Source organism: Nicotiana tabacum, chromosome 9 (assembly GCF_000715075.1).
Source record: "Nicotiana tabacum cultivar K326 chromosome 9, ASM71507v2, whole genome shotgun sequence".
Taxonomy (NCBI): Eukaryota; Viridiplantae; Streptophyta; class Magnoliopsida; order Solanales; family Solanaceae; genus Nicotiana; species Nicotiana tabacum.
Window position 1 is genome coordinate 33189051 of NC_134088.1, and position 72089 is coordinate 33261139.

Consider the following 72089-nt stretch of genomic DNA (forward strand, 5'->3'; position numbering starts at 1 on the left):
ATTTTCTCAAAATTTTGGCCGAAGTCAAACTTGGCCTTTTAAAGCCAACTTAAGGAACCAAGTATTCCGATTTCAACCCAAACACTTCCAAATCTCAAACCAACCATCCCCACAAGTCATAAATCATTAAAAGCACATACGGGAAGTTTTATTGTAGGAAACGAGATTCTAAAAGTCAATATGACCGGTTAGGTCATTACATTCTCCACCTCTTAAACAAATGTCCGTCCTCGAACGAGTTTAGAATTATACCGAAAGTGCTGAATAAGTGTGGATATTTGCTCTGCATGTTTTTCTCGGCCTCCCAAGTTGCTTCCTCGACTGGTTGGCCCCACCACTGGACTTTTACTGCAGAAATCCTCTTGGACCTCAACTGGCGAACATGTTTATCAATAATGGCAACTGGCTCCTCTTCATACCCCAAGCTATTATCTAGCAGAACTGTACTGAAGTCTAACACATGTGATAGGTCGGCATGATACTTCCGGAGCATAGATACATGGAGAATCGGATGAACTCCCGATAGACTGGGTGGCAATGCAAGCTCATAAGCAACATCACCAACTCGTCTCAACACCTCAAATGGGCCTATAAACCTTGAGCTCAATTTCCCCTTTTTTCCCCTAATCTCATGATTCCCTTCATCGGCGAAACTTTCAAGAGAACTGTTTCACCTACCATAAATGATAAATCACGCGCTTTCTGATTCACATAACTCTTCTGTCTGGACTGCGTTGTACGAAGTCGCTCCTGAATCAACTTTATCTTTTCCAAGACATCCTCCACCAAATCAGTACCATATAACTTAGCCTCACCGGGCTCAAACCAACCGATGGGCGAACGACATCGCCGACCATATAAAGTCTCAAATGGAGCCATCTCAATGCTGGATTGGTAACTGTTATTATAAGAAAACTCGGCCAAAGGCAAGAAACGATCCCACTGACCTCCAAAGTCAATCACACATGCCTTGAGCATATCCTCCAAAATCTGAATTGTCCGCTCTAACCGCCTGTCAGTCTGCAGATGAAAGGTTGTGCTGAGCTATACGCGGGTCCCCAATTCACTCTGTACTGCTCTCTAAAAATGTGAAGTAAACTGAGGGCCTCTATATGATATTACAGAAACTGGCACACCGTGCAATCGAACTATCTCGTGAATATATATCTGGGCCAACCTCTCTGAAGTATACATAGTCACAACAAGAATAAAGTGTGCCGACTTGGTCAACTTGTCAATAATGACCCAAACTGTATCAAACTTCCGCAAAGCCCGCGGCAACCCAACTACAAAGTCCATAGTGATGCGTTCCCATTTCCACTCTGGTATAGTCATCTGCCGAAGTAGGCCACCCGGTCTCTGGTGCTCATATTTAACTTGCTAGCAATTTAGACACCTAGCTACATACTCAACTATGTCCTTTTTCATTCGTCGCCACCAATAATGCTGTCTCAGGTCACGATACATCTTCGTAGCACCTGGATGAATAGAATGTTGAGAACTGTGTGCTTCCTCTAGGATCTTTTTCCTCAGTCCATCCACATTAGGATCACATAGACGATCCTGGAGTCGCAGAACACAATCCGCTCCAATAGTAACTTTTTTGGCACCACCCCGTAGTACCGTTTCTCGAAGAACCATTAAGTGTGGATCATCATACTGGCAAGCCTTAATCTTTTCAAATAGTGAAGACTAGGCTACAACATATGTAAGAACTCGGCTGGGCTCTGAAATGTCCAATCTCATAAGTCGGTTAGCCAAGGATTGAATATCCAAAGCTAATGGCCTCTCCTCTGCTGTAATGAAAGCCAAACTACCCATACTCTTCGCCTTTCTACTCAAGACGTCTGCAACCACATTTGCTTTACCCGGATGATATAGGATAGTAATATCATAATCTTTCAGTAATTACAACCATCTGCGCTGCCTCAAATTTAGGTTCCTCTGCTTGAACAAATGTTGCAAACTGCGATGATCAGTGTAAACTTCACAAGACACCCCATAAAGATAATGCCTCCAAATCTTAAGAGTGTGTACAATAGCAACTAACTACAAATAATGCACTAGATAATTCTTTTCGAGGGGCTTCAACTGACGTGAAGCATATGCAATAACTCGCCCTTCCTGTATCAATACACAACCCAAGTCAATGCGTGAAGCGTCACAATATACTGTATACATTCCCGAATCGGAAGGCAACACTAACACTGGTGTTGTAGTCAATGTTGTCTTGAGCTTCTGAAAACTCACTTCACAATCATCGGACCATCGGAACGGAGCACCATTCTGGGTTAATTTGGGCAAAGGTGCTGCAATAGATGAAAAACCTTCCACAAACCGACGATAATAACCTGCTAAACCCAGAAAACTCCTGATCTCAGTCTCCGAAGTGGGACGATGCCAATTCTGAACTGCCTCAATATTTTTGGGATCAACCTTAATACCCTCACCCGATACAATAAGCCCCAAAAATGCTACAGACTCTAGCCAAAACTCACATTTAGAGAGCTTAGCATAAAGCTTTTGTTCCCGCAATGTCTGAAGCACTACTCTCATATGCTGCTCATGCTCATCCTTATTGCGCGAGTAGATCAAAATGTCATCAATGAAGACAATGACAAACGAATCAATATATGGCATGAATACCCTGTTCATCAGATCCATAAACGTTGTCGGGGCATTAGTTAAACCGAAGGACATCACCAGAAACTCATAATGACCATATCTAGTCCGGAAAGCAGTCTTCGGAACATCCGAATCCCGAATCTTCAACTATTGGTACCCCGACCTCAAGTCGATCTTAGAGAATACCCTAGTACCCTGCAACTGGTCAAATAGATCATCAATACGCGGCAACGGGTACTTGTTCTTAATAGTGACTTTGTTCACTTGGTGATAATCAATACACATCCGCATTGTTCCATCCTTCTTTTTCACAAATAATACCGGTGCACCCCAAGGTGATACACTCAGTCTGACGAACCCTTTGGCTAGTAACTCCTCAAGATGTTCTTTCAATTCTTTCAATTCTTTTGGAGCCATGCGATACGGTGGGACAGATATAGGCTGGATATCTGGAGCCAAGTCAATACAGAAATTAATATCACGATTAGGTGGCATACCTGGAAGATCTGAAGGAAATACATCAGAGAACTCCCGAACTACAGGCACTGAATCAATAGCCGGAGTCTCTGCAGTAGTATCCCGAACATAGGTTAGATAAGCCAAACAACCCTTCTCAACCATGTGTTGAGCCTTTATAAAAGAAATAACTCGATTAAATGAACTAACAGACGGACCCTTCCACTCCAGCTTAGGCAATCCTGGAATAGCCAAGGTAACAGTCTTGGCATGACAATCTAGAATAGTATGATATGGAGATAACCAGTCCATGCCTAGAATAATTTCAAAATCGGTCATCTCAAGCAATAAGAGATCTGATCTAGTTTCATAACCACAGAATGTAATAATACAGGACCGGTAGATCCGGTTCACAACAACAAAATCACCCACAGGAGTGGACACATAAACATGAGTACTCAAGGACTTACAAGAAACACCCAGGAATGGAGCAAATAGAGATGACACATATGAATACGTAGATCCTGGATCAAATAATACTGAGTCATCTTTGCCACAAACATAAATAATACCTGTAATCACGGCATCTGAGGCCTATGCATCTGGTCTAGCCGAAAAAGCATAGAACCGAGCTGGAGCGCCAACTGGCTGGCCTCCGCCTGGCTGACCTCCACCTCTAGGACGGCCCCTACCCACCCGTCCTCGACCTCTTGGTGGTCGGACTACCGGTGGAGCAACTGGTCCGGTAAGCATAGGTTGTTGACCCTGCTGCACTGGTCTACCCTGCAACCTGGGGCAGAATTTCTGCATATGACTGGGGTCCCCGCACTCATAACAACTCTTCGGTGCGCTGACTAAGTGTTTGGCCCTGGGGACCTGACTACCCACTGGAAGGACCCTGAATAGCTGGTGGGCGATAAGAACTCTCTGGTATAACATTGAGATAAGGTCGCACTGGAGCACCTTGAGGAGGCGGTGGTGGTGGATATGGGGGCCTGCTGGACTGCCCTCTCACGAACTGACCTCTGCCCCCAGACGGAGCACCTTTGAACTCTCCAGAATACCTAAACCGCTTATCTCTCGTAACCTGCTCTTGGCTCCGCTGACGTATACCCTTAATCCTGTGGGCTATCTCTGCGACTAGCTCATAAGAAGTACCCATCTCAACCTCTCGAGCCATAGTGGCTTGAATTCCAGTATGTAAACCTGCAACAAACCTCCGCACTCTCTCCGCATCAGTAGGGAGTACCATAAGTGCATGGCGAGATAACTCAGAAAACCTCGCCTCATAATCGGTCACTGACATCTGACCCTGCTGGAGCTGCTCAAACTGAAACCTCAACTCTTCCCTCTGGAAGGGTGGAATATACATGTCCAGGAAGATACGGGTGAACTTGTACCAAGTCATGGGAGGAGAATCTGTTGGTCTGCCAAGAACATAAGACTGCCACCATCTACGGGCTCTACCCTCTAGCTGAAAAGTAGCAAAATCTACCCCATAAGACTCCAATATCCTCATGTTGTACAGTCTAACCTTGCACCGATCAATGAAATCCTGGGGATCCTCATGTCGCTCACCCCTAAAGATAGGAGGATGTAGTCTAGTCCATCTGTCCAATAGTTTCTGAGGATCAGCGGCTAGGCCTGGGCTCAGGTGCAACTGTTGCCACTGGTTGGGCTCCACCCATGGGTAGTGCACTCTGGGTCTGATATACAGCAACTGCCTGTCCATGAGCCAGTGCGGTAGGAGTCCGTGCTCCCCCGCCCTCCTGAGATGTGGCTGGGTCTACCGGAAATAAATCGGCCTGTGTCATATTGTCCATGAACCGCAGCATACTACCCATGACATCCTGAAATCCCGGTGCAGATGTGAAATCCACCGGAGTTGGCTCTGCCACAGTCACCTCACCCTGCTCCTCAATAATGGGATTCTCTGCTGGACCCACTGGCGGCATAACTGGAACAATCCTGGGACGTCCTCGCCCTCTACCACGGGCTAGAGCCCTCCCTCGGCTTCTGCCTTGGCCTCTAGTAATTGGGGGGTAGCTCTTCCCTGGTCTGGAACCTCATTAGAGCGCGTTCTCACCATCTGTGAGAGAATTAGAGAAAGATATTTAGTACTACATAAATTGCACGATAGAAGATGAATAAAGGTAGTTTCCTAACGCCTTATAGCCTCTCGAAGATAAGTATAGACGTCTCCGTACCGATCCGCAAGACTCTATTAGGTCTGCTCATAACTTGTGAGACCTACGTGAACCTAGTGCTCTGATACCATGTTGTCACGACCCAATTTCACCTATAGGTCGTGATGGCGCCCAACACTATAGCTAGGCAAGCTAACTAATAAATTAAACATATACCGATAAATTTAAATCTAAGAAAAATAATAAGACACCAAATTCTACTAATGCGTGTGCCAAGACCTGGTGTCACAAGTGTATGAGCATCTAGTAGATTATACAAAACTCCAAATACCGTCTGAAATAAAAATAGACAGAATTAAAAATACAAGAAGAGGCACTGATAGCTTTAGGACGGCTCAGAAAGGCAGCTCACCACGACGCCCCTGTATAGCGAGGATGTGCAATGATAGGTCCTCCACTAGTTTCTGTCTCAGATCCTGCACAAAAGTGCAGCAAGTGTAGTATGAGTACGTAAACAACGTATACCCAGTAAATATCAAGCCTAATCTCGAAGTGGTAGAGATGAGATGACCGACTTTGATACTCACTAAGGGTCAACAATAATAAATGGAATAAATTATAATTATTCAAATCAGCATGATTTACATAGTTAACAATAATTTTATTCAATTAGCAGAAATAATAAAAATCCTTCAAATGCAACAATTTCCAATATATTAATTAAATCCTTCAATTTCAATAAAATTTCCAATTTAACAAATAGCTTTACAACCTGCAATTCGATTTCAATAAATTTTCAATTTATCAAATAGCTTTACAAGCTGCAATAAACTGTCCAAGTATCGTGTAATAATTATTATTATTATTAAGCACGATTTATGACGAGGTCGTACAGCCCGATCCAGAGTGTCATGTATACTGCCGAGGGACGTGCGACATGATCCATAGATGCATCTATCCTGCCGAGACGTTCGGCCCGCTCCACAAGAAAGGAGGACATTTACTTATGTACCTCCGGAAGGAGAGTATATTTATTATAAGATCAACTCGAGAGGATGAATAATTTATTTTATTTATTAATTAATTAATTTAAACTGAAAATTAAGCATACGAGAATTCCATCTTTTAATATCTTCCCTAACAATTTATAATGTGTCCGGCGCCATCACGACCTTTAGGTAAGATTGTGTCGTGACATATATCAAATAATTTAATTAAATAAAGAATATACTTTACACAAGTAATTCATGCTTTGAGTCCTAAACTACCTGGACTTTAGCATTAATAGTAGCTACGCACGGATTCTCGTCACCTCGTGCATACGTAGCTCCCGCAATTAGCAATAATTATTTAATTTAATCACATATGGGGTAATTTTTCCCTCACAAGATTAGACAAGAGACTTACCTCGTTTTGCTCCAATTTAATCCACGAGTAGGCTTTTTTCTCGATTATCCAACTTCGATTGGCTCGAATCTAACAAAAAATAATTCGATACAATCACTAAAATTTATAGGAATCAATTCTATAAGAAAATACTACATATTCAATAAAATACCGAAATTAATTATAAATTCGTCCGTGGGGCCCCAGTCTTGAAATTCAGCGAAAGTTACGAAATCCGACAACCCATTCAATTACAAGTCCAACCATACCAGTTTCACTCAAATCCGACTCCGAATCGATACCGAAATCTCAAAAAATCGTTTATATGTGATTTCTATAAAAGTTTCTCAAATTTCAATCTCAAAATACTAGTTAAATGATGAAAACAATGATATATTTGTGTGTGTAGACCAAATCCGAGTTAGAATCACTTACCCCAATATTTTTCCCTTGAAAATCTATCAAAAGTCGCCTCTGCTCAAGCTCAAGTTCGTCAAAAATGGCAAATGGGACGAATGCTCTCTTTTATAAATCTGCCTAGGCAGCCTTCGGAATTGGGCCTCGATCGTGGCCCTCGAGCCTGGGCTTCGGTCATGGCCTCAATCATGGGACTCGGTCATGGCATCGATCCTGTGCCTTCGATTATGACCCTCGATCTTGGGTCTCGATCCTGGCCCTCGAGCCTTGCCTTCGATCATGGCCCTCGAGCTGGACCTTCGATCGTGGCTTCGATACGTAGCCTCGTCCCTGGCTTCGACTCAGGACACCGACCCTGAGCTCGATATCTGGGCTCGATCTTGGGCTTGATCATAGCCCAGAATATCGAGCAGAAGGAAAATTTGCAATAACTTTTTAAGTCCAACTTTTGATCCGTTAACCATCCGAAACTCACCCGAGGCCCTCGGGATCTCAACCAAATATACCAACATGTCCTAAAACATCATACAAACTTATCTGAAACCTCAAATCACCTAAAACGACGCTAAAGCCACGAATTATGCTCCAATTCAAGCTTAATAAAACTTTGAATTTCCAACTTCTACATTCGATGTCAAAACCTATCAAATCAACTCCGACTGACCTCAAATTTTGCACACAAGTCATAAATGACATAACGGAGCTATAAAAATTTTCGAAATTGGATTCCGACCCCGATATCAAAAAGTCAACTCCCCGGTCAAACTTTCAAACTTAAATTCCTATTTTAGCCATTTCAAGCCTAATTTAACTACGGACTTCCAAATAAAATTTCGAACACGCTCCAAAGTTCAAAATCACCATACGGAGCTGTTGGAGTCGTCAAAATTCTATTCTAGGGTCGTTTTCTCAAAATATTGACCGAAGTCAAACTTGGCCTTTTAAAGCCAACTTAAGGAACCAAGTGTTCCGATTTCAACCCAAACACTTTCAAATCCCGAACCAACCATCCCCACAAGTCATAAATCATTAAAAGCACATACAAGAAGTTTTATTTTAGAAAACGGGGTTCTAAAAGTCAAAATGACCGATTGGGTCATTACACTTCCTACATATCCTCTACTAGTTTAGCCTTTCATGCTTTATTTATCTCCTACCCAGCTAAGTGCCCTCCTTCTTCCCTCATATATTTTTTTCGATTTCTCACTCGGTATTTGGTACCCGCATTGAAACCCGACTATATCTAGATTCGCGTTGCATAGGGTCCCATTTGGGGGGAAGCGCTCCCTACCAAGAATTGTTTCATGCCCAAGGCTCGAACCCGAGACCTCTAGGTAAGGAAAGAACTAACCCTACGTGATGCACCACATCTTTTAGTGATCTCTTACCCCATATATATTCGTCTTCCTCGGTTTCATATTTGATGTGACTAAAGTGCTAGGGCTTTTCAACATTTTGCAGTAAATATAAATTAGAGTTCTACAGTTTTTTTCATGGCCAAAAAAAAAATACGTATTCTTCTTTCGTGATTGACACAAGAGTACGCAATTTTGAATTTCTAATAGGATATAAATTGAAAAAAAATAGGAATATAAGTAAAATATTATGTTCTTCATATAATTCAAATAAAAGAATATCGAATATTTTTAATTAATTCCAAAGTTCTAAATATTAGGGTTTGTTTGGAAAGCTACTCGGTAGTGGAATTGGTGTAATTACACAGCCTAGTAATTACATAGTAATTGCGACGACCTATTTATTTGTCATATCATAATTAATTACAGTGTAGTTACAAGCGTACTGTTTGATTGCACAATTGTATGTACACGATTAGATTAAAATTTAAATGAAGTAATTATCAAAAGTTAAAAGTTAATATAATATATGCCTATAAATGATTTTTATAAGTATAAATGATATTAGGTTTGATATTTAAGATGCATATTTTTTCTTGAATATACATTAATTAGTAATCATTTATTTATAACTAATATTGCAAAATATTTGATATATATTTTCCAAATTAATAGTATTTAATCTAATTAATTATAAAAAATAAAAAACATACATTTTGTAAGAACATCAGGGAATACATGTTTGATAAAATAAGTTAATATGTATAAATATAATGTCATAACATTATTCAAATGTTTGACAAAATTAATCTACTAATTCTAACTAAATAATGAACAACATGCAATGTGAAATAACAAGACAATACTACTAAAATAAGTAAATTGGAACCATAAATATAACACAATTTTAAATTTAAAAAAAAATAGTTTAACATATGTCAAATTCCAACATAATAAAAACAAGTTCCAATATAATTTAAGATTAAGAAACATAAAAAATTGATATCCTCATTCAACAACGAAATTCTACTTTAATGACATCACTCATTATATGCCAAGTTTGTTAATGACTCATTATTTCTAATATTAGGAGGTCTAGTTTCAAAATCTAGAATTATAACGCAACCATGCTAAATGAAGAAAATAAAATAAATAAGAAATAAAATATACGAGCAATTATATGGAATCACAATAAGTAAAGGTAGAGAATAAAAGATAATTAATGTACAAAAAAAAAATATTTTAAAATTAAAAATAAAATAAAAAGATTAAAATAAAAAGAAATTAAACTAATGGAAATAAAAAGTTATATAGAAAATAAATTAAAATAAAAACAAAAAGAAGAAATTTAAAAGTAACCTACATTTCAAATTACACCCAATTCAATGTTGACCAGATAATTACTTGGTTAGACAAACATGCCAAATGACGTGATTACATCCAATTACACCCAATCTAATCCCTAGGTTGCTTTCCAAGCATGATATTCGTATTATTAATTACATATATAGGGAAAATAATGTTTAACTAATGATACTTAGATTGAATTAATTTCTCAAACTTTTATGCGTTCGTGCTTTTAATTTCCTAGTATGAATTAATTTGTCAAAACTTTATTAACTAAAAATAAATATCCTAAACCTAAAAAGTGAAAATTTAATACTCCTAAATATTACTCCGTTCGTCCCAATGTATGTGAACCTGTTTGACTAGGCACGAGGTTTAAGAAAAAATAAAAACTTTTGGAATTTGTTGTCCTAAACAAGTCAAAAAGGGTCGAGAGTATTTGTGTGGTTATAAAAGCTTCTCATTAAGGGTAGAGTTAGAAGTTTAAGCTAAATTGTTTCCAAATTTAGAAAGAAGCCATTCTTTTGGGACGGACCAAAAGAAAATAGGTTCACATAAATTGGAACGGAGTGTGTACTGGAATAAAAAGTCAACGAAGCTTCCCTAGTATGAATCGAAAGTGCTTCAAATTCTAAAGAACCGAAAGGAATTGAAAAATCAAAATTCTAAATATTAGGAGATAATTAAATGATTATATCTAAATAATATGAAATTAATTAAATGAATATTCCTAAATATTAGAGAAATAGTCGATTATTATACAAATCATACTATATTATAAATATGAAGACCTAAAGGGAAAGTTAAAAGATCAAAATACCCATTAAAAGCTTAATGGCCATTTTGCCCTTCAATCAAATATTACTCCTCTAATGTTACTGTGTACGTAAAGTAATTTCACATTTATGTTTTGTTTCTTCCATCTTCCATGTTAATAGCCTTTCTATAGCTTCTTACATTCTTTACTGGATTATAAATTTTCTTACTTATTACTGATTGTTTGGATCTTTCATCTTCTACTGAAGTAATAATAATTTTCTTGCACAACTTTTCACATTCTTTAAAGTATTCTATAAAAGTGCAAAATAAGGTGTCTAAAAAATTCATATATAGTACAATAAAATAAATTAAATGCATCAAAGAAAGATGACTTTCTCTTCAAAAATAATATTTTTAGTGGTTTTTTTCTTTACCAAACAACTCGTATTCTATCAAAAACTTTCTAATAGAGAACAAAACGCTGAAGAATGTAGATTAACAACAGGAGGATTATTTGTAGTTTCCTCTTCTGACTTCTCATTGTTTTAAGTAAGTGTCACTTTATCGTTTTTATATAAAAGAATTTTAAATTCTTCTCCAAGTCACTATGCCTTCAAGATCTATTTCTACGTGGTTATACAGTGCTGGTAGTTTTATATTTCATATTAATTTTTCTTTGTTACTTTCAACGAGTATTCATGGAACTGTACAAGTATTTTTTTTCTGAGATATATCATCATCCATGTTAGAACTGGTAACTACGATAGATGAATGGTGATATTCAAATTAAAGTTTACTGTGCAAGTATCTTCTTATTTATATAGAATCATATATGTTAGAACTAGTAACTACAACAGATAAATAGTGATATTTAAAGTTTGAAGTCTATTCTAACTTGAGGTCATATTACTTCGACATTATTTACTTACAAATTGTATTTTTCTTTTTGTCAGTTCTTGGAAGAGTTTTAAAATAAAAATGATATTAGTGCAAAAAAGCATGTAAAAAGTCACAAGCATGTTAAGTTTATATGGAAAACTTTCAGGACTGTACTGAATACCTTTAAATTATCATCTTTTACTCAAATAGGCTAATTATTCATCAAATTGAGCTTGTAATTTTTCCGTTTTATAATTTTTATTATTCATTATACACATACTTTAATATATTATTTTAAACAAATTTGTTCTAATTTATATGAGACACGGCACGTGTACAGAAACTTCTATAGAATGATATAAATAGATATAAATTTGACAATTAACTGCACACAAGTCACTATCTTTTTATATCAACCACGCGATTCTAACTATTCGATGAATATTTCGTTCAATAATATATAAGTGGACAAAGTTAAAACTTCAATTTTTTTATTTTTTTTGGAATAATTAGATTAGGTAGTGAGATAAAATAGAATGAACAACAGTTAAATTTTGAAGTGGTTTACCGAGACAAAAGCACAACAGTAACACTATTAAGGAGAACTATTCATACTTTTCAGATATTTACGTATATATCCTATGTAATTTCAATTGTATATATAAATCTCTCTACTTTCATATATTGTCCGAAAAAATTATATCATAATATGATAAAATTTGCATGTGGCGTCTTATTTGGTCGCCCACATTTAAGCTATACCCATATTTTTAAAATTATTTAACCTATACTCTAATTTTGACAACTTCAGACCCGTCGTTGCCTCCTCTTCTTCTCCTGCGACCTATGCGCTCCTTTCTTCCTCCTCTTCTTTTTCCTCTTCTTCTTTTCTCTCTCAAACATGTTATAGTTTCTGGAAATTCGACAAAGTGACAAATCAAGAAGAAAGAAAGACTCGCCACTGCCTCTCAAACACAGAGGCAGACCCATGTGTAAGGGTGAGGGGTCACCGGACCCAGTAAACTTCGGCCGAAATCCTCTATATATATACGTATATACCTTGAAAATGATTAATTTAAAGCAGTTGGCACCCTGAACACAAAGCATTTAGGGGGCACTGGTTGAGCAGAATAATGTACCCCCGCTGCATAAAAATTCTGGGTCCGCCTCTGCTCTAACAGTAATACATCCCAACACAAAGTACGTAATAATAAAACAAGAGTTTATTGTCAAAACTCGAAGAAGCATCAACTGAAGTTTGGGACTGTAGGGCCAAACTTCAGACATTACTAGGTTAATTTTTGTCTGAAGTTTGCAACTATCATGCCAGGAAAAATTATCTGAAGTTCAAATATAACAAGCTGATTTTGTCCGAAGTTTGCACTACAAACTAAAGAACTTCAGACTAATTTGTCTGAAGTTTGCACTACAAACTAAAGAACTTCAGACTAATTTGTCTGATGTTTGCACTACGAAATGAAGTTTTTTTGATTGCTTTTGCAAGTGAGGCCAAACTTCAGACAAAAATATTTGAAGTTTTACTTTGATAAGGTCACACTTCAGGAAAAAAATGCTACTTCAGGCCCCGTATGTCTGAAGTTACCCGACAAGTAATTACGCTTGTATTTTTTTTATAAAGCGGATATAGGTTAAATAGTACCCCAAAAGGTGAGTATATACATGCAAATGCCCCATAATATGCGATTAAAATATTACATGCTTTTATAATATATATTTTTGTCACAATACTAATAGATAGGAAAGTCATTTTCGAAAGAAGATAAGATGTGCTAAGTAGGATACTTATTACAATGATGTACGTTGTAATTCTTTCTTCCTGTTTTTAAATAGACGAAAAAAAAAAAAAATTAAAATTGAAGTGGGCACGTGGCAAGAAACTGAAAGATGAAGAATTCAAAGAAATGCATGCACACAAAACCCTCACCACCTTTATTTGTGTCTCTGTCTTCCTCTCATATTATTTTCGTGACTCTCTTTATCTTTTTAACTTTCTTGTGTTTTTTTCCTCCTTAACAAAAATCAAAATGATTAGTGTACTACTTTTCATGCACATCTAATCACTGCCTCCAATTTCTCAGCTGCAACTTTAATTCCACATTCTGATTATTTTCTCTACAACCGAAAAACAAAATATCAAAAAAGAAATTTTAACTGAAAGAACAAGTTTAAAGAAGAAGAAGAAGAATAAGAAGGCGGTGGCCAGTGGTGGGTTCGGTGTATAGAGGATCTGAAATTGGTTATATTCTGTTAACTGCTGGAATTAATAAAGCAATTTTCATATGCACTTCATTTGTTTGATTTAATGTCTATTTGAATTGCTATTGTACTCTTCAATTTTGTAGTATTGTCATATATAATGGTTATGTAATATAAGGAAACAGTGTAATCTGTGTTTTTTGATAATCGTGGTGTCGGGCTAGTTTTCACGCACCTGTACTGATTCCACATGTATTTGGTGCCTGCCACCAGCACACATACGGATAACAATGAGAAGAAATCACTTAGTGTTTTTGACTCCGTTTAGATTTGAACATGAAAATCTCATGGTTCTCAACCTATTTCGTTGACCATTACGCCACACCCTTGGGGATGTAGCGGAATCTGTGTTGCTTGATTTATCCGCAGTAATTTGGGTTTCAGTCTATATAAGATGCTGAAGAGAGAGCTGCAAAAATAAAAGATGTTTCTTTTATGGTAAAGTAGCAATTCCATTGTAAAGTTTAGCTAAATCGTGAAAAGGGTTTGAGTTAAACTCACTTCTTTTAGGTGTTGTGGTAAGGATTTGGGTGGAGAGAATAAAATTGGTACTTATAATTTTTCTTTTGTGATTTTTGCCTTGAAAGGAGAATTAGTTCGTATTGGAATGAAATAGGTCTAAATAGAGCGGAGCAGGTATATAATTCATATAGCCAACTCCAATTACTTTGGGATTGCGGTGTAGCTTATCGATTGATATTCTTTTGTGATTTAAGAATTTTATTATCGTTTACCTTTTCCAATTGTGATTGCTTTGTCTAGAATTTATTTTCTTTTGCCTTTTTCAGTTGTGATTGCTTTGTCTCATATTAACAGTCTCCACAAAATAGAAGTCTGAGCTAAAAGAACACCTGCTGTGAGATATGAGATATCCCAACTAAAGCTTGATTGTCATTTCTTTAGATGTTGGAGAATATTTGAATTGGTAGTTGTAGAATCTCTAGCGGATGATAGTAGGCAGTGATGCGTATGATAATCTGAATGTGCGCTGAGTTCCCTTTTTCTTTATGCAGTATATATTGGAGACACATACATATTGGTAGTAGCACGAGCAGTGGCAGATGATTATTAGATAATGATGAGCATGATATCCTGGAAGTTGCATTCATGGATACGCCTGAAAATAAGAAGCTCAATGAGATAGTTGACATAGTAAAATCATGGATCCCGAGAAGGACAGAGCAGGTGAGTGTGTCCAGGGATTTCTGGATGCCCGACCAGAGCTGTAGGGTATGCTACGAGTGCGACTCTCAGTTTACTGTATTTAACCGCAGGCATCATTGCCGTCTCTGTGGCCGAGTTTTCTGTGCCAAATGTGCATCAAACTCTGTTCCTGTCCCAAATGAGGAGCCCAAGGCTGGCCGGGAAGATGGAGACAGGATAAGGGTTTGTAACTTCTGTTTTAAGCAGTGGCAGCAGGGGTTAGCCACAGTTGATAGTAGGATGAACCTTTCTAGTCCAGGCCTCAGCCCATCTCCTTCTACCACAAGTTTGGCCAGCAACCAGTCGGGCTGTACTTGTAACAGTGGTAGCAGTGGTAGTTCAACTGTTTACCCTACCGGGCCATATCAGCATGTAACATGCAGCTCATGCCAAAGCGCTTCTCAATCAGCTCAGATGGGTCCTGCAGGTCTCAAGCAAGACCAAGAAACAGCTCTGGGGAATCCAGATTTTGGTCATTTTGTCTCTTGCTACAGGTATCTATTATTAGTGTCATATGTATAGACAAACAACATGTATAAACAGGATTTCATTTCCTTTACGCCCCTCTTGCTAGTTTGCTGACACATTTAAATTGCGTAATCGCTGCAATCTTTCCCTCCCGAGACCCCACTCCCTCCCCAGACTTCACTTGTGGGACTAAACTGGTTTTGTTGTTGTTGTAATTGCTGCAATCTTATTTAATATATGATCAAAATCATAATTTGCATGTTGCTAGATCTACATATGAACAGAAAGCTTTTAGCTGATCTTTCTATGTGATCCTGGATTAAGAAACCATCTATATTACAGTGCTTCAATTAATAGAAGATACTTTTTCAAGGTTCTTTAACAATTTTTACTTTTTTGATTTATGGCCCTTCTATTAGTGCTTTGATTTATTGTCTGTCCATTTGTGAGTTGTAAAGCCTCACTGCTTTAGAATAACTTTCAGTATTTAGTTGCTGATTGTTGCTATGTAAAGAATTTCTGGGATAATAGTTGATTGGTAAACTTGATCAAAGGTATTCTCTAGCTAAGCAAATTTAAACCCCAGTTGGTAAATCCAACAGGTCTTGATCTGGTAAACCTAACAAAGAATAAGAAACTTAATGTCGCCCCATTGTTGCTATATTTAGAGCTGGATATGAGCTGAATCACACCAGCTTTATAGGTTTGAACTTGGTTTAGCATATATACAAGGCTCGAATCGAGCTTAACCTTGTTTGGATTAAGTTTTTACGAGCTCAATCTCGACCTCCGCTCGGTTCTTTTGTATAGCAACTAAGCTCGAACTCGTTCATATAATTAGTTGGGATCAAGTCATTTAGATAAATTAGAAATAGGATTTTATTTATGCCATGTCAACACCAGATCATAGGTGTGACATCAGATGACTGAAGATTTTAAAATGATGGGATAGACCTATATGACTTGGACGAAGTATGTCTGGAAAGACGTACAGTTTTTTAAAATTTATGTGGACTTAGCAAAGAACAAAATATATTGGAAGCAAAATATCCTTAAAGGCAACACCAACTACTTGAAATTTAGGTTAGTCGTTGTAAGCACACTTGCATTAGGTCAAGTGTTTGAAAGAGTTTTTAAAGCTTGAATGCAGATTCTATGAAAATGTAAGGATATGTCTAAGATTTAGAGGATCCCTAGTTTTAGATAATCTTAGGACACATTGTGGAGTAGTGCAATGAATGTGTCCAATTGGAGCTCATCAGATATTAAGGATGTATATAGCTGACCGCAACTAGTTTGAGATTGAGGGTTAAATGTTGTTGTTGTTGTCGTCATTCGATTTATGCCGTATAGGCAAATAACTCAGTTAAAAAACTATATTCGAGAGCTAAAGGAGAAAATCCGTGTGTGCCCCCGGTGGTGGGGGTGGTGCTAAGGTTTACTTGCTGCTGGTTTCACCGGAGAAAATGATGAGGAATAGAATTTCTAGAAAAAGAGAACTAGAGAAAGCAAAGTTCGCCAGATAAGGAAGGGAGAATCTGATAGCCATATGGCCTAGGTTAGTAGGAGCTGTGGCCTGTGGAGGTCACTGGTGATGTTGAAGGCGGTTAATTGAAATAATGATGATGAAATGGAGGAGGAGAGAAAAGAGCCCCGGTGGTCGCGGTTTGGAGTTCGAAAGACCGGAAGGGTTGACAAATTGGAAACACTAAAATGGAAAGTATCCTGAGTTTTCGCGAGTATTAAATGGGTTGAGCTTTTGCAAGTTTGTTCTGTTTGATAAACTTTAACATGGATCCTTTTTTTGCCTTGATATACATGTGTTGAGAGGGTGTGACATGCGTATAGGTTCTTAATGCAGGTTGTTCAAAATACACTAAAATTAGCCAAAAACTGAAACTGTACTGAACACTTGTGAGTGACCCATATCGGATATGGTTATGTACCTTAGTCCGTGTACTAAAGACCCATAACGGCATATTTGGATCGTGACCAAGGTTTTTTTTTCCTTGCGGCTCTGCCTTGTCTACAAGTTTAAGGATTTTTGGGAGGGGAGAGCTATATTTTATGAGGAGCACCCTCTGAGTTGCAGGTTTGATTATCTTGTATGGACCAAGTATGTATAGTATTATCATGACAGATAGATGAGACACTTGAAATCAGACCTTTACTTTACCTGCTCTTATGTATAATTTCATGTATTATTTCTAGGCAAATATCATCTATTCAGTGTATGTTTCAATTAGCTATCTTACTTAGCATTGCTATGGCAGGAGTGATGATGAGGATGATAATTATGGTGTTTGTGGATCACATTCGGAGCCAAGGCACTTTACTCCACCAGATGTCTATTATGGTGCTTTCAACTACAAGGAGATGAATAATATTTGTGGACCAAGCAACAACCAACCTGCTGAAATTGAATCAAATAGTGTAAATTCTTCATTATTGGCAGAGAAAAGTGAATGGCATAACTCAGAAGGGATGAAAGAGCTTGGGAATGAAGCAGATACTTGTATCAATGGTATCGAGCATGAAGGTCCTCCTCCTAATGATGTGAATGATACAGATAATGCACCTGTTGACTTTGAGAATAGTTATTTACTCTGGTTGCCACCAGAGCCAGAAACAGAGGAGGATGACAGAGAATCTCTTTTATTTGACGAGGATGATGGTGGTGGTGAAGAAGCCCCAGGGGAGTGGGGTTACATGGATTCATCATGCAACTTAGCTGGTGGAGAGTACCATAGTAGGTATAGGTCAACCGAAGAGCATAGAAATGCCATGAAAAATGTAGTTGATGGACATTTTAAAGCTTTGATTGTGCAGCTTTTGCTAGTTGAAAAAATTCGTCCAGCTGAGGAGGATAATAAAGAGAGTTGGTCGGAGATAATCACATCTTTATCCTGGGAAGCTGCTACACTCCTAAAGCCTGACATGAGTCAAAATGGAGGAATGGATCCTTGTGGATATGTGAAGATTAAATGCATTGCCTGTGGACATCGTAGAGAAAGGTTTTTCTACATCAGATTATATGGCTTTTCTATTATGACCTAAACTAAACTTTCTCATATACCTTCTTTTCATCTTCTCTGTATAAGAATTACAAATAAACCTAACTTTCGACACCTAAACAAAATGTTCATGTTGTGTATCGTTGCAGCTCAATTGTTGTTCCCCCTGCATTCAAATTTGATACTTGGCTTATTTTAGTTATTGACTTCAGTTTGTCTTTGATTAGACTCCTATTCTGTGCTGCGATTACTTCTGATTGTCAACTGAGAAAGCACGGGAGAAAATATTATTGATTAATATTCTATGTTTACAATAAACCCTATTTACATGTGTACATAACCCATAACCTACTCCTATTACGTAAGGGACTAGGACTAATTACATACATTCACATAACTATTCTAACACTCCCCCTCAAGCTGGTGCATATAAATCATATGTACCGAGCTTGTTACATACGTAGTTAATACGAGGATCAGTTGGGGACTTGGTGAAAATATCTGCAAGTTGATCATTCGACTTTACAAACTTTGTAGTAATATCTCCCGAGAGTATTTTTTCTCTAACAAAGGGACATCAATCTCAATGTGTTTAGTTCTCTCATGGAACACTGGATTTGATGCAATATGAAGAGCAGCTTGATTATCACACACAAGTCCCATTTGACTAATCTCACCAAATTTCAACTTCTTGAGCAACTGTTTGATCCAAATTAACTCACATGTCGCCATAGCCATTGCTCGATATTCTGCTTCTGCACTAGACCGAGCAACCACATTCTGTTTCTTGCTCTTACAAGACACCAAATTTCCTCCTACTAAGACACAATATCCAGACGTAGAACGTCTATCAAAAGTGATCCTACCCAATCAGCATCTGAGTATCCAACGATCTGCTCATGGCCTCGATCCTCAAACAATAAGCCTTTGCCTGGAGTTGATTTTATATACCGAAGAATGCGGACAACTGCATCCCAATGACTATCACATTAGTCAAGGAGAATCCATAAACTGACTCACAACACTCACAGGAAAGGAAATTCAGGTCTAGTCACTGTGAGGTAATTTAATTTACCAACTAACCGCCTATATCTTGCAGGATCGCGAAGTTTAGAATTCAGATCCATCGGAGTGTCAACAGGTCTACAACCTGTCATTCCTGTCTCCTCAAGAATATCTAAGGCATACTTCCGTTGTGAGATCACAATACCTGAGCTAAACCTAGCGACTTCAATACCAAGAAAATACTTTAATCTGCCCAGATCCTTAGTCGACAAGAGTGGGTTGCTCTAGTGGTGAGCACCCTCCACTTCCAACCAAGAGGTTGTGAGTTCGAGTCACTCCAAGAGCAAGGTGGGGAGTTCTTGGAGGGAGGGAGCCGAAGGTCTATCGGAAACAGTCTCTCTACCCTAGGGTAGGGGTAAGGTCTGTGTACACACTACCCTCCCCAGACCCCACTAGTGGGATTATACTGGGTTGTTGTTGTTGTTGTTGCTGCCCAGGTCCTTAGTCTGAAAGTGCTGAAAGAGATGTTGCTTCAACTTAATAATACCATCTTGATCATTGCTGGTAATAACAATATCGTCAACATAAACGACCAGATTTCGAGTGATCAGCTTCACTACGAGTCATGCCAAACTCCTGAATAACTGTGCTGAACTTACCAAACCAGGCTCGAGGAGACTGCTTTAGACCATAGAGGGACCGGCGCAACCGACATACAAGGCCACTAGACTCCCCCTGAGCAACAAAACCAGGTGGTTGCTCTATATAAACCTCATCCTCAAGGTCACCGTGAAGAAAAACATTCTTAATGTCCAACTGATAGAGAGGCCAATGGCGAACAACAGTCATGGATAGAAAAAGGCGGACTGATGCTATTTTAGCCACGGGAGAGAAAGTATCACTGTAATCGAGTCCAAATATCCGAGTATACCCTTTGGCAACAAGACGGGCCTTGAGTCGATCAACCTGGCCATCTGGACCAACTTTGACTGCATACATCCAACGACAACCAACAGTCGATTTACCCGAAGGAAGAGGAACAAGTTCCCAAGTACCACTCATATATAAAGCAGACATCTCGTCAATCATAGCCTGTCGCCAACCGGGATGAGACAGTGCTTCACCTGTAGACTTAGGGATGGAAACAAAGGACAAAGATGACACAAATGCACAATGGGATGATGACAGACGATGGTAACTTAAACCGACATAATGGGGATTAGGATTAAGTGTGGACCGTATACCTTTTCGTAGTGCAATCGGTTGATTAAGAGGAGACAAGTCTGCAGTATTAGCAAGGTCAGGTGCGGGATGTGAATCAGCTGGGCCTGATGCTAGGTGCGGACGACGATGATAAGTCAGGAGTGGTGGAGCTGTAGAAGGTTGAACTGGACTAGGTGGTGGCGCTGGAGCTATAGTTGGTGGAACTGGACTCGGTGGTGGCATTGGACTCGGTGGTGGCACTGGAGCTATAGGTGGTGGAGCTGCAACTGGAGCTGGAGGTGGTGGAGCTGCAACTGGAGCTATGGAGGAAGATGAATGGGAGATAGTGACTGAATGTCCAAAAGACGGAACTGGTAGCACCTCAGAAATATCTAAGTGATTAACTGGACCTGTGAAATATGATTGGGTTCCAAAGAAGGTAACATCAGAAGACATAAGAAACCGCTGGAGGTCAGGAGAATAACATCGATATCCCTTTTGCGTTCTCCAGTAACCCAGAAATATGCACTTAAGAGCACGAGGAGCTAACTTATCGTTTCCTGGAGTAAGGTCATGAATAAAACACGTACTCCCAAAGACACGGAGTGGAAGGGAGGTAAGTGGGGAAACAAGACAGAGAATGGAACTTGATTCTGGATAGCTGAAGATGGCATACGATTAATAAGATAGCAAGGTGTAAGAACTGCATCCCTCCCAAAACGCAGCGGAACATGAGATTGTATGAGTAGGGTACGAGAATAAGATTTCTATTCTTTCTTTCAGCTACCCCATTTTGTTGGGATGTGTACGGACAAGATGTTTGATGAATAATCCCATGGGAGTTCATAAACTGCTGAAATGGGGAAGACAAATACTCTAGGGTATTATCACTACGAAATGTGCGGATAGAAACCCCAAATTGATTTTGAATTTTAGCGTGGAAGGTCTGGAAAATAGAAAACAACTCAGATTGATTTTTCATCAAAAATATCCAAGTGCACCTGGAATAATCATCAATGAAACTGACAAAGTAGCGGAATTCCAAGGTAGAATTCACCCGACTAGGACCCCAAACATCTGAATGGACTAAAGTAAAAGGTGACTGCTCGATTATCAAGACGCCGCGGGATATGGGAGCGGGTATGCTTATCGAGCTGACATGACTCACACTCTAGAGTGGACAAGTGAGATAAGCCAGGTACCATTTTCTGAAGTTTTGACAAACTAGGATGTCCCAACTGTTTATGTAATAAATTTGGTGAATCAGTAACGAGACAAGTTATTGAAGGAAGACAAGGATAAGGTAATAAAGTCCATCCGATTCACGTCTGGTACCAATGATCCGCCCTGTACTGCGTTCCGGTATAAAAACAAGGTCATCAAGAAATAAAACAACATATTTAAGTGATTTGGCTAAGCGACTAACGACTATTAGATTAAAAGGACTACCGGGAACATAAAGAACTGAGTCTAAAGGTAAGGAAAGAAGTGGACTTGCTTGACCTATTGCAGTTGCCATGGTTTGAAACCCATTGGTCATTGTGACTATTGGAAGAGATTGAGAATATGAAATATTGGTGAAAAGAGATTTGTTACCAGAAATATGATCAGATGCACCTGAATCAATGACCCAAGACTCAGAAGTTGAAGATTGGGAGGCACAAGTCATGCTACTATCTGTTGGAACAACGGAGGCTAATCCTGAAGATGTCTGTTTACGTGCTTTGTACTGAAGGAACTCAATATAATCCGGTAAAGAAACCATCTGGATTGGATTCAATGAATTGGATCCAACGGATTGTGAGGTAAAGACTTCTTATACGAACGCCATTATAATATTGGGCCGAAAAAACACAAATTTTCTGGAAATCACTGTTCTCGCCGGAAAAACTCATTGTTCACGCCGGAAAAATATCAAAGTGCTCGGAATAAAAAGAAAACAGTATGGGCCTGGTCGGAATTACTAGAAGATTAGACTGTCCTGAAGAAATTTTCGAAAAAGATGGCCGGAAAACTGTTCACGCGCCGGCTCGTGGGTCTGACGCGCCGCCGGCGTCAGAAGCTCTGGAGGCGCGTGAGAGCGCGTGGATGGGGTTCTGCCGGGGTGGTTTTCTGGGGTTTGGTCGCCTGAGAAATCCGCACCTGCTGGTGGTGTTATTTTTCGTAAAAAACCCACCGGAGAAGGGATTTAGTAAAAAACCAGCCTGAAAGTCACCGGAAAAAGGCACAGTGACTGTCCCGGACTCGCTGGTAACTGCACAACGGGGATTTCTCACTAGTTGCTCTAATACCATGTGAGAAGCACGGGAAAAAATATTATTGATTAATATTCTATGTTACAATAAGCCCTATTTATATGTGTACATAACACATAACCTACTCCTATTACATAGGGGACTAGGACTAATTACATACATTCATATAACTATTCTAACATCAACCAAATAACTGCAGGCTCCATGATGTAGGAATCAGATTTTCGAGTTGCTTGTTTTTTTGCTTGCACAGATTCTATGTGATGTGTTTAAATTGGTGCTAAATGTTAATTTTTCCAGCAGGAGCAATCCTATTGAATGATTCTTTCACTTGGTTTCTGGCATCATTGTGCTTTATTTTTCCATTAAATTATTGCTCATACTATGAAAGTTTTCTGAAGTTTATTTTCCTTCTGCTGATAAAATTCTCCTTTATGCTATTTATTAGTATGGCGGTTAAAGGCATTGTTTGTAAGAAAAATGTGGCGCACCGGCGAATGACCTCAAAAATAGATAAGCCTAGACTCCTAATTCTTGGAGGAGCACTGGAATATCAACGGGTGGCTAACCATTTGTCAAGTTTTGACACTTTATTGCAGCAGGTTTTCACTCAATCCAATTCTTTATTGATAATTTTTAGTTACTTGATAGGACAAGGAAATGCAATTCTGCCCCCAGACTGCAGGATCTTTTTCGTGTTCAGCACCTGGTTGTCGTTTTATCTCTTAGCTATACCTCCTTATCACTCTTTGTCCTTCTCTAGACATTTTTCAAGTTCGTATATAGATTAAGTTTTTGTGCAAAATGCACCATCTCTCTTGTTCTTTTTCCTTGCACATCAACTCAAACTAATAGTTCTATCTACTTAACAAAACTGTAGAAGCCTTTGCCTCATAGAAAAGGTTTGAATTGGTTTTATATCATATACTGACCATGAAAACAAAATTAACGACTGAAATACATGGATAAAATAATGGCTGGTCCATGATATGTAATTGTTTCCTTTAAGATTCTGAAGTGAACTACAAGCTGGGGCAATCTAATATGTACAATATCATTGCTATTGCTTTGGAGAGATTTTTGAGTTTCTAGGATCCATTTCCTGTACATTTATTTTTGATTGTTCAAGGAAGTATAATGATTTCAGCAACACGTAAGTGCTGTCAAAATTTACCATTTCCTGTACATTTATTTGCTGGGTAGTACTTTAAATTTGGGAAATTTTTAGATTTGGTTAGTCATTTTTTTGGTTGGGCTGGAAGGAGGAAGAGTTTCTTGAGGGGGGAGAAAGAGTGGAAAGGTTAGAGGTATTTTCCCTTGTTTGATTAGCAAGTAAAAGATAAGTGAAGGTAAAAGTGGAGGGTTATACTTCCTTTCTTCATCAATCTTTTGATCCTTCCAGAATCGGACAAAAAGGAAGAAGCAAATGTATACTAGTTCCTTTCCAGCTAGTACTGAAAAACCGAAAGGGACTATAAGATACATCCCTTGGTGGAAGAAACTCACAAAGTCTCCCCCTCATTTACGAGTTAAACGGAGTATTAGACCTAAATTTGTATCTTCTAGGCCAATGTGTATTGTCAATCAGTTTATTCTATTTTTGACAAGAAGTTGCAATTGTATCTGTTGTAACATAGAAAACTATGGTCTGTGCTGATGGAAGATCTTGGACTGACTGCAGACTGGGGAGGTAATAAGTATGGGGAAGTTGGGGAATGAGAAGGACGAGGAAACGAGAGGATGTAACAGGGGAAGCTGGTTAGTGAGTCTATGATGGTTGAGGGGGTAGGCTCACGGAGGTCTCTTCTATGTGCAAGTGTTTCAGTATTGTACTTCACGATTTTCTATAAATTCTGTTATATTCAAGTTCTGTTTGATTCTGTATCAGTTTATTCTGGTTTTGTTTTCCTTTTCGTCAAAATAGTAGACTGGTTCTTGTGATGACTTTTACAATGTACTTTCTTAGTATTCACTGGATAATACAATAGATGCCAACAACAACAACAACATACCCAGTGTAATACAATAGAGACCATAGGGAGAAAATATTTTTTCAAGGGAGTAACTGAAATGATAATTAGGGGCTACGCCGCTACGGTGCCCTTTACGCTCATTGGAGGTGTTTCTTTGGTTTCTCGTAAGCTGGAATACTCTAACTTCTTGTTATCCATGGTATTGAGAAAGGCATATTAGGGAGGCCCAATTGCATTATTTGGTTCATTACTTTTACTTGGATTCACATTGTTTGGTTCATAACTTTTACTTGGATCATTCTTTCTTCTAGGAAATGGACCATCTAAAGATGGCTGTTGCAAAGATTGATGCTCATCATCCAAGCATTCTGTTAGTAGAGAAGTCTGTATCTCGATTTGCGCAGGAATACCTGCTTGCGAAAGACATATCTCTGGTTCTCAATGTGAAGCGGTCACTTTTAGAGCGTATTGCCCGTTGTACAGGTGCACAAGTAGTCCCTTCAATTGATAATCTTACAACGCCGAAGTTAGGGTACTGTGATTCGTTCCATGTTGATAAGTTCGTAGAAGAGCATGGTAGTGCTGGGCAAGCTGGAAAAAAATTGACAAAGACCTTGATGTTTTTCGAGGGATGCCCAAAGCCATTTGGTTGTACGGTAAGTCACATGTTTAATGGCTTGTTCAGTTGTATGATAGCTGGAGCATGAAATAAATCTGAATTGTGTGGCATACTACATTCTACAGGTTTAGTTTACACCCAATTTCTTTATGGCGGACATGGTTATATTTCTTCTTTGTAGCTTTAACAACTAATAACCAAAACTATTCTTAGTTGAAAATTCTGATAAAAGAAGAAAGAATAATACTTTGGTATAACATACTCATTGGTACGATATGGTATTAAAGTTGACGTCTTGTCTCAATGTTTAAATAAACTTGCTATGAATATGATTTGTTCATCAAGCAGTATGTAAATTATTATGCTCAAAATTATTCAACTTCGGCTTTAGACATGTCCGCTATAGCTTATAGGTACTGTTTATGCATGATCTTAGAAAATGTGAATGTTGCTCCTATGCTGGTGGGAGGTAGCGCAAACTGTCCCGACGCTACCAACATTTTAAAAAAAAAGGAAATGTTTTACCTATCATTCTGTAATTTAACAGTTTCCTGGTGCAAGTGTCAGAAGTGCGGAAAGCTGATCTCCTCTTTTTGTTGGTGGTGGGTCTCAGATTTTGCTCAAGGGCGCCAACGGGGATGATTTGAAGAAGATAAAACGTGTTATCCAGTATGGAGTTTTTGCTGCTTATCACCTGGCTCTGGAGACATCTTTTCTTGCTGATGAAGGTGCATCCTTGCCAGAGCTCCCCTTGAAGTCCCCAATTAAAGTTGCATTGCCTGATAAACCATCAACTATTCAAAGATCCATTTCTATGATTCCTGGTTTCTCTCTACCCATAGCCCAGAGACCGCTCGATCACCATTGCCTTGGCATGTCATCTCATTCCTCAACCAACATGTTGTCTGGTATCACATCATCATCCAACAATGCTCCACTGCTTGTTGAACAGTCAAGTTTCCCTGAAGGTTCTAACTCATTAGCTAGTGCTACAACGGCCTCAAATAAGGTAGACCTTTCTGATTGTCTTAATTCCTCACATCATTCAAGGCTTCAGTTCTCAGATCAAGCTGACGAGAGGAATAAAATGGCTCCAAATGACCCTCATGAAGAATCTCCACTGGACAGAGGTGAAGTTGCAGGAAATGATTATATACCGAATTTTCCTAGCAATGCTTTGAGAGATGCTGGTAGCCTTTCTCATGTTGTGGAAATTTTACGCACTACTCACACTTCAGAATTGGTGCTACCGGAATTTGATAATAGTTACTTTGAGGAATTAGGCTCATCGAAGCAAGAGTTTCCTTCCTCATCTTCCGATCAGCAGAGTATTTTAGTGTCCCATTCAACACGCTGTGTTTGGAAAGGAACTGTTTGCGAGCGCGCTCATATTTCTCGAATAAAATACTATGGACTCTCTGATATGCCTTTGGGCCGTTTTTTACGGGACCAGCTGTTTGCTCAGGTAATATCTCTCTTCCTCATTTAAAGTTACACTCGATACATTCTTTGCATGCGTGGTTTATTCTGGTACTTTTTTCTGATATATGTTATACATTTACCAGAATTATAGGTGTCCCTCATGTGAAATGCCGCCAGAGGCACATGTTCATTGCTATACTCATCGGCAAGGCAGCCTCACAATTTCTGTAAAGAACCTACCTGAACGTATCTTGCCAGGAGAACGGGAAGGAAAGATATGGATGTGGCACAGGTGTCTGCGATGTCCTCGGACCAATGGTTTCCCTCCTCCAACCAGGAGGGTATTGATGTCTGATGCTGCTTGGGGATTGTCATTTGGGAAATTTTTGGAACTCAGTTTTTCAAATCATGCAGCAGCGAGCAGGGTCGCAAGTTGTGGTCATCTTCTTCACCGAGAATGTCTCCGGTTCTATGGGTATGCTGTTTCCTATATGGCATTTTTATGCATTAACTTTTCACACTGGGATTATAATGCCTTCACCTAACTTTAATTTTCTTTAATCAACTACTGAATATCATGTAAACTGTAAAGTATCCAGAGACAGAAAACTGAAGCATCAGAAAAATTATCATGAAGTCACCTGGGATGCATTTCCTCAATATGGTTAAAGTTGGTATCTGTAATCAAGTACTTTTTTCAAATAAACAGTCTCACATAAAGTAGTGGGACTATTACCTTATACATTGTTAAATTCAGTGCCTAACCCCACTTTATGTGAGAGTTTGTTGACTTGAATTGACTACTATAGCCCTGCTGCTAAAGCTACTGATGTCAAACTTCCTTCTACGATGAGGTGTAATCATTTTGTTTACTATTTCTTGGTCTGAGAGGTCCTTAATATTGCATGGGTCCTTAGCTTTTAGTGGTTTGCATGAATACTCTGATGATGTAGCTCATCAGCATGCATCAGCTATCCTGACGGCTTTATGGTTGGTTTTACTGAATCATTTTTGGTCGTTCCCCAATGTTTTTGTGACGTAGAATTCACACTGGGGACTTCTTGTGTTGCTCTCTGACTGAGCATGTGATGCTATTTCTTCTTGCCCTTGATTGAATTACATCATACTAAGAGAGAACATTACAGCAACACGATGCTCCCAGAAAACTTGGCAACTGGATAAGTTGCACAAAAAATAATAACATCGCGGAAAAGGCCTATATTAGGAAAATCTTACAGGTGTATGATTTTCTTGTCAGTTTTACTACTGTTGCACTTGCAGTTCTTCAATGATGATGTTTCCCTGCTCTGGGTTAATATTCTCAGTTGGTGTTGTGTTGTCTTGTGCACGATTGTGGTTATGGTGCATGTATAATTAACCGGTGTTGCTGGTCCAATATTTTTTATTTTTATTTTTTATCCACTAAGTTTTCTTTTCTTTTTCTTGTTGCCCAAGCAATGGTTTGTTCTGCACTTGATATTTGGTTTTGTTGCCTCAGGTTTGGGACAATGGTAGCTTGTTTTCGATATGCTCCTATTGATGTTTATTCTGTATTTCTCCCACCTCCAAAGCTTGAATTTAGCCATGATAATCACGAGTGGATTCAGAAAGAAGGTGATGAGGTACAGTTGGACTGAATTCTTGCTTCAATTTGTTACCTCTATGTTTCGTTTTTTTTTTCTTTTTTTCTTCTGATGTACTTATTTTCTCCAAGAGAAGGTGCACAGAAGGGCTAATGCTTTGTTTGCTGAGGTGTCCAAAGCTCTTCATGCAAAGTTGGAAAAATTTTCTGTTGATAGTAGCTTGAAAGCACCGAATATAAGTGAGCAGATTGCAGAGATGGAAGAAATATTAGAGAAGGAGAAAACTGTGTTTGAGGTGATTCTTTTATTTTCCCCTCCTGTTGTTTAGATACTAACTTGTGTCATCTGCATTGTCGGTGAGGTATAAACAAATTTGTCAGTATGGCTGAGCGAGAAGATAGATATGGTTACCTTTTTGATGTTCAACTGTTTCTAAAGATGACAGCCCAAGTAATTTCTCTCTGTATGGTGTGGATAACATGTCTCAAACCTTTGACATTTTAGGACTGAGAATTTTGGTGAAGTATGTGTTTAAAATTCAGAGGTGCGTTCTCTCACTCTAAGATATGTGAAAATTAATGCAGCAACGAATTGGAGAAGAAAGAAATAATCAGGGTTCTCTAATAAGAAGTAGCAGTAGAAAAAGAATATGAGAGGAGCTAACCCTTAGTGTAGCAACTAGAAAAAAGTTTTTCCAGCCCGATTAGAGGAGGAAAAAAGAAAAAGACGTGTCTTCCCTAAGCAAGACGGTAAAAAAACAAGAAAGACTTAAGAGTACATAAGACCTGTCATGGGCGGCTTTCCAACCATGCCCCATGACCCCTTGGATGCGCCCCGTGGCGTCCTGGCCAGCCTCCCAACGCCCGTCGTCACGGTCGGCCCCGTGGTCTCGGCAGCTCCAAGTGACAAGCGCGCATGTGCCTCTGTCGCCCCACCGATAGCCATCGCCAGCGCCCAGCCACAGGCAAAAGCCAACAGCGCCGCGCGCGCAGACCCTGATGCTAAAGACAAAGTTGCTGCCAACGGACTTGTAGCTGCTTTGTAGAAGACTAAGTCCTTTTCATTGTAAATATAGAGTAGTTTTGCTGCATTTTCTTTAAGTGTGATTTTCCAGCTTTCATAGGTCTAGTCATGTAACTTTGGTTTATTTTTTTTAAGCATTATTAAGGGGGACCAAGCAATCAAAACTTTCAAGCAAGCAAACAATTCTCTGTACTGGTGTCTCTCCCCCCCGACACCGTCTTGTTTTCTGTAATAGCTTTCATTCAATGCAATCAAGCTTTCTTTCATTCGCAATTCTCTTTTCTGCTCTCTTTCAATTGCTCATGACATTGGTTTTCCCGTACGGCACTGACAATCTAGTCTAGCGTACGGAGGGGACCTCAGTTGGCGGACAGCAACCGTACTGACATCGGTTGCCTAGCCTTACGTCGCCCTTCCAAGGAACTTCAGGAAGGCGCCGCGTAACAGTTGGTATCAGAGCCTAGGCTCGACATCGGACGAGGGATTACATTGCAATTACCACCATTTCTGACCATGGTGAATTATGGGGATCGCATCGCGACCCTTGAGGGAACGGTTGACGCATTACGGCCCATCGTGGAAATGGTGCCCGATCTAAAGACCAGCCTAGTGCAAAGGTTGGACGACCTGGACCGCAGACTCATCCAGGCCGAAGTTGACATAGAAAACATCAGTCGCGACTCTGAAGGAGACCGGCAAACAGCAGCCACAGAGGCAGTTGAAATTTTTGGTAAATTTGAGGTCCTCCAGCAGGAGCGTGCCGAGGATTTGGCCAACAGGGACCAAGAGGCAGACAGGGTGACTGCCATGCAACAAACCATAGACAACTTGACAGGCCAGCTCAATGTTGTCAATGCTGCTTTACAAGGCCTACTTCGAGGAGGCGGAAACCAATTTGGGAGTGGTGTGAACCTCGCCCCCATGGCACAAAAGCTGAAAATTCCTGAGCCAAAGCCATACAGTGGAGCTCGGAATGCCAAAGAAGTGAAAAATTTCATTTTCGACATCGAGCAATACTTCGATGCCGTGGGAAGCCTAGAAGAAGCTAAGAAGGTAGCAACTGCTGCCATGTATCTTCAGTGTGATGCCAAACTTTGGTGGCGGGTGAAGTACGAAGCCATCAAGGCTGGTGAAGATGCCCTCGAGACATGGGCGGAACTGAAGGCAGCCATACGCCTACAGTTCTTCCCCGAAAATGTTGAGTACAATGCCAGGAGAAAGTTGCGGGAGCTCCGCCAGACCAAATCAGTGCGAGATTATGTGCGGGAATTCTCCGCGCTCATGCTGAACATCCGTGACATGGGGGACAAAGACAAACTCTTCACCTTCCTGGAAGGGTTGAAACCTTATGCCCGGATGGAGTTGCAGAGACAAAGGGTAGACACGTTGCCTAAGGCAATCCAAGCAGCAGAGTGCCTTGGGGATTACCAAGTGGAAGCCCGGAAGGATAGGCCTCAACAGCCTGTCCGAGGAGGATACAAAGGGGGCCAACCAAACACTGGTGGCCCTAGCAGAAGTGGAGGAGACCGGAGTGCACCCAAATCCAAGGCTCCCTCTTCCAGCAGTACTAGTGCTGCATCTAACAACAATGATCGGGGGAGGAAGCCCCCCTCAGGATGTCGTCATTGCGGCGGACCACATTGGAATAATGAATGTCCACATGCACAGATGAACGCCCATCAAGCTTTTGAGGATGGGACGGATGACGACGCCGATGATGCGGACCAGACCGAGCCAGTAGGTGCATTCAATGCAATTGTTGGCTCCATTTCTGAGCCCTTAGCGGGAACCAGTGCCGGTATCCGCAAGAAGGAGGACCCCTATCCAATTGCCAGGAAAGGAAATAAGAAGGCGAATTTGAGGACTCCTCCTCATCAAGAGAGGACCCTAATGTTCGTTGACATGAAGGTAAATGGCAAGCCCATTCGGGCAATGATAGACACGGGTGCCACCCACAACTACTTAGCCTCGACTCAGGTGGAGCGTCTTGGACTAGTTGTAGGAAAGGGCAAAGGTCGTGTGAAGGCTATCAACTCACCACCTCAACCAGTGGGTGGAATAGCCAAAGAAGTACCAGTGAAGCTTGGCCCTTATGAAGGAAAGTTCAACCTGCGCGTAGTGATCATAGATGACTTTGAGTTAATAGTGGGGTTGGAATTCCTGAGACAGACCAATACCATGCCCGCACCGTATGCAGACATGCTACTGATGATGGGGGCAAATGGGGCCAAGCCTTGCATTATTCCGTGCATTCCCATGAAGATGGCAGCCGAGAACATCTCGGCCTTGCAGTTAAAGAAGGGGATAAAAAGACATGAACCCACGTTCCTGGCTACCCTCTGCATGGAAGATATAGAACGCTCCTCGGGTCCCATTCCTGCACCCGTGAAGGAGTTACTTCTGGAATTTGAAGACATCATGCCACAAGACATGCCAAAGCGTCTTCCGCCTAGGCGAACTGTGGACCATGAGATTGAGTTGGTGCCGGGTGCGAAGCCACCTGCCCGGGCGCCATACAGAATGTCACAACCCGAACTCACCGAGCTTCGGAGACAATTGACGGAAATGCTAGACACAGGGATCATTGTGCCCTCCAAGTCCCCATACGGGTCCCCTGTTCTATTCCAAAAGAAACATGATGGTAGTTTACGACTCTGCGTGGATTACCGGGCTCTAAACAAAATCACCGTGAGAAACAAGTACCCGATTCCGCTAATGGCAGACTTGTTTGATAGACTGGGTGGTGCGACGGTATTCACCAAAATAGACCTGAGGACAGGTTATTGGCAAGTTCGGATTGCAGATGGTGATGAGCACAAGACGACCTGTGTGACAAGATATGGGTCGTACGACTTCCTGGTTATGCCCTTTGGCTTGACTAACGCGCCAGCCACATTTTGCACCTTGATGAACCAAGTCTTCCGAGAATACATTGATGAATTCGTCGTGGTTTATTTGGATGACATTGTGGTATATAGCCAGACACTAGAAGAACACCTGGAGCATTTGCGGAAGGTCCTAGCCCGGTTGCGGGAGCACGAATTATATGCGAAGCTATCCAAGTGCTCCTTTGCTCAGAAACAAATTGACTTCCTCGGACATGTCATCGAGGAAGGGAGGATCAAGATGGACCAGCAGAAGATTCAGGCCATTACAGAATGGCCGCCTCCTAAGGATATACATGCCTTGAGGTCGTTCCTTGGCCTATGCAACTTCTATCGGCGGTTTGTGAAAAGTTACTCCCTCATTGCAGTGCCGTTGACAGAACTTCTCAAGAAGGCCACCCCGTGGGATTGGGGCCCCAAGCGGGCAGAGGCCTTCGACGCATTGAAGATGGCTATGTCTAGTAGCCCAATCTTGGCCCTCCCTGACTTGGCCAAGCCATTCGAAGTGCAAACGGATGCCTCCGACTATGCACTTGGTGGAGTATTGCTACAAGAAGGGCATCCCGTAGCGTACGAGAGCCGGAAACTGAAGGATGCAGAGCGGCGCTATGCCGCCCATGAGAAAGAATTATTGGCTGTCGTTCATTGCTTACGCCTTTGGAGGCATTATCTACTGGGAGCCCCATTCGTGGTCAAGACAGACAACACAGCCGTTAGCCATTTCATGACCCAGCCAAAGCTGAATGGACGACAGGCTAGGTGGCAGGAACTCCTAGCGGAATTTCACTTCAACCTGGAGTACCGAAGTGGAAAGACCAATCATGTTGCTGATGCACTCAGTTGGAGAGCTGATCTAGCATCGTTGTGTGTACTCGCCGCCCTAAAGGGAAGCGAAGTAACCACCACCATAAAAGACCAGATACAGGATCTACTCATCAAGGATCCTGCTGCACAGTATTTGGTTGATTTGGTAGGACAGGGCAAGACTCGCCAGTTCTACACCGAGGATGGGTTCCTGAAGGTGAAAGGGAACCGACTTTATGTTCCTAAAGGAGGAGATCTGCGACGGACTCTTCTTGCAGAATGCCACGATACTTTGTGGGCCGGTCATCCCGGCGAGGAACGCACCATGGCATTACTTCGCCATGCATATTATTGGCCTCAAATGGTCGATGACGTCGCTCAGTATGTGAAGACTTGTCTAGTATGCCAGAAAGATAAGTCAGACCGCTTGACGCAGGCAGGGCTCTTGGAACCACTAGCTGTACCAAAAAGACCTTGGGAAAGCGTTTCCCTGGACTTCATCACCGGATTGCCCAAGGTCGGAGATCTCACAACTATCTTGGTTGTGGTGGATCGGTTTTCCAAGTATGCTACCTTTATAGTAGCCCCACAATATATATCAGCAGAAGATATAGCTCGACTATTCTTCTCTCATGTCGTCAAATATTGGGGCTTACCTAAAGACATTGTTAGTGATCGCGACTCACGCTTCACTAGCAATTTTTGGACCCAACTCTTTAAGTGCCTCGGGTCAAAATTGAGTCATAGCTCAAGTTTTCATCCGCAATCTGATGGCAAGACGGAGCGATTCAATGGCATGCTAGAGGAATATCTCCGGCACTTTGTGACCGGATCGCAGAAGAATTGGGTGAAGCTTCTGGATGCTGCTCAACTGTGTTTCAATTCACAAAAGAGCTCAAGTACCAACAAAAGCGCTTTTGAAATTGTTACCGGACAGCAACCGCTACTCCCACACACAGTGAACGCACCAAACATGTCAAAATCTCCTCGGGCTGCTAGCTTCTCAAAAGAATGGAAGCAAAATTTGGAGATAGTGCGGAGCTATCTTGTCAAAGCCCAAAAGCGGATGAAGAGGCATGCTGATCAGAATCGCCGCTTTGTGGAATACCAGGTGGGAGACAAAGTGATGGTCAAAATCCCAAAGCGGTACTTATTTGCAGGGGTCCATGACCCTCGCCTATTGCAAAAATATATTGGACCCTTGTCCATTGAAATGCGCATTGGGAAAGTTGCATACCGAGTGGATACCCCAGCTTGGTGGAAAATCCATCCTGTTTTCCATGTCAGTCTCCTGAAACCTTTTCGGGAAGATATGGAGGATCCTTCACGAAGCCAACTCACAATACCAAGTATTCGAGGCCCCAATTCAACCGGGAAAAGGCGTGCTGAAGCTATTCTTGATGATCGAGTGATTCACGCCTCAAGAAAAGATCACCAGGAGTTCTTGGTGAAATGGCAGGGATGTGATGCAGAGGAGAATACTTGGGAGAGGGAACAAACCTCAAAGCCTACAAGAGCCTGATTGATGATTACCTTGCAAGGAAGGCGCCGAGGACGTCGCCAACTCAGGTGGGGGAGAATGTCATGGGCGGCTTTCCAACCATGCCCCATGACCCCTTGGACGCGCCCCGTGGCGTCCTGGCCAGCCTCCCAACGCCCGTCGCCACGGTCGGCCCCGTGGTCTCGGCAGCTCCAAGTGACAAGCGCGCATGTGCCTCTGTCGCCCCACCGATAGCCATCGCCAGCGCCCAGCCACAGGCAAAAGCCAACAGCGCCGCGCGCGCAGACCCTGATGCTAAAGACAAAGTTGCTGCCAACGGACTTGTAGCTGCTTTGTAGAAGACTAAGTCCTTTTCATTGTAAATATAGAGTAGTTTTGCTGCATTTTCTTTAAGTGTGATTTTTCAGCTTTCATAGGTCTAGTCATGTAACTTTGGTTTATTTTTTTTAAGCATTATTAAGGGGGACCAAGCAATCAAAACTTTCAAGCAAGCAAACAATTCTCTGTACTGGTGTCTCTCCCCCCCGACACCGTCTTGTTTTCTGTAATAGCTTTCATTCAATGCAATCAAGCTTTCTTTCATTCGCAATTCTCTTTTCTGCTCTCTTTCAATTGCTCATGACATTGGTTTTCCCGTACGGCACTGACAATCTAGTCTAGCGTACGGAGGGGACCTCAGTTGGCGGACAGCAACCGTACTGACATCGGTTGCCTAGCCTTACGTCGCCCTTCCAAGGAACTTCGGGAAGGCGCCGCGTAACAGACCATATGAGACAGAGAGGGAAACAAGGTGTATTGATTGAAGAGAGACATCAATCTCAAGATGAACATGTGTCCCTAGTAAGTACTGAAAGGAGCTTTCCGTACTAACTGAGAGATCGACTTTGGTAACTCCATTATCCATATGCTTAATCCTTTGACTAGGCGGTCAACCCAGAAGTTGGGAGAAAACCTTCCAATATGTGTGATATAGAACCCTTCCTTTGATAGGTTTCCTCACGCTTTGCCTCACACCTCTTCCTCTTGAGCCATTGAGACCATACACCATACAACTCTTAGGGCTAGGTCCTTGAACTTACCCCCTCCGCCGAGGCAATTAGGAACTCCTTCAACTGGTGGACTGTTCCTCAGGGCTGCATTTCAATCACTGCTGTTAATTCGCTCAGTAGATTTACTGATTTGGAAGCTTTAGTGTAAAGGGCACCATCACTCGAAATAGAACTCTTTCGTCTAATTGAAAGTGTGACTGATGGTATTTGTCATTAAGGCATCAGACCTCGAGAATCCTTCCCTTCTGAACAGAAAGGGCAGGTCTTTTATTTCTTCTGTTTACACTTTCCATACGTTGCTTCAAATGACTTTGACTTGTTTCTTACTGGTGTCCACGTTGTTCTAGGGATTATTATGCAAGGCACTTAGTGGGGAAGTCAAAGTTGGTCAGCCTGCAGTTGACATCCTTGAGATAAATCGACTGAGAAGGCAGTTGGTTTTTCATGCTTATCTATGGGACAGACGCTTGATACATCTTTCCAGTTCTCATGGTAAAAATTCCCAAACTCAGGGCAGTTTGACACCACAACTGAAGGAGAAGTGCTTCAGCTCTAGCGAGGAACTTTCTGAAAGGAATGCAATTCCGAGACCTGGCAAAAGCTTAGGTAGCTATGATTCAGTTCTTCAGTATGGGAAGACTGAAATAACATCAAATGAAGGAAGGCACAATCAGATTCCTGATGGGGTTCATGAACGATTGAATATTGATGAGAACTTAACCCATGGGAAAGACACTCAGGCTACAGGAGATGGAAATGTACTGGAACCTGGAAAAAATGTCACACGTGTACTTTCAGATGGAAAGTTCCCTTCTGTGGAAAGTTTATCTGACACTCTTGATGCTGCATGGACTGGTGAAGGCCACCTGGCTATTAAGGAGCATAACAGTGCATTTCCAGATTCTTTCCTTGTAGATTCTTCTGCTTTGACTGGAGTTACAGCAAACTCAGATGTCGAAAGGTCTATGTGTGGCAAAAGTGGGGCTGTAACACCTCATTTATCTGCAAAGTCTGACAATGCGGACTACTTGACCTGGTCAACGGCACATTTTTCAAATTTCTATCGATACTTCAACAAGAATATCACATCAAATCCACAATTTATTGGTAAATTGGACGAGCATAATCCTGTTTATATCTCGTCGTTTAGCGAATTGCTACATCAAGGTGGTGCCAGGCTGCTGATGGCTGTTGGTGTTAATGACATTGTTGTTCCAGTTTATGATGATGAGCCAACAAGTATTATCTCATATGCACTTGTGTCACCAGATTACCACAATCAAATGTCAGATGAACCTCAAAATCTGAAAGAAAATCACAAATCTTCAGCTTCTCTGCCGTTTCTGGATTCATTAAATTTACTTTCACATTCGTCTGTGGATGAAGTAGTTTCGAACTCTCCAAGAAGTTTCGGATTTACAGATGAAAGCATGTCATCGAGTTTTAGTTCTCGCAACTCAAACATGGATCCACCTGCATATATTAATGCTTTGCATGCCCGAATATCTTTCTCAGATGATGGACCTCTGGGAAAGGTTAAGTACACAGTCACCTGTTATTATGCAAAGCATTTTGAGACCTTAAGAAAGTCTTGTTGCCCCTATGAATTAGACTTCATACGGTCCCTTTGCCGATGTAAAAAATGGGGTGCACAGGGTGGCAAGAGCAATGTTTTCTTTGCCAAAACCTTGGACGACCGATTTATCATCAAGCAGGTAACAAAGACAGAGTTGGAGTCATTTATCAAGTTTGCACCAGCTTACTTTAAGTATTTATCTGAATCAATAGCTAGTGGGAGCCCAACTTGCTTGGCAAAGATTTTGGGGATCTACCAGGTATCATTTTCTGTATATTATTTCTATTTAACCAAAGTCACTGCTATAGTCGGTATTTCAGCTTTCTGATATCTGTGTGCTGTGGAGCAACTTTTATTTCGATGAATCAGTCTAGGTTTGTAACTAAGGTTGTATCTGTGGGTCACTATATCTCCATTTGACCTCCCTGAAGCAAACATTTATTGTCAAAATATTTGAAGAATTTGTAAAATTATCTTTGTTAAGCCTCTCATGTTAAATTTATGTGGACCTAATTTCTTGATAGAGCTAACTTCTCCAACATAGTCAGTCTTGTGCTTTAGAGGTGCTCCTCGCTGTACCGTAAAAGAAATTAAAAGGTTCCCATAAAGGTCATTTAAATTGGTTCACCGGGACAGATGTAACTTCTGTACTTTGGTCTTCCCTTAAAAGATTCTCTGAAATTTATTTTCTTCTCCAATCTTTAACAGCATTTCGGTAGTTATACGTGTTCATTTTTCCCCCTTAATACTTTTTCCCATGATGCTCACTTCGTTTTTCAATTATTATTTTTAGGTTGCATCAAAGCATCTCAAAGGGGGGAAAGAATCAAGAATGGATGTGCTTGTTATGGAAAATCTTCTTTTTAAGCGCAACATCACTAAACTGTATGACCTCAAAGGGTCTTCTCGATCACGCTATAATCCAGATTCAAGTGGAAGTAACAAAGTTTTGCTTGATCAGAACTTAATTGAAGCAATGCCAACTTCTCCGATTTTTGTGGGAACGAAGGCTAAGCGGCTGCTGCAGAGAGCTGTGTGGAATGATACTTCATTTCTAGCGGTAAGCTTTGAAACAGAATCCTATCATGACTAGTTACTTTGTTGCATTGTGTTCTATACATCGTTCTGCATTTCTTAATTCTGTCTGGCGTTACTAGTTTATCATTTCTACTCCAGTAAAGATCAAATAAGATGATTGCTAGGACGCCTCCCTGTTCTCTCTCTTCACCATACCCTTTATCTTTGCGTTGCTTTCTTATTGTTTCTCCCTTCTTTTGCAAGATGCACTTGACTTTGTCGCTGCAGTAGTTCTCTTATTTATTTTAGTACGTTCTCCAAGCGTTTCTTTGTTAGTCAATGCCAGCCAGCATCAAGTATATGTTGAAGTCTCCAAAGTGTGACTTCGTGCTCTTCAAACACAATTATTAAATGCAGAGCGTTTTCCAGTCCCTGGTCTGCTATTTTGATACAGTTACCATTTTGCAGTCAATAGATGTGATGGATTACTCATTACTAGTCGGAGTGGATGAGGAAAAGCATGAACTGGTGCTCGGTATTATTGATTTCATGAGACAGTATACATGGGACAAACATCTTGAGACGTGGGTAAAGGCTTCAGGCATTCTAGGTGGGCCAAAGAATTCATCCCCAACAGTGATTTCTCCAAAGCAATACAAAACGAGATTCAGGAAAGCAATGTCGACATACTTTCTGATGGTGCCAGATCAATGGTCTTCATCAACAGGCATTTCTAGTGGATCCCAAGCCAATCTATGCGAAGTGTCAAGTGGGCCTACATGAAGTGATCCTTAAATATCAGTTCAGAAAATTTTCAAGATATTTGCCCCGACCGGTCTTGGTATAATTCTACTCAACCTTTCTTATGCATGAGTTTTGTATATTTTGTGAAGGAACATGTTGGATAATTGCTTCATAGTAGTTTTTTTTGTTTGTTTGTTCAAAGCAGTACTACAGGAAGTTACTTCCACACCAAGAATCTCTATTTTTTGGCAGTTCTGCAACTGTAGTCTAAGCTCTTGTACAGACAATAGTGTTTCTTCTTTTTCTTTCTCCCTATGATTTGAGATGAAGAAAGGGTCTCCAGTGGATTGTCCGAGGAACATATCGCACCGCACCCCCTCCCCCAGGTTGGTTTTCTAGTTTTCAGGAACTTGATACGTCCATTTTGATGCTCAATGGAAGTGCTTGGTATATTCATGTGCTTCAATGAGAATGAGAGGGTTTGACAACGGCTGTTATGGTAGCAGTAAGAAGGAATAGAATTTTATCTAGAAGCTGAGTCCTAAAATTAGATGCCATTCGAAATTTGTACACGCTTGAGATATATAAACTCCCTCTTCAAAGAGTATTTCTTATTGGGATTCTTGCCCTATTCCTATTTTGCGCCTTTTGCTTGAATCAGTTATGTCTTCTCTACTTGCAATATATTCAGAAACTATTCAACGGTGTTGTTCCCCACTCGAGAAAATCCGGGGGCTTCATGGTACTGATGCAATAGAGCTTCTGCAGATTTTACATTTGCATCTGTACTTGCTGTATCTTATGTAGCAAACGGAGAGATAGAAATGCGCTACTGTGCAGAATAGATTACAATTAGTTTCTAATAGTGAATGCCCGTTCAAAGTCATTTCTTTAACGGTTATCTTGGTGTATTTTTGGTTGTGAATATTTATTTGGTCATATCTTTAATTGTTATCTTGGTGAATTTCTGGTAGTGAATAGTCGTTCAAAGGTCATATATTTAATGTTATCGTAGTGAATTTCTATTTTAATTGTTATCTCAGGGAATTTCTACCTTAATTGTATTACGGAAAAGGGCCAAAACTACCCCTGAACTATCAGAATTGGCAAATTTGCCCTCCTATTGAGCCAAAATTGTCCCTACTGTTAAATTTTTAGCTCAAACCTACCCTTAAAACTAAAACTAGCAGGCCAAACTAATTAAAAATATTATAAATTTTAATGACGTGTCTCATTCTTATTGGACGAATTTAAACCCCACTCGAAATCTATTAAACCCACCCGTATAACCTCTGACCCATTGGATCAATCCGACCCAAAACTGGTGTAGCTAATTGTCGGTTCTGTCTTTACGAATTGGTTTTAGATTCATGTCTATTTGTTTGAAATCTGCTGCGTCAACCTTCAATTTCACGATATTTTACTACTTTGCTTATTTGTTACTTTGTTGAAAACGTAGGAAATGCATCTAGTTTAAATAACTTTTGTTAGGTACTCAAACAGAGTATAATTGTTGCAAACTCAAATAGGTTACTATATTCAGTGTCTTAATTAAACCTTAATTCCCTGGCACGACACAAAAGAGATGTTGAGCTTACTGGCTTAATTGTCACTCTTTAGCAAATAAGTTCAATGAGGCGGTGAAGATATTCATTCTTACTCATCAGATGGTTGAGCTTTGCTATATCTTGGCTTGGCAGCTTACGACGGTCTAATGAGATATGGGAGCTATTTAGGTTTCTATGTCTCACAAAGGCTTCTTAAGCTTATGACCAAGAAAAGGCTAATCTGAGCTTCCTATATATCTGTTTGCGAGAGATAAAAGAAGCAGAAGACGATTCAGACATTTGAATCTAAAAGTAGATAGAGGAAATCTAAGAACTATAATTTTCCGAGTTGGGAGAGAGAACCCTAATTAATAAAGGAAGAAGATCAAATAGTTACGTCGTATTTTAAGAAGAGAGGGCAAGTTCTTTTTTTGGGTTGGGTTGATAGGTCAGGTTATACGGGTGGGCAGAGGTGTGAGAAAAAAAACTGATAAATCGCATCAAATTGATAATCCGAGTCAAATCGAAAAAAAAAATCTGATTGTGGTTTGGTTTGACTTGGTTAGGTATTGGAAAAGAAAACCCGACCATGATTGGTTTGGTTTGGTTTGGTTTTACAGTCAGACATCTCTATAAAAGTATCCCTATATAACAACACTTCATTATAAAAGTCAAGAATTTCCGGAATCAATTTTCATGTTATGTTATAATATATGTTCTCTATAACAACACTTCGCTATAACATCCAAAAATGTTCGGAACAAACGAGGCTGTTATAGAGAGGTTTGACTGTAACTAAAAAAAGTCAAAGCCGAAACCAAACCAACCCGATAATATATTTATATACTTTTTAAAAATATTTTGTACATATAAATATTATTGTAATGTAATTTATATATATTTCTTAAACTTTTTCACAATTTTATCTTTTAACGTATTATTTCAAGTTTGGACTTAACATTCTTGAATGATAACAAATTTTATAGCCCATAAATGTAGTAACTCAAACAAAGTTCAAATCAATACTAATGCTAACACAAGAAACTCAATTCAACACTAGAAATGATGATAGTGTTGGATATCTATTTTTTAGTTTACATTGGTTTATAATGAAAATGCATAACTTAGTTTATTTTTTCTTTAGTGCTTAGCTATGTAATTAATAGTACTTATTAGCTATACTTATTTTAGCATGACATATATAATATATTTAGATTATATTAATTTTTATTATGGCTTATTAATTAACAATATTTGCTTTATGCAATTTTATTATCTTTGTTATTGAATATTTTAGTATAATGTTATGACTTATCTCATATTATTGTGTTATTTTTTTGAAAAATACTATATATAGTAGTATCTTAATAGGACTAAAGAAATATTTGGAGCGCAAGTTACATATTTTATGCTATAAAGACTTTACTGGAAAAAAATTTAAATACCCGAAAAAACCGAAAAATCCGAGATTAAAAAATCCGACTTTGTTGGTTTGGTTTGGTTTATAGATTTAAAAATCCGACACCATTGGTTTGGTTGGGAAACTGAAAAATCTAAACTAACCCGACCTTTGTACACCCCTACGAGTGGGTTTGATAGATGTGGAGTGGAGTTTAATTTCGTCCAATAAGAATGAGACACGTTATTAAAATTTATAATATTTTTTTATAAGTTTTGAGCTGTTAGTATTAAGGGTAGGTTTGAGCCAAAAATTTAACGGTAGGGATAATTTTGGCTCAATAAGTGAACGGAGGGTAATTTTGTACCAATTCTGATAGTTCAGGGATAGTTTTGACCCTTTTTCGTTGTTTCTAAGTGGTTAGCTTTTCTCTCTCTATGAATGCTCAGATTTGTTATTCTCGTGTTGCTGTTAATGTGTAGTTGTGTTGGTATTCGTTAGCAGTGTGTTGTTTTCATAACACCAAACATTGTGAAACCGTGTTGCCATACTGTGATGACACTTTTACCCGCTTTTATTGGTTCATTTTTCACGCACTGCCAGGGGTCTATCGAAAAATTATCGGAAACAGTTTTTCTACTTTTAAAGGTAGGGGTAAGATCTATGTACACATTATTCTTTCCAAACGCTATTTTGTGAGATTACACTAGGTTTTTTGTTGTTGTTTTTCACACACCAATACAAAAACATATACAGTAGTATTTAACATTGTGCATATAAATAGAAGCTGATTGAGAAAATTACAGGATTTTTCATTTGAATTGAAAAGTTTCATATTTGCTGAAACTTGAGAACATTTTTCACTACAGGACAGGGAAAGCTTGAACAACACAAAATAAAAAATCCATTCAATTAAATCTTGACGACTGCAGATTTGGCTTTTCTTTTATAAAAAAGTGCCATTACTTTTGTCATTTTAAAAAACTCATGTATTTGATCGCAAGACAACATCCATTTTCTTGTTGAATTCCCTTAAACGGACCTCAGAAGTGTAGAAGCATTGTCTCATCAACAGCAGCGTGCAGATATAGATTAGTACATAAGATTACTAAGGTTGCGCCTTCTATTTTTACTATTACTCGAGAAATGACAAATTGGGTATGGGCTAATTGCATTGTGAACAATTGAGGGATACTGTGACGATCCAAAATCCCAATCAAGGGGTCGTGATGGCTCTGAATACCGCTTGCTAGGCAAGCTAACACTTGACAATAATAAAAGAAGCAAAACTAAACATATAACTACGCAATATCATAAATACGAGTAAAAGCTCCGTACTACATAACGATTTTAAAACCCAAAATAACTGTCATAAACACCTCCCAAGACTAGTGTCACTGAGTACATGGGTTCCAAGAGTATTAAATACAAAGTCTGAAGGGAAGTACAATACTATCTAATACAATAAACAATAATAAAAGATAAGGAAGGTGACTCCAGAGTTTGTGAATGGGTATGCAACACTACTTTGAGTCTTCTAGGTATCCAAACTAATCACCCCTCGGGACTCCGCTACATCCAACACCTGAATTTGCACAATAAGTGTAGAAGAGTAATATGAGTACAACTCACCCAATGTACTCAGTAAGTATCAAGACTAACCCCGACGAGCAAGTAACGAAGTTATGATAAGATATTTACCATATAAACCTGCGCAACTAATAGGTAGAAAGCAATAGCAATAGAGAGAAGAATAAAAGTATAAGATCAAATAAGAAATAATTAACAAGGTTCACGGGAATAACAATAAACACCGCAGAGGAGAAACTACAACAACAACAAGAATAAGCTCAAGACATCATATCTGTCGCGGCGTGCAACTCAATCTAAACCTCAATACCGTTGCAGCATGCAACCCGGCCAAATCTCAATACAAATTCACATAAAAGTACCCAACAAGTAATTACAAACATGACAAGGAGCATGACATTATACCCGGTTGGGGGGGGAGGGGGATTAAGCATAATATACCAAGGAAAGGATAAAGTTGATAGACAATTCAACATTTCAAGAGCCAATCGCTCATATATCCCAATGGTCCCAAACATGGAATAACATGTAAATAATCAAGGAGTCTCATGTTCCAACATAGCGTAAGAGAATAACACAACAATTAAACAAGGACATGAATAAAATCACTTCTACCTGCACGCTTTAACCTACGACAAACACATATACACTCGTCACCATGCATATACGCTGTCCCCAACATATTTAGCACATAGCAAGTAAGACATCTACAACCTAATTCCCTTAAACTAAGATTAATCACAATACTTACCTCTTTCCAGAACAACTCAACAATTCAAGACTGATTCTCTTTAGAACAAGCCTCCAAACAACTCAAATTTAATTAAATAATATACAAATAAGTCAAAACAAGCTTAAGGAACTCTCCTATTACTAAAAAGGCTCGATCTTTAACAAATTTGGAAAAGTCATAAAAAAGTCAATCTGAGCCCACTTGGTCGATATCCGAAATCAAGACTAAATATCGATTACACATTTATCACAAAGTCTAAATATGTGATTTGTTTCGAGATCCATATCTTAAGTTACTACCAAAAAATTCTATTTTTACTCTTTAAAATTCGTGATTTAGGGGGTAAAATCTATGGAGAGTAATGAAATTAATCAAAACAAATTTCAAAGTACTAAACTTTGAATTAGGAAGAAAATCCTCTAAAACTCGCCTCATAACGAAGCCTAGATTTCAAAAATGGAGTAAAATGAGCTAATCTCGGAATGCTCCCCTTTTAACTCAGCTGCAAATATCACAATTGGGACTTATTGTTTATAATTTTGAAGCTCGCAAATGCGAACCAGTAATCACAAATGCAAAGGTTCACTTGAGTCACTAAAGTCGCAAATGCGACTGAAAGTTCGCAATTACGAACATGTCAATTGCAATCCCAACTTCACAATTGTGAACCAGGACCCTTTCCCAAACCTCGCAAATTTGCAAATGTGAACCTCGCATTTGTGAGTTGATCATCACAAATGCGATGATTGCAGCACCAATAATGAAAAAACTCTCCAAAAGCATTCGAAACTAATTTGAAATTCACCCGAATCTCTCGGGACTCTATTCAAACTCGAATAAGTATATAAGCTTAACAAACTTGTTTGTAAACTCAAAACATCAAAATAACATAAAATATTTGAGTTATGAACATGTGAACTCTTAAGGTTATATACTTAATATGCGGAGTAGGCAGAAGAGTTTGTAAAAGTTTTGCCTATAAAGGGTGGCCCGAGGAAAAACTTTTAAAGTACCTTCTCGCCCTCTGTAAAAACCACATCACGGACCTTCTTGTGCGCAAAACTCTTCTGCCTACTCCGCACTGTCCGAAGACGATCCTGAATCAACTTAGCCTCATCAATCTCAAACCAACCAATAAGAGAACTGTATCGCCTACCATATAAAGCCTCATACGATGCCATCTGAATGCTGGTATGATAGTTGTTGTTGTAGTAAATCTTCACCAATGATAGAAACAGGTACGAATGGGCCCCAAAACTAATAAAACAGGCCCTTAACATATCCTCAAGGATCTGAATGGTCCATTTGGACTGACCATCCATGTGTGGGTGAAATGAAGTGCTCAAATCCACCTGCGTGCCCAACTCTCGTTGAACAACTCTCTAAAAGCGCGATGTGAACTGAGTGCCACGGTCATAAATGATAGAAATTGGTATATCGTGCAACCGAAAAATCTCCCGGATGTAGATTTGAGCTAACTTCTCTGAAGTGTAGGAATCCACCACCGGAATAAAATGTGCAGATTTAGTCAATCGTCCACAATGACCCAAATGGTAACAAACTTCCTCAAAGTCCATGGTAATCATACCACAAAGTCTACAGTAATACACTTCCACTTCCACTCCAGTATCACCAACCTCTAAGTCAAACCACCTGGTTTATGATATTTCATACTTCACCTTCTAGCAATTCAAACTCCGTGAAACATACCTAACAATGTTCTTCTTCATCTTCTGCAACTAGTATATATAACAACCTGACCGATCATTTTAAGAATTAGCATCCTATTCGGTGGCTTAAGGTCTTGAGTAGCTTAGTATTATGTATTATGACTTGCGTGTGTGGTCGGGTTCAGTTTTCGAATGATTCAGGATTGATTTGGAAGAAAAATTCTTGTTTTAGAAGCTTAAGTGACAAGAGTTGACCGGAGTTTGACTTTTGTGTAGACGACTCCGGAATGGTTTTTTGATGATTCTAATATCTTCGTATGGTGATTTTAGAATTAGACGTATGCCCGTATTTGGATTTAGAGGTCCGCAGGTTGATTTGGTGCTTTTTGGCGAAAGTTGAAGGTTTGGAAGGTTGCGAGGTTTGACCGGGAGTTGACTTTGTTGATATCGGGTTCGAATTGTGATTTCGGGAGTTTGTATAGCTCTGTTGTATCATTGGGACTATCATTTAAAATTTGAGGTCATTCCGAGTTGATTTTATATGATCCGGTGCGAGTTGTAGAAGTTGAAAGTTCAGAAGTTCATTAGGCTTGAATTGAGGTGCGATTCATAGAAGTTGAAAGTTCAGGTTGGGAGCTGAGTATTTCGGTCAGCGCGGATGCGGAAGCGGGTACGCGTTCGCAAATGTTTGAACTGTTGCTCTTCGCGTTCGCGCCTTTGTTTACGCGACCGCGTATAAGGGAAGCTGGAAGGGGGCATCAATGACTTGTTCACTACGTTCGCGAGTGTGCGACCGCAATCGCGATGTTGCTGTGTAAGTGGTCACCGCATCACGAAGCACGTTTGGTATCTGATGAGTTTTGTTCTTCGCGATCGCGTGAAAACTTTTGCGATCGTGTTGTATTATATTTGAGCAGAATATAAAAGTACTCTATTTCGAGGGTTGTGATATTTTTTTCACTATTTGAGTTAGAGAGCTTGGATTTGGACGATTTTGGAGGGGATTTTCATGTGTTGGTTTGGGGTATGTATTCTTGACCCGAATTTAATTATATTTCACGATTCATCTTTGTTTTTATCATTAAATTAGTGATTCGAATTGGAGAAAATGAGGATTTTTGTAAACACCTTCTAAAATATAAAATGATGATTTGAAGGTTGATTTGATGTGGGAATTGAATATTTTTGGTATGGTTGCACTCGTATTGGAATTGGTGTTTGGATTTTTTGAGTTTTGTTAGGTTCTGAGGTGCGAACCCGAGGTTGACTTTTTTGTTTTCATTAAAGATCTAGGCTTTATTATCCAGAATTATTTTTTATTATTTTTATTTATGATATTAAGTTATTTTGGCTATATTCGGGCCGTTCAGAGGTTGTTTCACATGAGAATGTCATTTTAGAGTATTGATTTAGCTTCTTTGAGGTAAGTATCTTGCCTAACTATGTGTGGGGGAACTACCTATTAGAATTTTGGTTGATTGTGCTATTTGTATTATGTGAAATACATGTACGCGAGGTGAAGAGTGCGTACTCGGGCTTATATGTGAAAAATATATTGACCGGTTTAGACTCTTAGACTTCTTTCATGTATTTATTTGAAATTGTTAGCACATGTCACATCCTTTACTTGTCAAGTTTACTCTTATATGCTTTATTTAAAGTTGTTACCTCTTTTATTGTAATGTGACTTCCTTTATTATTGAGTTATTCTTAATTGAAATTGTTGTTACATGATATCCTTTTGTTGTCGGGTTATTCTTATGCATTTAGACGTAGTTGCTATTTCATGCCATCTATTTCATTGAGTTATTCTTAAGCAATTAATTGAATTTGAAGTTATTGAAAGCCATTAATCTGTTTTAGTTGAAGTTGTTGTTTAATTGGGTGCTGTTCATTGTTGAGTTAATTTCCCCGTTGATTTTATTGTTATTGAGATTTTGTACATATCGTGTTTGAGCCGTGGGCTATGTGATGTGGTGATATTGATATTTCTGTTGTTAAGAGGTTGTGGCCTATGGGCACTTATGGTACGAGTTTATAAGTCGTGTTGTTGTAATGTTAGCACTTGTGAATTTGTTGTGTGGATTGATTGTTGTTATGCGGAGCACAAAGGTGACATTTCATTGTTGATGATTGTGTGGAGCGATATAGGTGGCTATTGTATTATTTTTAGGGCAGAGTGATATGGTTGCTATCGGAGTGATACAGGTGGCTATCAGATTGATACATGTGGCTATTGTGTTAAATGTTTGGGCGGGGCGATAAGGGTGGCTATTATGATGTTATCAATACAGAGAGATAAGAGTGGCTATGTCAGGGATGATATGTGATGGCCTGGGGGCATTGCGTGGATGATATTCGTGTGATGGTGTGATTTTTCTTCTATATGTCATGCACCTTACGTGACTTGTTGTGTTTCTTTCAATGATCTACTCGATGTCTTTAATATTACTTGTTGACTTGGACTATGATGGTACACTCACACAAGCATACACCGTAGCATGCTACTTACACCAGTTCAGGAGCATGAAGCTTGACGTTCATTGATCATGCCCATGTGTTCTTGTATGATTTGCTTCCACTGTGATATTGAGCCTGTGACCACGCTGGGCGGATTGTGATAGTGAGCCTGTGTCCATGCAGAGCGGATTGTGATTGTGGGCATATGACCATGCCGGACGGATTGAGATATTGGCACGAGAATTGTCCTTGCGGTTATGAGATGTCATGGGCGGCTTTCCAGCCGTGCCCCATGACCCCTTGGACGCGCCCCATGGCATCCTAGCAAGCTTCCCAACGCCTAGCGCCATGGATGGACCCGTGGTCTTGGCTACGCTAAGTGACAAGCACGTATGTGTATCTGTCGCCCCACCGATATCCCTTGCCAGCGCCCAGCCGCAGGGAGATGCCAACAGCACCGCGCGCGGAGTATGTGATGTCAAAGACAATGTTGGTGACAACGGGCCTGTTTATACCTTGTAGAAAACTATGTCCTTTTCATTGTAAATATAAAGTGGTTTTATTTCAAGTACTTCCATTATGTTCCTCTAGCTTAGTTAGGTCAAGTCTGGTAACTTTGGTTTATTTTTTTTAAGTATTATTAGGGGGATCAAACAATCAAACTTTCTAGCAAGCAAACAATTCTCTGTATTGGTGTCTCTCCCCCTTGACACCGTGTTGCTTTTCTATAATAGTTATCATTAATGCAATCAAGCTTTCTTTCATTCTCAATTCTCATTTCTGTTCTCTCAATTGCTCTTGACATTGGTTTTTCCGTACGGCACTGACAATCTCGTCTAGCGTACGGAAGGGACCTCAATTGACGGATAGTAACTGCACTGACATCAGTTACTTAGACTTACGTCACCCTTCTAAGGAATCTTAGGTAGGCGTTGCGTAACAATTGGTATTAGTGCCTTGGCTCGACATCGGACGAGGGAACACATTGCCATTACCATCATTTCTATCCATGGTGAATCATGGGGACCGCATTACAGCCCTTGAAGAGACGGTTAACGTATTACGGCCCATCGTGGAGACGGTGCATGAACTAAGAACCAGCCTAGTGTAAAGGTTGGACGACTTGGACCGCAGAATACTCTAGGCCGAAGTTGACATAGAAAACATTAGTCGCGACGCTGAAGGAGACTGGCAAATGGAAGTCACAGAGGCAGCCAAATATTTTGGTAAATTCGTGGGCCTCCAACATGAGCGTGCCTGGGATTTAGCCTACAGGGTATAAGAGGTAGACATGGTAACTGCCATGCAGCAAACTATAGACAACTTGACAGGCTAGCTCAATGTTGTCAATGTTGCTTTACAAGGCCTACTTCAAGGAGGCAGAAACCAAATCGGGGGTGCTATAAACTTTGCCCCCATGGCACAAAAACTGAAAATTCTTGAGCCAAAGCCATATAGTGGAGCTCGGAATGCCAAAGAAGTGGAAAACTTCATCTTTGACATCGAACAGTACTTCGATGCCGTGGGGGGGCCTAGAAGAAGCTAAGAAGGTAGAAACTACTACCATGTATCTTCAGGGTGATGCTAAGCTCTGGTGGCGGGTGAAGTATGAAGCCATCAAGGCCATTGAAGATGCTCTCGAGACATGGACAGAACTGAAGGCAACCACACACCTACAGTTCTTCCCCGAAAATGTTGAGTATAATGCAAGGAGAAAGCTACGGGAGCTCCGCCAGACCAAATCAGTGCGGGATAACATGCGAGAATTCTTCGTTCTCATGATGAACGTACTTGATATGGGGGACAAAGACAAACTCTTCACATTCCTGTAAGGGTTAAAACCTTATACCCGTATGGAGCTGCAAAGACAAAGGGTGGACACTTTACCCAAGGCGATCCAACTAGCAGAGTGCCTTGGGGACTATCAAGTGGAAGCTCTGAAGGATAGGCCTCAACAGCCTGTCCGAGGGGCATATAAAGGGGGCCAACCTAGCATTGGTTGCCCTAGCAAAAGTGGAGTAGATCAGAGTGCAACCAAATGAAAGGCTCCCTCCTCAGGCAATACTAGCGTTGCATCTAACAATGGGGGAGGAAACCCCTTCAGGATGCCGTCATTGCGGCGTACCATATTGGAATAACGAATGATCACATGCACAGATGAATGCCCATCAAGCTTTTGATGATGGGACGGATGATGACGTAGATGATGAGGACCAGACCGAACCAGTAGGTGCCTTCAATACATTTGTTGGCTCTATTTCTGAGGCCTTAGCAGGAACCACTGTTGGTATCCGTAAGAAGACGGACCCCTGCCCAATCACCAAGAAAGGAAAAAAGAAGGCGGATGAGAGGACTCCTCTTAAACAAGAGAGGACCTTAATGTTCGTCAAGATGAAGGTAAATGGCAAGCCCATTCGGGAGATGATAGACACAGGTGCTACCCACAACTACTTAGCCTCGACTCAGGTGGAGCGCCTTAGTCTAGGTGTAGGAAAGGGCAGAGGTTGTGTCAAGGCTATCAACTCACCTCCTCAACTAGTGGGTGGAATAGCCAAAGAAGTACTAGTGAAGCTTGGCCCTTATGAAGGAAAATTCAACCTGCGCGTGGTGATCATAGATGACTTTGAGTTGATAGTTGGGTTGGAATTCCTGAGGCAAACCAATACCATGCCTATACCGTATGCAGACATGCTACTGGTGATGGGAAAAAATGGGCCAAGCCCTACATTATCCCGTACATACCCATGAAGATGGCCGCTGAGAACATCTCAGCCTTGCAGTTGAAGAAGGGGGTCAAAAGACATGAACCTACATTCCTGGATACCCTCTGTATTGAAGATATAGAATGCTCCTTGGATCCCATTCATGCACCAGTGAAAGAGCTGCTACTGGAGTTTGAAGATGTCATTCCACAGGACATGCCAAAGCGACTACCGCCTATGCGCACTGTGGACCATGAGATTGAGTTGGTGCCGAGTGTGAAGCCACCCGCCCGGGCAACTTATAGAATGTCACAACCCGAACTCACTGAGCTTCGGAGATAGTTGACGGAAATGCTAGACACAGGGATTATCGTGCCCTCCAAGTCCCCATATGGGTCTCCTGTGCTATTCTAAAAGAAACATGATGGCAGTCTACGACTCTGTGTGGATTATCAGGCTCTATACAAAATCACCGTGAAGAACAAGTACCCTATTCCGCTAATGGCAAAATTGTTCGATAGACTTGGTGGTGCGACAATGTTCACCAAAAGACCTAAAGACCTGGGAAGTTCAGATTGCGGAGGATGAACACAAGATGACCTGTGTGACAAGATATGGGTCGTACGACTTCGTGGTTATGCCATTCAGCTTGACTAACACTCCAACCACATTTTGCACCCTGGTGAACCAAGTCTTCCGAGAGTACATTGACGAATTCATGGTGGTCTACTTGGATGACATTGTGGTATATAGCCAAACATTGGAAGAACACCCGGAGCACTTGCAGAAGGTCCTAGCCCGATTGCGGGAGCACGAATTATATGCAAGCTATCCAAGTGCTCCTTTGCTCAAAAATAGATTGACTTCCTCAGACATGTCATCGAGGAATGGCGAATCAATATGGACCAACAAAAGATTCAGGCTATCATAGATTGGCCTCCGCCTAAGGATATCAAGTCCTTGAGGGCGTTCCTTGGCCTATGCAATTTCTGTCGACGATTTGTGAAAAATTACTCCCTCATCACAGTGAAATTGACAAAACTCCTAAATAAGGTCATGCTTTAGGATTAGGGACCCAGGCGAGCGGAGGCCTTCAATGCATTAAAAATGGCTATGTCTAGTAGCCCCATCTTGGCCCTCCCTGATTTGGCCAAGCCATTCGAGGTACAAACGGATGACTCCGACTATGCCCTTGGCGGAGTATTGCTACAAGAAAGGCAACCTGTAGCGTACGAGAGCCGGAAGTTGAAGGATGCAGAGCAGCGCTATGCCGCCCACGAGAAAGAATTATTGGCTGTCGTTCATTTCTCACACCTTTGGAGGAACTATCTGATGGGAACCCCGTTCGTGGTCAAGATAGACAACACAACTGTTAGCCATTTCATAACCCAACTGAAGCTGAATGGTCAAGTAGCGGAATTTCACTTCAACCTGAAGTACCGAAATGGGAAGACTAATCATGTTGCTGATGCGCTTAGTCGGAGAGCTGATCTAGCATCAGTGTGCCTACTCGCCACCCTAAGGGGGAGCGAAGTAGCCACCACCATGAAAGACCAGATACAAGATCTACTCATCAAGGATCCTGCTGCACGATATTTGGTTGATTTGGTAGGACAGGTCAAGACTCACCAGTTCTACATGGAAGATGGTTTCCTCAAAGTGAAAGGAAACAAATTTATGTTCCTAAAGGAAGAGATCTACAAAGGACTCTTCTGGCGAAATGCCACGATACTTTGTGGGCTGGCCATCCCGGTGAAGAATGCACCATGGCATTACTTCGCCGTGCATATTATTGGCCTCAAATGGCCGATGACATCGCTCAGTATGTGAAGACTTGTCTAGTAAGCCAGAAGGATAAGTTAGACCGCTTGACACAAAGGTGACTCTTGGAACCACCATCTTTCCTTAAGAGACTTTGGGAAAGTGTTTCCCTGGATTTCATCACCAGATTGCCCAAGGTCGGAGATCTCACAACTCTCTTGGTTATGTTGGATCGATTTTCCAAGTATGCTATATTTATAGCAGCCCCTCAATGTATATCAGCAGAAGATACAACTCGACTCTTCTTCTCTCATATCTTCAAATATTGGGGCCTGCCTAAAGACATCGTTAGTGATCGTGACTTACGCTTTACTGGAAATTTTTGGACCCAACTCTTTAAGTGCCTCGGGTCAAAGTTGAGTCATAAATCAAGTTTCCACCCGCAATTTGATGACCAGACGGAGCGGTTCAATGGCATGCTGGAGGAATATCTCCTCCCCTTTGTTACCGGATCGCAGAAGAATTGGGTGAAGCTTCTGGATGCCGCTCAACTGTGTTTCAATTAACAAAAGAGCTCTAGTACAAACAAAAGCGCTTTTAAAATTGTTACCAGACATCAACCGCTACTCTCATACATTGTGATTGCACCAAACATGTCAAAATCTCCTCGAGCTGCTAGCTTCTCAAAAGAATGGAAACAAAATTTGGAGATAGTGGGGAGCTATCTTTTCAAAGCTCAAAAGCGGATGAAGAGGCATGCTTATCAGAATCATCGCTTTGTTGAATACCAAGTAGGAGACAAAGTGACGGTCAAAACACCAAAGCGGTACTTATTTGTAGGGGTCCATGACCCTCGTCTATTACAAAAATAAATTGGACCCTTGTCCACTGAAAGACGCATTGGGAAAGTTGCATACTGGGTGGATACCCCAGCCTGGTGGAAACTCCATCCCGTCTTCCATGTTAGTCTTTTGAAACCTTTTCGGGAAGACATGGAGGATCCTTCATGGAGCCAACTCACAATACCCAGTATTCAAGGCCCTAATTCAATCGGGAAAAGGAGTGTTGAAGCTATTCTTGATGATCGAGTGATTCACGCCTTAAGGAATGATCACTAAGAGTTCTTGGTGAAATGGCAGGGCTGTGATGTAGAGGAGAATACTTGGGAGAGGGGAACAAACCTCAAATCCTACAAGAGAATTATTGATGATTATCTTAAAATAAATAAATAAACATAGATAGTAAATAGAACCTAACTGTTGGCCAGGGAATTAAGCAATTAATCACATAATTGAAGAAACAACCATATATTTGTGAATTGTAATTAAGGTTAAGTCAACGTTAAATAACAATATTCATGGCTAAATCACAACCCCAGAACTATGGGTTTTAGCCACTCATGATAATATCAAACAATTTCATAAGTGTTGGATAATTGAAAATACTAAGAAAAGATGAAGAAAATTGAGATATCCTCGCTCCCGGATGTTCCTCGTGTGTATTTTTCCTTCAAAATGGCGTCTCTCCTCTCACAATATGCTTACTCTTGCTTTTATACGTGTTAGGTAGGTCTAGGGCCGATTATATTCCATGGTTTTAAAACTAGAGAAGATCTCTTATTGCTCGAGATGACCGATTTTGAAATTATTCTGAGCATGGACTGGTTATCTCTACATCATGCTATTATAAATTGTCATGCCAAGACTGTTACTTTGGCTATTCCAGCATTACCTAGACTGGAGTGGAAGGGTTCGTCTGTTAGTTCATTTAATCGGGTTATTTCTTTTATGAAGGCTTAACACATGGTTGAGAAGGGTTGTTTAGCTTATCTAGCCTATGTTCGGGATACTACTGCAGAGACTCCGGCTATTGATTCGGTGCCTGTAGTTTGGGAGTTCTTCGATGTATTTCCTTCAGATCTTCCAAGTATGCCAGCTGATCGTGATATTGATTTCTTTATTGACTTAGCTCCAGATACCCGGTCTATATCTATTCCACCGTATCGCATGGCTCCGAAAGAATTGAAAGAGTTGAAAGAACAACTTGAGGAGTTGCTAGCCAAAGGGTTCGTCAGACCGAGTGTATTACCTTGGGGTGCACCAGTATTATTTTTGAAGAAGAAGGGTGGAACAATGCGAATGTGTATTGATTATCGCCAATTGAACAAAGTCATTATTAAGAACAAGTACCCATTGCTGCGTATTCATGATCTATTTGACCAGTTGCAGGGTGCCAGGGTGTTCTGTAAGATCGACTTGAGGTCAGGGTACTATCAGTTGAAGATTCGAGATTCGGATGTTCCGAAGACTGCTTTCCGGACTAGATATGGTCATTATGAGTTTCTGGTGATGTCCTTCAGTTTAACTAATGCCCCGACAGAGTTTTTAGATTTGATGAACAGGGTATTCAGTCCATATATTGATTCATTTGTCATTGTCTTCATTGATGACATTTTGATTTACTCTCGCAGTAAGGAGGAGCACGAGCAGCATATGAGAGTGGTGCTTCAGACGTTGTGGGAACAAACGCTATATGTTAAGTTCTCCAAATGTGAGTTCTGGCTAGAGTCTGTAGCATTTTTGGGGCATACTGTATCGGGCGAGGGTATTAAAGTTGATCCCAAAAATATTGAGGCAGTTCAGAATTGGCATCTTCCCACTTCGGCGACTGAGATCAGGAGTTTTCTGGGTTTAGCAGGTTATTATCGTCGATTCGTGGAAGGTGTTTCATCTATTGCAGTGCCTTTGACCAAATTAACCCAGAAGGGTGCTCCGTTCCGATGGTCTGATGATTGTGAAATGAGCTTTCAGAAGCTCCAGACAGCATTGACTACAACACCAGTGTTAGTGTTGCCTTCCAGTTTGGGGATGCATACAGTGTATTGTGATGCTTCACCCGTTGGTTTAGGTTGTGTATTGATGTAGGAAAGGCGAGTTATTGCATATACTTCATGTCAGCTGAAGCCCCACGAGAAGAATTATCCGGTACATGATTTGGAGTTAGCTACGATTGTTCACGCTCTTAAGATTTGGAGGCATTATCTTTATGGGGTGTCCTGTGAAGTTTATACTGATCATCGCAGTTTGCTGTATTTGTTCAAGCAGAGGGACCTAAATTTGAGGCAACGCAGATGGCTGGAGTTATTAAATGATTATGACATTACTTTCCTGTATCATCCAGGAAAAGCAAATGTGGTTGCAAACGCCATGAGTAGAAAGGCAGAGAGTATGGGTAGTTTGGCTTTCATTTCAGCAGAGGAAAGGCCATTAGTTTGTGATATTCAGTCCTTGGCCAACAGACTTGTACGACTGGATATTTCAGAGCCCAACCGAGTTCTTGCATGTGTTGTGGCCCAGTCTTCACTATTTGAGCAGATCAAGGCTCGCCAGTTTGATGATCCACACTTAATAGTTCTTCGAGAAACGGTACTACGAGGTGATGCCAAAGGAAGTTACTATTGGAGCGGATGGTGTTCTGCAACTCCAGGATCGTCTATGTGTTCCTAATGTGGATGGACTGAGGAAAAAGATCCTAGAGGAAGCACACAGTTCTCGGTATTCTATTCATCCAGGTGCTACGAAGATGTATCGTGATTTGAGGCAGCATTATTGGTGGAGACGAATGAAAAAGGACATAGTTGAGTATGTGGCTAAGTGTCTAAATTGTCAGCAAGTTAAATATGAGCACCAGAGGCCAGGTGGCCTACTTCAGCAGATGACTATACCAGAGTGGAAATGGGAACGCATTACTATGGACTTTGTAGTAGGATTTCCACGAATCTTGCGGAAGTTTGATGCAGTTTGGATCATTGTCGACAGGTTGACCAAGTCGGCACACTTCATTCCGGTTGTGACTACATATACTTCAGAGAGGTTGGCCTAGATTTATATTCAGGAGATAGTTCAGTTGCATAGAGTGCCAATTTCCATTATATCAGATAGAGGCCCTCAGTTTACTTAACATTTTTGGAGAGTAGTACAAAGTGAATTAGGGACCCGTGTAGAGCTCAGCACAACCTTTCATCCGCAGACCGACGGGCAATCAGAGCGGATAGTTCATATTTTGGATGATATGCTCAGGGCATGCGTGATTGTCTTTAGAGGTCAGTGGGATCGTTTCTTGCCTTTAGCTGAGTTTGCTTATAATAACAGTTACCAATCCAGCATCGAGATGGATCCATTTGAGGCTTTATATGGTCGGCGATGTCATTCGCCCATTGGATGGTTTGAGCCGGGTGAGGCGAAGTTATATGGTACCTATTTGGTGAAGGATGCCTTGGAAAAGGTAAAGTTGATTCAGGAGCGACTTCGTACAACCCAGTCTAAACAGAAGAGTTACGCGGATCAGAAAGTGCGTGATTTATCATTTATGGTAGGTGAGAAAATTCTCTTAAAGGTTTCGCCGATGAAGGGAATCATGAGCTTTGGGAAAAAGGGAAAATTGAGCCCAAGGTTTATAGGCCCATTTGAGGTGTTAAGACGAGTTGGGGAGGTTGCTTATGAGCTTGCATTGTCTCCCAGTCTATCGGGAGTTCATCTTGTTTTCCATGTATCTATGCTTCGGAAGTATCATGCCGACTTGTCACATGTGTTGGACTTCAGCATAGTTCAACTAGATAAGAGTTTGGGTTATGAAGAGGAGCCAGTTGCCATTGTTGATAAACAAGTTCGCCAGTGTTGAGGTCCAAGAGGATTTCTGCAGTAAAAGTCCAGTGGAGTGGCCAACAAGTCGAGGAAGCGACTTGGGAGGGCAAGGAGGACATGCGAAACAAATATCCACACTTATTTAGTACTCCAGATATTATTCTAAACCCATTCGAGGACGAACATTTTTTTATGAGGTGGAGAATGTAATGACCCAACCGTTCATTTATACTTCAAGAACCCCGTTCCCTAAAATAAAACTCCCCGTATGTGCTTTTATTGAATTATGACTTGCGGGGATGGTTGGTTCGGGATTTGGAAGTGTTTGGATTGAAGTCGGAACACTTGGTTCCTTAAGTTGGCTTTAAAAGGCCAAGTTTGACTTCGGTCAACATTTTGAGAAAACGACCTCGGAATCGGGATTTGACGGTTCCAATAGGTTTATATGATGATTTCGGACTTGGGCGTATGTTCGGATCGGGTTTTAAATAACCCGGAAGCATTTTGGCGCTTAATAGTGAACAATTAACTATTTGAAGGTTTAAAGTTCTTTAAATTTCGTTTGGAGTAGGTTTTGCAGTAATGGAGGTCCGAATTGAATTCCGTGATCAGGAATAGTTTCGTAATGTCATTTAAGACTTGCACGCAAATTTTGGTGTCATTCCGAGTAGTCCAAGTATGATTTGGCGCATTCGGAGAATTTGGAAAACTTGAAGTTCAAAGTTTTATCCAATTTGGTTTTGGGGTATGATTCTTGAATTTGTTGTTATTTTACGTATTTCGAGAGTTCGAGTAGGTCCGTATTATGATTATAGATTTGTTAGTGCCTTTGGATGGTGTCCCGAGAGGCTCGGGTGTGTTTCGGACCGCCCGAAGCTAAATTTGAGAAACCAGATTTTCCAGTTCTGGTTTCCTTCTTCGCGTTCGCGAGAGAGGTCTCGCGTTCGCGAAGGGAAAACTGCAGGCGAGATTTTCTCTTCGCGTTCATGAAGAATGAACTGCGTTCGCGAAGGGTAATAGCAGTGTGCATCGCGAACGCGTGAAGGCTTTCGCGTTCGCGTAGAAGGGTGAGGCCAGGCGTGGTATTGGACATTAACGATTCACGTTCGCGAAGGAGGCATCGCGTTCGCGATGGCCAAGTTTGGCGGTGCATCGCCTTCGCGAGAGGAGCCTCGCGTTCGCGAAGAGTAAAGTTGGGCAGCACATTTTTTGTGCTTCACGAACGCGAGACAAGGGTCGCGTTCGCGAAGAAGAGAGGGTCTGGGAGGAATGTTAAGTTCAGACATTTTTAACGATTTGGAGCTTGGATTTAGGCGGTTTTTGAGAGATTTTTAAAGAAAATAATGGAGTAAGTGTTCTTAACTCAATATTGGTTAAAATACCTGAATCCATCACTGTTTTTATCATATAATTGGTGAATTAAGTTGAAAAAGTTTGAAAACCCTCTTGGATAGATTTGAAGATTTGAGGGCCGAATTATTATCGGAATTTAGTAATTTTGGTATGGTTATACTCATGGTTGAATGGGCGTTCATATTTCGTAACTTTCGCCGGATTCCGAGACGTAGGCCCCACAGACGATTTTTGAGTTAATTTCGGATTTGATTGAAAAATGTAGTATTTTCTTATGAAATTGATTCCTATAATTTTTAGTGATTGTATCGAATTATTTTTGGTTAGATTCGAGCCATTCAGAGTTGGATAATCGAGAAAAGGGCATACTAGTAGATTAAATTGGAGCAAGACGAGGTAAGTCTCGTGTCTAATCTTGTGAGGAGGAAATTACCCCATAGGTGATTAAATTAAATAATTATTGCTTATTGCGGGGGTTACGTATGTACGAGGTGACGAGAGTCTGTGCGTAGTTACTATTAATGCTAATGTCCGGATAGTTTAGAACTCAATAATAATAATATTATTAACACTGTGAATCATGCTAATTTAAATAATTTTATTTTATTCTATTTATTATTGTTGAACCTTAGTGAGTGTCAAAGTCGACCATCTCGTCTCTACCACTTCGAGATTAGACTTGATACTTACTGGGTATACGTTGTTTACGTACTCATACTATACTTGCTGTACTTTTTGTGCAGGATCTGAGACAGACACTAGTGGAGGACCTATCATCGCACATCCACGTTATCCAGAGACGTAGTGGTGAACTGCCTTTCTGAGCCGTTCTGTAGCTACCAATGCCTCTCCTTGTATTTTTATTCTGTCTATTTTTATTTCAGACAATATTTGGAGTTTTGTATAATCAATTAGATGCTCATACACTTGTGACACCAGGTCTTGGCATACATTGGTAGAATTTGGAATTTATATTATTTCTTGGATTTAAATTAATTGGTATATTTTTAATTTCTTTAATATTGCTAATAAAATAATGAAATTACTTAAAAAATTATTCTGAAAATAATGGATATACGTTTAATTTATTAGTTGGCTTGCCTAGCTGTAGTGTTAGGTGCCATCACGACCTTTAAGTGAAATTGGGTCGTGACATTTGTAGTACGACCCGCAAGTGCTACTCATGATTCTCTCTACTACAAGAGTAAAACTAGAATATCACCAATGAACACAATCACGAAGGAATCCAAACAAGGCTTGAACACTCGGTTCATCAAATCCATGAAAGCCGTTGGAGCATTGGTCAACCCAAAAGATATCACCAAGAACTCATAATGATCATAATGAGTCCTAAAAGCTGTCGTTGGGATATATGAAGTCCTAATCTTTACATGATAATAGCCATATCTCAAATAAATCTTGGAGAACATCTTGGCACCCTGAAATTAGTCAAATAAATCATTAATACGAGGCAATGGATACTTGTTCTTGATTGTAACCTTGTTCAACTGTCGATAACCAATGCATATCCTCATAGAATAATCTTTCTTCTTTACAAACAATACTAGCTCACCCCAAGGGGAAACACTCGGTCTAATAAATCCTTTATCAAGCAAATCATGAAACTGCTCCTTTAATTCCTAGAGCCATATGTGATAAGATAAAAATACCATGCATAATATAAGTTGTTATTGAATTCTTAATATTAATATTGTTATTTCCTTGTAGGTAATATCAAAATATAAACAATAAAAATAAATAAATAAGAAAGAAGAAGAAAGTTGAAAATGGAAAAGATTGGAAAGAAGCTAGCAGAAGCATTAGCAAATTGGAGAAAAAGTCATGTGTACACGTGATGTACACCATTTCTTATCAATGGTCATTTACTTGTTGGCAACTTGAAAGACAAAGGTTGCTGAAACTTTGTTGTACACGGGGCAAAAGCAATGGAAAGAATCTATAAATACCGTCATTTTAAGCTGGTGAACACGGACTTTGAGGGAGGAAGGAAGAAAATAAGTTGTTTCTACTTTTAGAAGTCTTTAGTTATTAGTTTCTTCAGTTATCAATATTGAAAATTATTTGGTTCCTCCTTTTAATTAAATAGCTGAAATTATTCTTCTTGAATATTTCTTTCTATTTTCTTATTTAATGAACAAGAATATTTTCATTAGTAGTGCTAACTCCAGTATGGTGTAACTTTCTTTTGTGTTGGGAGAATGACATATCTTAATATTTCTATATAATTAGTAGATATTATTCCTCAATTTCACATGCTTGAGCTGAAGCTTTTTATTTAAATATTTTCTACTTTATAGTTAGGTATTATTTAATTTGTTAACATCTATCTATTTCGTACTATATATTTACTTCTTACTAATTCTGTAACCGAGAGAGGTGGAAGAAGTAATACAATTAATTTTGGTATTGATAGATGTTAACTTTTATTTAGTGGCATCTAGATCTTATATGTTAAAATTGATTCTATACTTATTTGTAATCGAAAGAAGCGAATATTATAGTAATCAATTATAACAAGTAGGGTAACCGAAAGGGACTTACCAAAAGAGTATGTTTTAGTTCTAGTATATATTTTTGGTTCTTTAATATTACCATTTTGACGATTAATTTGTATAATTGAGAGGAGTGCAATTAATTGTTCAACTATAATAATAAGATATAAATGTAATCGTGAGAGGGATTTATACATTTATGAGAAATAAAAATTGAAAAATAAATATATATACTATATAATAAATATATTAAGTGAAGTCAGGATCCCAACACCTTTTTTAATATATTTGTGAAAAAACAAAATATTTTCTATTGCTCAATTCAAGCATTTTTAGTTAGTTCACAACTCAACTCTTTCTGATTTTCTCAAATAGTAATTAAAACAAGAAAGATCTATAAAATAGATAAACCAATCTCTGTGGGTTCGACATCTTTCTATACTATTATTTGACAGAGTACGAGTTAAAATTTTTACATACACCAGATGCTCGTCAAATTTTTGGTGCCGTTGTCGGGGAATGGCAAAGTCTACTACAGATTAATTATTTTACTACTAATTGAGTTTTTATTCATCTAATTATTTTATCTTTTGTGCAAAAATAAAAAAAAATTTCGGAAGTGTGTGACCCGTTCCTCCTCAAGAGAACTAAGTGAATACGACGCTGAAATTACAAAGTCGTTGAGGTGGTTGCGAAAAGAGCAAGTTTCATGATCTCAAATCTCCACGAGAAGAAATGGAGAACAAAGAGTTTAATAACAACAACCAACTTCCGTCACATCAAGTAGAAGAATAGTTCGATGAGGAGGCACCATGCCATGACAAAATACTAAGAGATTATGCAAGGCCAGATCATTTTGAAGGAGAATAAAGTGTGAGGAGACCACCAATTGCAGCAAATAATTTTGAAATTCGCACAGGCTTGATTTAAACCATTCAACAGTCATGTCAGTTTGTTGGTGATGCAAGTGAAGATCCTCACACTCATCTAAGTGATTTTCTTGAATTAGTTGAAACTTGCAGGTACAATGGAGTTACAAAAGATGCTACCAGGTTGCGGCTTTTTCCTTTTTCATTAAAAGGTGAAGTCAAAATATGGTTGCAAAGTCTACCAAGAGGTTCCATTGCAATATGGGACCAAATGACCCGAACATTTCTTAATAAATATTTTTTACCTGCAAAAATAATTAAAATAAAGCACGAAATCAATAATTTTATGCAGACAGATACTGAATCTATATACCCAGTATGGGAAAGATTAGCAGCAATGTTATGCAAATGCCCACATCATGGTATCCAAGACCCTGGCATTTTATATATTTTCTATCATGGTCTTAAACCCTATGCTAGAAATGTAATTGATGCAGCATCAGGAGGATCAATAATGGGAAAACTACTACAGAAACAATGTAATTGCTTAATAAAATTTCAGAAAATGATATTCAATGGCCCTCATATAGAATGATTATTAGGAAAACAGAATGAGTAAATCAAGTTGAAGCTTTGAATTCATTGACACAACAAATTGCGACCTTAACATAAAAAGTGGAGGCTTTTCAGGTAGGTGCTCAATCATCATCCCAACTTGAGAATTGTGATGTTTGTAAAGTTAATCATCCGAATCTGTCACGACCCCAATTTTCTTCTGTAACATGCCATGACGATACCTAGTCTCTAAGATAAGGTAAGCCTAACAAACATGTAGAAGTGAATGAAACAATAATTTAAAATTATGAAAACTCACAACATATATAATAAAAGGAAATCTCTACAGCTCAAGATGTATAAAATAGCCCAAAATCCGGCGTAGTACAAGTCATAAGCTCTATGACAATACCAAAACCGTTCCTATACAACTATGTCTAGTAAAGAAGGAAATATATAGAAAGGGATAGAAGGGGACTCCGAGGCCTGCGGACGCATACAGGTATACCTTGAAGTCTCCAAATGCAACATAAGCTCACTAGCACCGGAACTAATAGGAAGTACCTGGATCTGCACAAAATGATGTATAGAAGCATAGCATGAGTACACCATAATGGTACCCAGTAAGTGCCAAGCTTAACCTCGGTAGAGTAGTGATGAAGTCAAGTCAAGACCCTATTGGAAAAAAAGAAGAAACATGACGAAAAATATAAAAATACAATGTTAATGACAATGGAAATGAAACAAATGAGGAATTTACCTCAAGTTAACTACAGAGAATGAAGACAGATAATACAACACGGAAGGAAATAAGGATTGACATGTTAAGGAAATAAACAACCAAGGCAAATACAACAAATAGAGGAAGATCAACAAGGGCCACTACCGAGGTACTACCTCGTAGTCCCAAATCACAAAAATAATTCACCGTCTTTCTTTATATCACCGCGGGAGCCTTTACATTTAGTTTTGAAAAAAAATCATTCCCAAAATAGCATCCCATATTTTAGCCCACCTTATCACACCACATGGCTTCTAGTAGTTCCCCTACTAGCCACGCATATCAAGCTCACTTTAGCTCACCGCATGCGTTTCAACACCCATATTTTATACCACCGCATGCGTATCAATATCACATCGTATCACAAATCGCACCTCAAGTGCCCAATATCACAACTTACCATAGAAACCAAACAATAACTGAATTTTACAATAAGGAGCCCTCGGCTCAACCATAATATACACAAAGTCTCAATAATAACAGCCGGAAGAATAACTCAATTAAATGATATTTTCATAACTTAACACTTTGCTTCAATAGGAATCACGACCTTTGTAACTCAATACCAATTTCAATAACAAGATATTCTAAGAATAGCAATTTCAAGTAAATAATTCAACAGTTAAATAAAGAATACAGAATAAGGGAAACAAGAACTTTGACTAAACATATAGAGCAATTAGCAAGTGAGAGATAAGACAAGTAGACATGTGAAATTATACTAAGAAGGATGACCATCACACGTTAAGGCAATTCAATTAAGGTATGGAAGGGATCTACATAGCTAACACCGAAAATTTCCAAATTTAGGCCGTGTACACACTCGTCACCTTGCGTACACGGCTTTCACATATTACAATTATCACAACCAATACAAATCCTAATGGATAATTCCCCCACACAAGGTTAGGCAAGTCATTTACCTCAGACCACGCTAAATCAATCAACTAGAACGCCTTTCCTCGGATTATCCAATTCCAAACAACTCGAATCTAGCTAAAACAATTTCATTCCATAAATATAACTATAGTAAACTAATTCAAACAATGAAAATTAAGTTCTTTGCGAAGAATTAAAAAGCCAACTTAAAAAGCCAACCCAAGCCCGCATCTCGGAACCCGACTAAAATTATAAAATCCGAACACCCATTCGATATCGTGTCCAACAATACAAGAATTACTCAAATTCGACCTCAATTCGCCTTTCAAAACTCAAACATTTAGTCTAAGAAGTTTCTACCATTTCCCCCAATTTTCCAACTCAAACCACTAATTTAATGAAGCAATTAACAATAGAATCTTGTAAATTAACCAAAACCGAGTTAGGATTCCTTACCCCAATGATCTCTCTAAAAAACCCTCAAAAAATCACCTCCCACCGAGCTCTCTAAGTCCAAAAATGGATTATGAAGATTAACCCTCGAACCAAGCCTTTCTCCCCACCGATCCTCACTTCTGCGGCCTTTATGTCGTTTTTGCGATGCCGCACCTGTGAAAAACCATCGCAGGTGCGGATTCCACTTAAGTCCAGGAGTTCTGCTTCTGCGGACCATGGCTCGACCTACGAGATCGCTTCTGTGGAGAAGGAGACCGCACCTGCAGTCCTGTCCAAAGCCCCTCCTCCAATTTCGCTTCTACGGAGGAAAAGATCACGCATGCGAATGCGCACCTGCGCCCAGGTGTCTACACCTGCGAGCCCAACCCTGGGCTCTCCTTTTGCTTCTGTGCTTCAACTTCCGCACCCGCGAGCCCGTTTCTATGGAGAAGGAGACCACACCTGCGGTCCTGTCCTAAGCCCCTCATCAAATTCTGCTTCTACGGAGGAAAAAAGGCCGCGCCTTCAGAGGCGCACCTGTGCCCAGGTGTCCGCAACTACGAGACCAGCCCTGCCTCTCCTTTTTGTATATGCATTTTGCCTTTTTCACCCGCGATTCCGCACCTGCGATCAAAGCCTTCGCAGGTGCGATGACTCCAGCATGCCTGGGACTTCAACAATGAAGCTAAGTACAAAACTGGTCTGAATTTGATCCGAACCACACCCGGGGCCCCCGAGACCCTCGAGACCCCGTCCTAATGTACCAACAAGTTCCAAAACACATAAAGACTAACTCAAGGCCAAGAATCACATCAAACAACATCGATTCTATGAATCGCAACCCAAATTCAAGCCTGTGCAACTATGAACTTCTGAATTCTGAAACCAATGCCGATTTATACCAAAACAACTCTGATTGACTCCAAATTTTGCACATAAGTCATAAATGACATTACAGACCTATTCCAACTTCCGGAATCGGGATTCGACCCCTATATCAATAAAGTCAACTCCCAGTCAACTTTCCAAAATCTTCCATTTTTCAAATTTTGTCAATTCATGCCGAAACGGCCTACAAACCTCCAAATCAATATTCAGACATGCTCCTAAGACCAAAATTACCACACAGAGCTATTGGAACAATCATAATTCGATTTTAGAGTCATATTTATACAAGTAAAACTACGGTCAACTCCTACAACTTAAACCTCCAACTTAGGGACTATGTTTCCCAATTCACTCCGGAACTCATTCGAAACCACAACCACATATCCCAACGAGTTACATAACTACAATATAGTATAGAGGAAGCAATAACTAGGGGATCACAGCTAAAATACTCAAAATAACCGGCCGGGTCATTATGAAATCATGAATGTCAAGCTTCAACACAAAATGAGGAATGGGTAAATGTGATTGGTTATAGAAATAATTACTCATTCGATAGTCCCATGGCACAAAAACATCCAAGATTCCAATGGACCTCTGTAATGACCAAATTAGTTGTTTTGAGTATTATAGTCCCCTTCACCTATTTATTTCTTATTCTATGTTTATTTTTAGTTATGTGACTTGCCGGGATGATTGGTTTGGTTCTGCGAATGTTTCGGAATGAATTTGGACACTTAGTCCCAAGGTTGAACAAGAGTTGATTTTGTTGATGCTGGGCTCGGATTTTGGTTTCGGGAGTCGGAATAGGTTTGTTATGTCATTTATAACTTGTATGAACAATATGAGGTCAATCGGAGTTGGTTTGGTGTGTTTCGGCATTGGTTTTAGAAATTGGAAGTTTAATAGTTCATTAGGCTTGAATTGGGGAGCGATTCGTGTTTTCGATGTTGTTTGATGTGATTTAAGGTTTCGACTAAGTTTGTGTCGTGTTTTAGGACCTGTCTGTATGTTTGGATGGGGTCCCGGGGGCCTCAGTTGTGTTTTGGATCATGTTCGACTCATTTTTGGACTTGTTGTACTCCTAAAATGGTTGTATCTGGTTTCCTTATTAGTGTTCGTGAGAGAGGTCTCGCGATCGCGAAGTGTACTTGGGTGACTGGTGAAGTTTGTTCATCGCGTTTGCGAGAAGATGGACGCGTTCGCAAAGGTCTAGTTGGGTATGTGCATCGCGATCCCGAGAAGGGACTCACGTTCACACGGAAGGATAAGGTTTGTTAGGCACAAAGCATGTAAGCCTTCACGTTCACGGTAGGGGGGTCGCATTCGTGTAGGCATTGTACCAAAAATCGTCACGTTCACGAGGGAGGTCTCGCGTTCCCGCAAGAGGAATTGGCAGCTGAGATTTTTATGCTTCGCGCAAGGCTATTTCCGCGTTCGCGAAGAAGAGCGATTGGGTAGACTATTTAAAAATCCCAAGTCATGAGTTAGAGTATTATTTCATAGTTTGACTTAGGGAGCTCGGCTATGGGTGATTGTTGTGAGGGATTTCACTACAAATCAAGAGGTAAGCTATTTTTATCACTTTTTTCCAATATTGTTGAATATCCATTGATTTCTACACATAGTTTATATGTTTTTAAGGTGAAATTTGGGGGATTTTGGACAAGGAATTAGAGAGTAAGATTTGGGGGGTTTGAGGGTCGATTTGTGGTCGGAATTGGATGATATTGGTATGGTTGGACTTGTTATTGAATGTGCATTCGAATTTTGTGAATTTTGTCGAGTTCTGAGGCATGGGTTAAAGAACTTAGCTTTATCGTATAGGATCGATTCCTATAGCTTTTACTGATTATATTAAGTTGTTTGTAACTAGATTCGAGTCCTTCAGAGGCTGATTCACGAGGCAAGGGTTTATTGGAGCATTGAGTTGCGCACATTGAGGTAAGTAACACTTCTAAACTTGGTACTAAGGGTGTGAATCCCTAGAGTACGTGTTATATGATTGGTGTTGGAGTGACGCACATGCTAGGTGGCGGGCGTGTGGGCGTGTACCATCGTAATTTTGACTCGATTGATGCTGTGGTACTGTGTAGTTATCTAGTATTGTTTCTATCAGTGTAATTCCTACATGTTAGAGTAATTGAGCTGTGATCCATGTTTGAAATCATGTTTAGGATATGCAATTATTCTGTTGGGACCCACTGAGGTCATTTCTGCTGTTGAGTTATTTACTTAAGTTGCAATTATATACTCAGTCATATTTATTCATTTGCATATCATATCTCAGTCTTTGTTATCATTTGCTGTTATATCATTTTATCATTGCTCGAACTGAGAGGTATGAGATTTGTGAGCCCGTGAAACTAGAGAGATTGATGACTGAGTTGGGGCTTGAGAGCCAGATTGTGAGTGATATTTATGGGATCAGGCTACATGCCGTAGCAGGCCTTATTGGCTTATTTATGGGATCGGACTGCACGCCGCAACATGCCTTATCATCTTATATATTATTATAGGATCGGGCCGCATGCCGCAATAGGCCATATTGGTTTTATATTAGCGCTTGGGCAGGATCCGCCCCTCCGGAGTCTGACATACCAGCAATGAGCAGAGGTACCGTTGTGTGTGATGAGTGGGAGTTTGAGACAGACAAATTGAGTACTCTAATAGTGTGAGTGCCTGGGAGTATCACTGTGATGCATTACATTTGACATGCATAGTTGACTTGTAGGCATAGATATGTAGCATTCCTCATGCTAGCTATACTTGGCATATTTTATCAGTGTTGGGCATAAATTGTGGAACTTGAAAACATGCCTACATTTTTGTACTGTTTTCGAGCTGAATATAGAAGTTCTATGAGTTATTACTGTTATTATCTTGTTATATATGTGTCGTCATTATTTTGATTCGGACTGTATCATTCTGAGCCCGTCACTGCTTTCAGCCCAAGGTTAGTCCTGTTACTTATTGAGTACATTGGGTCGGTTGTACTCATACTACACTCTGCACTACGTGTGTAAATCCAGGTACATCTAGACACGGTGATTGCAAGATCTGGTGTTAGTACCTGCTCGGAGACCTTGAGGTAGCTTCTATGATGCCTGCAGACCTCGACTCTCCTTCTTTTCATTTTATTTCAGTACTGTTCTATTTTCTCATATAGTTGTACTAGAGGTTTAGATTATGTAGACATTAGTAGTTCATGTACTCGGTGACACCAGGATTTTGGGATTGGTTGTCATTGAGTTTCAATTGTTTTTATCAGTTATCTATGAGATTTTCCATTGTTGAACTTGTTAAAATCATGTTTTAAATTCAAATGCATAGTTATTATGTGATTGTTGGCTTGCTAGTAATGTGATAGGCGCCATCACGCCAAGTTAAAATTTTGGGTCGTGACAAGTTGGTATCATAACACCAAGTTACTTAGGTCTCACGAGTCATGAGCAGGTTTAGTAGAGTCTTGCGGATCAGTACAGAGACGTCTATACTTATCTTCGAGAGGCTACTGAACAATTAGGAAATTTACTTTTTTATATTCTTGTCATACGGATTTGTTGATTCCGAAAACTAAACTTCTATTATTCTATTCTCTCACAGATAGTGAGGACACGTGCGACTGGATGGGGTGGATGGCCACCAATACCACCAGCTAGGGCAGCTAGAGCAGCACCTGTGGAGCCACTAGTTGTTGTACCCTATTTTGCACGAGTCAAAATAAGATTCAACTTATGATTTCCCTGTTGATGATAAAAGAGAGTCTTCACCTAATACTTAAAGGTATACTAGGGTACCTATTTAATTACTAAAGGATATTTCTTTATTAGCCTACTAACTGGTGGGATTGTGGGTAAGGGTTCTTGTTCTTCTAAGGGGAAGGTGTTAGGCACTCCTTAAAATTTACCTGAGGTAGATCCATATGACTTAGACTAGATTTAAAGGATTAGTTGTTTATATTCTGCTTAACTAGAGTTAAAGGGCGGCTTACTATATGTATCTAAATTAGAACTTGCTATTTTAAAAGAAGATGTGTTGCTTTGAAAGGATAGAAGTTTATGAAAGAGTCTATATAATTGAAAGAGTTTAAAATACGTGCATGATGTTTGTATTCATGAAACATGTGAGAAAGGGCTAAATTATAAAACGCATTGTGTTTAAAGAATGTGACTATTTGTGTAACTCTAATGAAATAAGGGTATTGTAAGAAAATGAGTCCAAGATGTACCTTAGTTTTCAAATCTCAATTTTTAAAGAAAACGTTTAAAACCCCTTTTGCTGGTGGCAACACTTTGCTTTAGAAAGATTCGCTTTTTTAGAAGGCTAATTTTGGATTCCATTTCTGGTTTTTGTTGAAAAGAGGGGATGTTGTCCTTGCTAAGTTATTTTTGATTTCAAAGTCTTCATGAAATGTTAGTAAAACACAAGAGATTAATAGACTGAGTAGCATATGATTAATGAATTAAAACTAATTACTATTAAACCTAATGTTTCTTTTAATCCTATGTCCTTTAGGGCTTGCCTAAATTACTTCCATGATTCAAAGGTAAAGTAAAGTATTTAATCAGCCCAATGGTTATACATGCTCAAAAAAGAGAGAAGGTCATTAGATTAATACTCTATGTCTACAATCATACATGAAATATATAGGTAAATGACTTGAACAAATTATAACAACCAATAGTAATTTGAATTATGTTAGTTATACTAATGTGGGGTCACTTATGATAAAGTGATTCACATTGAAAACCTTTCATTGCCATTAAACACTAAACCTAAAGGGAGTAATGAATGTCAATAGATTAGAGGCTAAGGATAGAGTTCCATTCAAGTTCAAGGCTCTATTTAGATCCCTGACACTTCAAAGTTCCAAAGGGCATCAAGGCCTAGGGCAGTGCTTGTGTTAGGGAGACCAGCCCAACCAAGAGCTAAACTCTATTACCAAATACCCCTAACCACTCACACTCACTCTTTCCCACAATTTTAAGTACCAATGAGGCACTTTAAATGTAAATCCCAACACCACAGTGATACCATACCACATAAGTATATACCTTTCCGGTGATGGCTAAGGCAGAACATTATAGGACTACAAGACATCCTATCTACATTGTTATAATCATATTTTAGAGCTAAATGGATGATACACTGTGAGTAACATGTTAAGCAGGTTCCAAAAAAATCAACTTTAAACATACATAGAGTCAGTGACATTATCATATTACTATTAAAGAATCAAACACATGAGATCATACATCTTAAGGATAGAAAGAGTATATAGTCCAAGTCTCCAACAATCTATGAACATAGATACATTTTGCCTTAACAACCTTTATTTATACTAACCAAAGATTGATTTTAACTTAGGTCTTGCCTCCTAGCACACATACAGGTTGACAGTCCTAATTGAAACTCCTAAAAGTACTAACAAAGATACAGACCAATAGATTCAATTAAAATTCTAAGGGAGATCCGGAGGAAGAAGGTTAACAATTATGGTTAGAGCTTATAAAAAGTATTAACAACATTACAGGTTAAGCACTACAACTGGTACTTCCTAAAGAGTGCTAATACAAACACATGTCAGCAACTTCAATTAGAAATACAGATCAGTAATCTCAGTTAAAAGGCACAGGTTGATAACTTTAGTTAGAACATTCAAAGAGTATTGACAGAAATTCAGAACAATAATCCGTAGTTAGGACTCCTACAGGTATTACCAGAGATACCAGACCATAATCAGAGGTTCTAAAAGCATTAACTGGGTTACAGATTCTCAACCTAGAATAGAACTTCTAATAGTATTAATAGGTTTAGAAATTATCAAAGATGCAATTAGAACTTCTAAAGATATTAACAAGGTCACAGGTTCACAAATTTAATTAGAACTCCTAAAAATACTAATAGAATCTCAAGCTGTCAGTCCTACTTAACTTTTAAAATCAATGACATAATCACTTCTTTCTAAGAGTTTTAGGTTCACACTAATCTCATTGAGAACAAAGCATGTTGTTATATCCAAGCAGTAGAAACAAGAAATTTTCTTTAGAGTTCACAGGCTATGTTTAATCCATTTAGGAGAGCTTAGTGAAGTTTCAAAATAGTGTAGGCATGTATGGGATCATGAAGGAGAAACATATGCATTGAATAATAAAAATAAGTGCAGGATCACAATCACACACACAAAGAACACTTAGCAGGGATCATATTATGAAGGTATTACTAACAGTATCACCATATGAGCTTCAGAAAAGGGTAAGGGTATCATCTTATTGGGGAAACATGTCAAGTGAGTCTAGGGTGGGATTTCAGATAT

The 72089-nt window shown here is 39.8% G+C and overlaps 1 protein-coding gene across 6 annotated transcripts; it reads left to right on the top strand.

Moving 5' to 3' along the window:
• The first annotated feature begins 13334 nt into the window (after positions 1 to 13334).
• On the top strand, positions 13335 to 39890 carry LOC107779577 (1-phosphatidylinositol-3-phosphate 5-kinase FAB1B). 6 transcript variants are annotated; one of them, XM_075221597.1, is made up of 14 exons: positions 13358 to 13597; positions 14662 to 14833; positions 14923 to 15345; positions 17593 to 18333; positions 23245 to 23398; positions 25081 to 25425; positions 26002 to 26853; positions 26954 to 27285; positions 28309 to 28432; positions 28530 to 28688; positions 36003 to 37490; positions 38025 to 38291; positions 38717 to 39089; positions 39198 to 39890. In XM_075221597.1, the coding sequence occupies exons 3-13, from the start codon at positions 15092 to 15094 to the stop codon at positions 39029 to 39031; spliced, it is 5031 nt and encodes a 1676-aa protein (XP_075077698.1). In that variant the 5' UTR covers positions 13358 to 13597; positions 14662 to 14833; positions 14923 to 15091; the 3' UTR covers positions 39032 to 39089; positions 39198 to 39890. The 6 variants fall into 6 exon arrangements, with proteins under 6 accessions (XP_075077696.1, XP_075077694.1, XP_075077697.1 ...); XM_075221598.1 differs by having other exon boundaries at positions 13509 to 13628; XM_075221595.1 differs by having other exon boundaries at positions 13335 to 13628; positions 14662 to 15345; positions 39171 to 39890.
• Positions 39891 to 72089: the final 32199 nt, after the last annotated feature.

Bases quoted from the DNA above. Each gene is read 5' to 3' on its own strand.
- LOC107779577 (XM_075221595.1), top strand. From the start codon at position 14,756: ATGGATACGCCTGAAAATAAGAAGCTCAATGAGATAGTTGACATAGTA. The intron at 18,334-23,244 runs GTTTTTCTACAT...GCTATTTATTAG, and splicing joins TGTGGACATCGTAGAGAAAG to TATGGCGGTTAAAGGCATTG. The intron at 26,854-26,953 runs GTAATATCTCTC...TACATTTACCAG, and splicing joins GGGACCAGCTGTTTGCTCAG to AATTATAGGTGTCCCTCATG.